Source organism: Lactuca saligna, chromosome 6 (assembly GCF_052625555.1).
Source record: "Lactuca saligna cultivar CGN05327 chromosome 6, ASM5262555v1, whole genome shotgun sequence".
NCBI classification, from domain to species: Eukaryota; Viridiplantae; Streptophyta; class Magnoliopsida; order Asterales; family Asteraceae; genus Lactuca; species Lactuca saligna.
Window position 1 is genome coordinate 158,654,630 of NC_136422.1, and position 72,089 is coordinate 158,726,718.

Sequence of the window (72,089 nt, forward strand, 5' to 3'; positions counted from 1 at the left end):
TTTAATGTATTATATGTTCCAAAGTTTAGAAAGAACTGTGTGTCTAGTGGTTTGTTGAATTGTATGGGTTATAAACAAGTAATCGAGTCGAACAAGTATGTGTTGTCTAAATGTGGAATATTTGTGGGATTTGGTCATTATTGTGAACGTGTTTTTAAGTTAAATGTTATAAGTTGTTTTGCATCACATGTCACATCTACTTGTATGACTTCTACATCTAATCTTGATAATTCTATGTTATGGCATAATAGATTAGGACATGTTCATATTAAAAGAATGGTTGAAATGTCAAAATCCGGATTGATTCCAGCTTTGACATTAGTTCTGAAAAATGCAAAACATGTATGTTAACTAAAATCACGAAACAACCGTTTCCAAATGTTAATATAAAATCAGAAGTGTTGGAATTGATTCATAGTGATCTATGTGATTTCCATGTTATACCTTCGTTGGGAAATAAAGAGTAAATTGTTACTTTTATTGATGATTCAAGTCGGTTTTGTTATGTGTACTTGTTACATTCCAAAATTGAAGCTTTGGAAAAGTTTAAAGTATATAAAACCAAAGTCGAATTACAGTTGGGTACTTCGATAAAATGTCTTAGGACGGATAGGGGAGGAGAGTACATGGATTCTGAATACTTTCAATTGGTTGGAATCATTCACGAAATCACAGCTCCTTACAATCCACAACAAAATGGTGTTGCTAAACGGAAAAATCGAGTTTTATAAGAAATAGTAAATTCAATGCTTTCTTTTTCGGATTTAAGTGAAGGATTTTGGAGTGAAGCTATGCTCACAACCAATTATGTGCTAAACCGGGTTCCTAATAAACGAAACAAAGTTACTCCTTATGAACTTTGGCACAAGAAAGCAACAAATTTGAATTATTTTCGAATTTGGGGATGTCGAGCAGTTGTGAAATTACCCGAACCTAAAAAGAAAATTTTAGCTGAAAGAGGAATTGATTTCATATTTATAGGATATGCAGAACATTCCAAAGCTTATAGGTTTTCTGTTATAGAACCTAATGAGGCATATTCCATTCATACCATTATAGAGTCGCGAGATGCGATTTTTGATGAGCTACGGTATTCTTCAATTCAAAGACCAAAGGATCTGATTCCAAGCACAAGTGAGGTGCCAAAATCAGATGGTGTAACGCCCGTAGATCCGAGCTAGTCAATTAGAGACGTTAAGCATCAAAAATGACTTTTTGATGGAAGATTATTTTGAAGGAATAATCTTAATTAAGTTATAGTATATGTTACAAGGTTTCCGTGCATATAAAGAACGCCGAAATCCGAGTTATAACGAAGAAGTTGTGACCTGTCGAAGTTTCGCAATAGAACCGGTACGACACAGCACGACGTAAAAAGTGAATTTACTTTAGAGCGATATTTAGCCTTAGCAATCTAAATGAAAGTCGTAGAATACGTTAAACCATGAGCGTGCATAAAAAGAACGCCCAAATCTGACTTCGTAAGAGGAAGTTATGATTTTTCGAAGTTTTGACTTAGCGGTATGCAGCCCGAATGCTCGATTTGAGACCGAGCGGTTTTTAGCCAAAACAATCTAAATGAGAATCGAAGGTCTCGTTAATAGGAATAAAACGATAAAAAGATAGGCGAAAACGGACGTCGGATAAAGAAGTTATGATTTTATAACGGAGTTTTCCTGTCCCGGCCTACTAAAAAAAATAATGAAGTCAAAATTAGCCGATGGAGTCTAAATGAAAGTTGTAGATCGTACTCTCACCTACGCGGGGATATAAAGAACGTCGAAAACGGAGTGCGTATGAGGAAGATATGAATTTTTGAAGTTTATTAAATATTTTCGATATTTTATTTAAATATAAATTTTTTATATTATCCAAGGGGGGAGTCACCGGGCTTATCCAGGTTACGCCCCGCGTAACCTAAGATTACGCCCTGCGTAAATCGGCCTTCCAGCCCCTATAAAACGGTGCCGAGGGAAGCCGAGTAGTTTGCTCATTTCTTCCCGTTTTCTCGCGTTTCTGCATCGTTTTTCGTGCAAGAATCATCCCGAAGCCCGGTATCATTCCCGAGCCCCATAGCAAGTCCCGAGGCCCTGAATATCCCGAGAAGTGCGATTCCCGAGCCGAAGCTCTACCCGCGAGGAGTCCGGTTTTTGTAAAGATCTTCCAGATCTGCCAAAGAATACTACTTCTACAAGTCGTAGTGCTGTCCGGTCATCTTCTAATCAAGTGAGTGTGTGGTTACTTTCTTCTAACGCATAATTATTAAGTATTTAGTATAAAATACGTGTTATGTGTACATTTTGTTGTTATATGCGTGAATGTATATTCACTTTCTTCTGTCTCATAGATCTGATTTATTCTCTATGAAATACGTGTTATGTGAGTATGCCTTATTTGTTATGTGGAATAAGTATTGAATGAGAATGTTATACAGGTTTTAAACTATGTATAAAAATATATATTTTTATCTACTAATATGTTGGGTAGAACATGGGTAAATAGTTGATGTGTGATAAACAGATGAGAGGCCCCGATGTTGTTGTTGTTGATCTAGTTATTCAGCGAGTATGGATTAGACCAAGGGGTTAGTTTTAGATCCGAGAGTATGGATCAGGTAAAGAGATAAAACTTGTTATTAGTCTAGGAGTATGGATTAAGACTAAGTTAATTGTCCCTAGTCCGGGAGTATGGATTGGGTACAGTTATTGATCCGGGAGTATGGATCAGATCAGGATTAGGGTATAGTTAATTGTCCTTATTCCAGGAGTATGGATTGGGTACAATTATTGATCCGGGAGTATGGATCAGATCAGGAGGTTAGTTTTAGATCTGTGAGTATGGATCAGGTAGTTTTAGATGCGTGAGTATGGATCAGGTGAAAAAGGTTAGTTTTAGATCCGTGAGTAGGGATCAGGTAAAGAGGAAAATTTTAGATACGAGAGTTTAGATTGTGTCGTTGTGAGGATCGATGGGGTGGGATAAGAGTTGCCTTTATATGGTGAAATTGTACAAGTTTGAATGTTCTATATTTATAAATATATGATATAACATTTGTGGGATGAAAACCCTATATGCTCACCAGGCTCCCAAGCCTGACCCACTCAGTTTTCTTTGTATCACAGGTATTAATACGAAGACATATTTCACAGAGAGATTTAAAGGAGATATAAATGAATTGTGTAATTAAATGTAAGTTCTGTTTATGCTTATATGTTTGTATCGGAACATGACATCCCGAGGTTTTATTATTAAATGAAAATACATTCTCTTTGAGAAATGTTTTGATAAGTTATTATCTTATCTTGTTTTGGGAACAAATTCCGCAACCATTTTCTTTAAAAGATTACTCTGATTTTATAAAACAAAGCAATAACAAATCGGTCTTTTCTGGCCGTAAAAATGGGGATGTCACAGTTGGTATCAGATCATTAGTTTAAGCGAACTAGGAAATTGTAGGAAATTTCTAGACTTTAACTTAGAATGCTAAGTAATGATTGTGAGGAGTGTGTATAGAATATGTTAGGTAGTACACCTAAATTGACACAAGCACTAGTTTATTTTAGGAATGATGCCTAAAATGATTTTATGTGATAAATGTTTTGTGTGATAGCTATATTGATGCTATTATTTGTTCGGATCTATGGTCTGTTGCCGACCGGATTTGGAGACCTTACGTGTTTAGGATTCTAAGCGTACGGCTACGATATTAGAACTAGCATGTAAACGTTTCGGAGTAGTAAGGATGATTTAATTATCTATCGTGATTGATGATCTTAATTCACCTTATTTGGTGTGTAGATCAAAAATGGTAAGAACCAGAAGTGGAGTTGGAAATGTGAACGAAGATAGGAATCAACCACCTATGGTTGAGCAAGCACATGTTGTAGCAGCAGCACCAGAGCCAATGACGATGGTTGGGGTGCAAGCGATGATACAAATGATGTTGGATCGCCAAATGGAGGAGACAAGGCGATTACTCCAACAGAATCGTGAGGAAGTGTCACTTCAAGTGGAAGAGCCTGAAGTGAATGGAGGGCATTCGGAGGGAGGTAACTACAGTGGGACGGTTGGACGAGCAGAACCCCCAGTGGTAGAAAGGAATGACCCAAAAAGGGAAATAAACAGGGATGGGCGTATGTATAAGAATTTCTTGTGCGCCAAACCCCCAAGTCTTTCTGGGAGCCCAAAGCCTGTAGAGATTATGGATTGGATCTCCGAAATGGAGATAGTGTTTGAAAGTTGCGACTGTAGCAACAAACAGAAGACTGTCTTTGCAGTTAGACAACTGAAGACTGGAGTCTTGAGCTGGTGGAAGCTACTAGTAGATACGATGCCCCACGGGGAAGACCTAAGGATGTCTTGGGAATCATTCCTTGAGCAGTGAAAGATGCAGTACTGCTCAGAGATAGATCTGATTGATCTGAACAATGAATTCCAGAACCTGAAGAAAGGTAAACTGAGCAATGATGATTATGCTATGGCATTTACCGAGAAGATGAAGTTATTTCCATACTTAGTGCCAACTGAACTCTCAAAAATTGAGAGGTTCGCAAATGGACTGCCTGTCGACTTTGGCCCAACGGTCAAGATGGCAACTACTTTGAAGACAGCAGTCCGAGCAGCTAGAAATGTGGAGACCCAGTTAAAGGAAAGGGGTCTGGAGAGAATCGAGGTGGGCAAGAAAAGAAAGATAGAAGGATCTTCAAGGTCCGATGAGAAGAGAAAATTTTCGAAGTCTGATTCGAAGAAGCTCGAAGAAGGAGCACAATGGTGTGACAAGTGCAAAAGGAAGCACATTGGGGAATGCTCTAAAGAAATGACCTGCTTCAAATGCGGGAAGACTGGTCATTACGCCAGCAAATGCCCAAACAAAAGAGAAGCCTGCTTTAAGTGTGGTGAAGAAGGACACTTCAAGCAAAACTGCCCAAGAAGAGAAGAGGCTATAAAGCCAAATGCACCATCAAAACCAAGAGCATTCCACATGATCCTCGATGAAGCAGAAAACAATGCGAGGATTCAAGGATGAAGACTTCATGTCAATATATAAAGTTTGTATCAGGAAGTGTAGCCTACTAGAGGCGTAGTATAGGGTGAACTTGAACTTTTGTGTAATCGTTTCAAGGAATTAATATAAACCCTAGTTTTGCTAACTGATGTGTTGAATGATTGTCTGATTTTCTTGTATGGTGACTTGGTTGACTGTGGGACAATACTTGGGACGAGTATGAGTAGGTGTGAAAGGTCATAGATGCATATACTACCGGAATCACAAGACTCGCACTTGGATCAGGGAAAGTCACAAGGTTACCAAGAAGCTAGTAATTGATTCCACTTTATTCTGGTATGTCATTACCATTGTTTCGGTAATGACTAGTAATATGGTTCTTGTTCCAACCCTAGTGGTCATATTTAAATTTGAGTTCGACTACGAGGAGTATGTTACGTGGTCTAGAGGACCAAGTTAGATGTAACATCTGACTTAAGTTAGAAGGTTGAAGTTCATGCGATTGATAGTGTCGCGCTCGTTATTAAAAGAAGTTTGCAGGTAGAAATGTTACATGCTGAAATGTGATTATATCACATTAGAATATAAAGAAAGGTATATTCCATCCTGGAATTTAACTTCATTAAAGACCGAGTCTAAGCGTCGCATCGTGCGATGAGAGGTCAATAGAGCACGACCCATCGATTTGTTACAATAGATAAATGAAAGTAATTATCTTGAGAAGAAGAAGGAGTCCACAATAAGGACTTATCTGGTAACTTGAAGGTTACGATTGAAAGTACAACATAGTACGATAAGCAGATACAAGATTGGGCATCTTCTGCGATCAAGAAAGCCATAGAGTTAAATACTCTTTCGAGGAAACATAGAAGTTACAGCTATTACCTAGGATGAATAAATAACTTGTGGAATCATTATGCAAGTCCTATTTCATTGATGATTCCGGGACGTAATCATCTTAAGGGGGAGATAATTGTAACGCCCGTAGATCTAAGCTAGCCAATTAGAGACGTTAAGCGTCAAAAATGACTTTTTGATGGAAGATTATTTTGAAGGAATAATCTTAATTAAGTTATAGTATATGTTACAAGGTTCCCGTGCATATAAAGAACGCCGAAATCCGAGTTATAACGAAGAAGTTATGACCTGTCAAAGTTTCGCGATAGAACCGGCACGACACAACGCGACGTAAAAAGTGAATTTACGTTAGAGCGATATTTAGCCTTAGCAATCTAAATGAAAGTCGTAGAATACATTAAACCATGAGTGTGCATAAAAAGAACGCCCAAATCTGACTTCGTATGAGGAAGTTATGATTTTTCGAAGTTTCGACTTAGCGGTATGCAGCCCGAATGCTCGATATGAGACCGAGCGGTTTTTAGCCAAAACAATCCAAATGAGAATCGAAGGTCTCGTTAATAGGAGTAAAACGATAAAAAGATAGGCAAAAGCGGACGTCGGATAAAGAAGTTATGATTTTATAACGGAGTTTTCCTGTCCCGGCCTACTAAAAAAAATAATAAAGTCAAAATTAGCCGATGGAGTCTAAATGAAAGTTGTAGATCGTACTCTCACCTACGCGGGGATATAAAGAACGTCGAAAACGGAGTTCGTATGTGGAAGATATGAATTTTTGAAGTTTATTAAATATTTTCGATATTTTATTTAAATATAAATTTTCGATATTATCCAAGGGGGGAGTCACCGGGCTTATCCAGGTTACGCCCCGCGTAATCTAAGATTATGCCCTGCGTAAATCGGCCTTCCAGCCCCTATAAAAGGGTGTCGAGGGCAGCCGAGTAGTTTGCTCATTTCTTCCCGTTTTCTCGCGTTTTTGCATCGTTTTTCGTGCAAGAAACATCCCGAAGCCCCGGTATCATTCCCGAGCCCCGAAGCAAGTCCCGAGGCCCCGAATATCCTGAAAAGTGCGATTCCCGAGCCGAAGCTCTGCCCGCGAGGAGTCTGGTCTTTGTAAAGATCTTCCAGATCTGCCAAAGAATACTACTTCTACAAGTTGTAGTGCTGTCCGGTCATCTTCTAATCAAGTGAGTGTGTGGTTACTTTCTTCTAACGCATAATTATTAAGTATTTAGTATAAAATACGTGTTATGTGTACATTTTGTTGTTATATGCGTGAATGTATATTCACTTTCTTCTGTCTCATAGATCTGATTTATTCTCTATGAAATACGTGTTATGTGAGTATGCCTTATTTGTTATGTGGAATAAGTATTGAATGAGAATGTTATACAGGTTTTAAACTATGTATAAAAATATATATTTTTATCTACTAATATGTTGGGTAGAACATGGGTAAATAGTTGATGTGTGATAAACAGATGAGAGGCCCCGATGTTGTTGTTGTTGATCTAGTTATTCAGCGAGTATGGATTAGACCAAGAGGTTAGTTTTAGATCCGAGAGTATGGATCAGGTAAAGAGATAAAACTTGTTATTAGTCCAGGAGTATGGATTAAGACTAAGTTAATTGTCCCTAGTCCGGGAGTATGGATTGGGTACAGTTATTGATCCGGGAGTATGGATCAGATCAGGATTAGGGTATAGTTAATTGTCCTTATTCCAGGAGTATGGATTGGGTACAATTATTGATCCGGGATTATGGATCAGATCAGGAGGTTAGTTTTAGATCCGTGAGTATGGATCGGGTAGTTTTAGATCCGTGAGTATGGATCAGGTGAAAAAGGTTAGTTTTAGATCCGTGAGTAGGGATCAGGTAAAGAGGAAAATTTTAGATACGAGAGTTTAGATCGTGTCGTTGTGAGGATCGATGGGGTGGGATAAGAGTTGCCTTTATATGGTGAAATTGTACAAGTTTGAATGTTCTATATTTATAAATATATGATATAACATTGTGGGGGTGAAAACCCTATATGCTCACCAAGCTCCCAAGCCTAACCCACTCAGTTTTCTTTGTATCACAGGTATTAATACGAAGACATATTTCACAAAGAGATTTAAAGGAGATATAAATCAATTGTGTAATTAAATGTAAGTTCTGTTTATGCTTATATGTCTGTATCGGAACATGACATCCCAAGGTTTTATTATTAAATGAAAATACATTCTCTTTGAGAAATGTTTTGATAAGTTATTATCTTATCTTGTTTTGGGAACAAATTCCGCAACCATTTTCTTTAAAAGATTACTCTGAATTTATAAAACAAAGCATAAACAAATCGGTTTTTTCTGGCCGTAAAAATGGGGATGTCACAGATGGTAAGGAACTTGTTTCAATTCCAGAAACACACCAACTTTATAAAAGCAAACGAGGTCGAGTTACGAAAAATTTTGGCGATGACTTTCAACTATTTTTAGTTGAAGGTTCAAGGGATAAAGTGAAGAAACAATACTTATATTCCTCTCATCTTGAGACTGATCCAAAGAGTTTTAAGGAAGCTATGGAGTCTTGAGATGTTTTGTTTTGGAAAGAAGCGGTTGATGAAGAAATGTCATCCATTATGGAGAATAATGTTTGGGTTTTATCTGATTTACCTCCTAGTTCTAAGCATTTGGGATGTAAGTGGATTTTCAAGAAGAAAATGAAGGTAGATGGAACCATTGATAAATTCAAGGCTCGTCTGGTCATACAAGGTTTTAGACAAAAAGATAGTAGCGATTATTTTGATACGTATGCACCGGTAGCACGGATTTCTACCATTAGATTGTTGCTTGCTTTGGAAACTATTCACAATCTAGTGATTCATCAAATGGATGTAGAAACAGCTTTTTAGAATGGTGATCTTGACAAGTAAGTTTATATGAAACAAACATAAGGTTTTGTTCTGCCTGGAAATGAGAAAAAAAGTGTGTAGACTTGTAAAATCATTGTATGGACTTAAACAAGCTCTAAAACAATGGCATTTGAAGTTTGATGAAGTTATTTTGTCTAATGGTTTTTCTATAAACCAATCTGACAAATGTGTTTACAGCCGTTTTGATTCATCTAGATCTGGTGTGATCATTTGCTTGTATGTAGATGATATGTTGATTTTCAGCACTGATCAAAATCAAATTAATGCAACAAAGAATTTATTGTCTTCAAAGTTTTCCATGAAGGATATAGGGGAGGCGGATGTAATCCTTGGAATAAGGATTAAACGGGTGAACAAGGGACTTGCTATTACACAGTCACATTACATTGAGAAAATTCTCAAACGGTTCAATTACAGTGATTGTACACCCGTTAGCACCCCTATGGATTCAAGCATGAAGTTGATGCCTAATAGAGGCATATCAGTTTCTCAACTTGAGTACTCGCAAGCTATTGGTTCTTTGATGTATGCTATGACTAGCACTCATCCAGATATAGCTTTCATAGTGGGAAGATTGGGTAGATTTATTCATAAACCTAGTACTCAACATTGGCAAGCGGTTCATCGTGTTTTCAAGTGTGTGAAAGGAACCAAGGATTATTGTTTGTGTTGTTCAGGATTTCCTTCTGTTTTGGTAGGATATGGATATCCAATAGAGAAGATCATTCTTCTACAACTGCTTGGGTATTCTTACTTGGTGGAGGTGCTATTTCATGGGCATCTAAGAAGCAATCTTGTATAACAAGTTTAACAATGGAATCTGAGTTTATTGCATTGACTGCTGCAAGTAAGGAAGCAGAATGGTAAAGAATTTGATTTATGAGATTCCATTGTGGAGGAAACCAATTTCACCATTTTCTATCCGTTGTGATAGTGTTTTTACTTTGAGTAAAGCTTATAGTCAAGTTTATAATGGTAAATCGAGACACATTGATGTTAGACATGGGATGATTAGAAATGTAATCATGGATGGTGTGATTTTGATTGAGTTTGTAAAATCACAACAAAATCTAGCGAACCATCTCACTAAGAGTTTGGCGTCAGACTTAGTGCACAAGTTTTTTATAGGGATGGGCTTAAAGTCCTTGTAAATTCTTATGAATGAGAAACCCAATTCCACTCTAATACAATGTTAGAGGTTGAATTCAATGAGGAAAGCTTATTTATATGAATTGGAACACACATTATAACTATCCCAAGGTACGTGTGTTTGAACATGTAGAGACCAGGATGAATTTGATTTCTTAATGATTCTTTTGATAAAATGTATACATGTACATGAATAAAAGAATCACCTATATGATCGTGAAGTGTAGCCGCACTTCAAAGAGCTTGGGACTTGGCTTTTATATAATCAAGAATGGATTGGGACACACAGCTCTATAATTAGTGTCAAGTTATTTTGTTGAGATGATTGTAAAACTACTGCGTATATAATCTTCAGATATTCAAAAGAGTTGATGGGTTCAATTTTTAAGATACCTTGATTTCTCGAATGTTTGAAATGTGTTATATAGCAACATGAAAATTCAATTGTATCGATATTTTCATTTATGCATTAGTTTCGTTTCTTTTGTTTTTTAGTTTGTTAATTCAAGGTTACACTAAAATAGGGGAGGATTGTTGGTGATAAAATCACCAAATATATTTTAGTGTAACGGAATTAACAAGTGTTTCAAGAATAATGTTTTAGTTATAATACAAGTTAGGAGGTGCGGGAGTGCACACTTGTATTTACCAAATATTATTAGTACTGAACTCTAATCTACTGTGTTAGGACATTACAAGGTCTGATTTGTAATTCTTAAAAGATAAAAACTGTTGTGACTTATCCGTTGATTGGATAAACCTATGAAAACGGCAATTGAAACACATAAGAAAACACAGAACGGTCTTTCACTTCATCTTCTTCAATTGTTCTGATTTTGTTCCTTAAGTCGGAATTGTTTCATCAAGAATTATCCCAAGTTTGGATTTCATAATACCCAAGGCATATAGGGCCGAAATATCAAACAAGGAAAGTGTTAACACGATTCCTGTTTGTAATCCAGATTTCCAATAACCCTATTTCGTTTTTCCCCAACATGATATGTAGTTCTTAAAGAAAGTCGAATTCTTGAAGTATGCGGTTGAGAAGAAACATCAGAGGCTTAGTTAGTTTCAAACCATATAGCAATTATAAGGTAACATCCGTATGGCAAATGTGATCGAACCTAATTATGTGAATTGAACCTTCTTTTTTCATGTTAATTCCGATTGATGTGAATTCGTTTTTTTCTATGAATCACGATTTTATCAAATCGTTTTTTTCTATGAATTCTGATTTCTTTCAAATCATTTTTGGCGGCTCATAGTCATGTGATAAAACAGATGCTCATGGAAGTGGAAGCAGTCATAAATTAAGGAGGATAAGGAAATAATCACGTAGTTAATTGATTCCAAAGAACTTTTTGAAAGAAAATAAAACTCAGACACAATTTTTATTTTTTTGTATTTATGCTTATATATAATATAAGGTGTATTCATTATATTATGAGTTTATTGAACCTTCTTTTTTCATGTTAATTCCGATTTATGTGAATTCGTTTTTTTCTATGAATCACGATTTTATCAAATCGTTTTTTTCTTTGAATTCTGATTTCTTTCAAATCATTTTGGGCGGCTCATAGTCATGTGATAAAAAAGACGCTCATGGAAGTGGAAGCAGTCATAAATTAAGGAGGATAAGGAAATAATCACGTAGTTGATTGATTCCAAAGAACTTTTTGAAAGTAAATAAAACTCAGACACAATTTTTATTTTTGGGTATTTATGCTTATATATAATATAAGGTGTACATTATATTATGAGTTTGATTAATTATAGAATGGTAAGACACAAACATATGATATTTATATTTGAATTTGTAAGACGGAGTACCATTAAATAGGGGTAGGTTGGAGCCTAACTAGATTTGTCACTATTTACTATATCTTCATTAATGGTTATGCCTAATAACATGACATTGCCATCCATCTAAGTTGTGTATATTTCAACAATGGAACCCACTCCCACATTTTATTTAAAAACAAAACAGAACATTGGATTACTTTGTAGAAAAATTAAAATATTTTATAATTCAATTCGAAATAGTTTAGTAAATATAAAAGCGTAAATGTCACCCTTATACGTTCCTATTAACTTGTTGCTACCGTAAACTTGTAGGCAATGGAGGATTCAACAAGCAAAAATTGTGGAGACCCTAATTTAGATTTTATTTTTCAAAGATATAACCTTGTTTATATATATATATATATATATATATATATATATATATATATATATATATATATATATATATATATATATATATATATACACATACTAGCCGTTACCCGCGCACAGCGGCGGGGACAAATAGCTTCTTTCAACGATATTTTTTTAAAGAAAAATGTTATGTTCAAAAAGAAAGTTCATGTCGTGGGTGAGAGGAAGAGCGGTAGTCGTGATAGTGGTTGGTTGAAGGCGAAAGGAGGCAGAGAGGCTGTGGTGGTGGTGATTATACTGTCTTGGTTACTGGTTAGGGTTCTTCAAGAGAGTGTGCGTATATTTCTTACTTTGAAGGAATTGCGAAGATAGATATTATGAGATGGCTTGTTACCAATGTGAGACAAGATATTCTCTATAAATTGTTGACATTGACCACTTCAAATGGCTGAAGTGTTGAGATTGATGGATTCAATTGCAAATGAATTCTTCTATTAATTTGATACGAGATTTTTAGGGGATAAAGGATAGGGGTAAAGTTTTAATATTATTATATTATAAATGAGTTGTACTTCAAGCTTAATAGTTTGGACGTCTTAAAAAAATAATATTATTATATTCAATTTATTTATAAAAATAGTTAGATTTCTTTTATAAGTAGTAAAGATAAAGATATATATATATATATATATATATATATATATATATATATATATATATATATATATATATATATATATATATAGACACACACACACAAACACACACTAGCCGTTTGCCCGCGCAAAGCGGCGCCGGCGAATAGTTTCTTTCAAGCAATTAGTTCTATTCGGAGACATGTTATATTTCTAACAACACTTGCACCATTATCGATCGGTTTCAAAAAAATAAAAAGTACAATGTCGAAACCAAAAAATATTGTGGTGGAGGATTTCATGGAGGAAAAAGAGATAAATATTTGAATTAGTTTCCAGTCAACTATATTTTATGCAAAAAATTAGCGAACTCCAATTTGAATGAGCTTTTAAATTTCAAACGATTTGTCGAAAAGAAGTGTTTCAGATTTCGAATGCACAAAATACCAGAGAAGAGATATTTTAGGAGAACAAGTTGGGTCAAAACTGATGAAAATACTAATTCAATCCTTAAAAATAAGGAAATACTGATTTAAATGTGTTTTTAATACATGTATCCCTAGCATTATCATTTGTAAGATATATATTATAATACTATTATATTAATAGTTAGTTGTACTTTAAGCTTAAAGACTTGAACGTCTTAAAAAATATTATTATTATATTGATTCAATTTATAGAAATAATAAGATTTCTTTTATAAGGTAGTATATATATATATATATATATATATATATATATATATATATATATATATATATATATATATATATTCAATTTTTTATAGCAACTATTGTAAGCATATATGCATCAATGAGAATCAAGGTTCTAAAAAGCTCGTCATGGCTCCAAGGCTTGTATGTGCCGCCAAGTTTTTACAAAAACGCCGCCTTGACTCACATATGTGTACAAAAATAAATAATAGTTTAAAATACATATAAAAATATGAATTACATACAAAATTTCCGCCTTGAGTAACGCCTTACAAACGACATGACACGCTAAGGCTCGGAAAAGCTTGAGGCTTGACATTGCCGCCAAGTCACGTCTTCCGTTATTTACAACTTTGATGAGAATTGAGAAAATAATAAATCATTAAATAAATCATTTAAGAGTATTATAGCAATCTTTACATATTTAATTATGGTACATAATCAGTATGTTTATTATCCCGTTAAATATGGGATGTCGAAGTCAAAATCTCTAGAAAAAACCATACAATTATCGTCTTCAACTTACTTCCTCCATATCTCTGCTGTCTTGTTATCTCATTGATCCCTTGTGATTCTTCTTCTTACTCCACCACTAGCGCAAATCAGAGGATGCCACCGCCACTACCCTTATTCTTCCCAACGACTACCACACTACCTTCTTCTTTCCCAGAAAAATAAGCCCTCCAATTTCTTCTATTCCTTCATTCTGCAAACCATTTGTCTCAATCCCCCATACAAACCATCTTCCCCTGATTTGATTCTCCTTCATCACTAGGAACGAACATAAATAGAAACACAATCTCTTTTTATTTGTTTCATTCTCGATTAAAAAAAAGGCTTTTGTGTTTAACGATTATCACACCCTTCATCGTTCTTCATTTGGAACCTATAATTTCGTGAGTAATTGTTAATCTTTCTTCTACTTGATTTCTAACAGTAAACACGACTTTGGGGATGAAGGAAAAAAAAACTAGATTATGAGGATAATTTCTAACCCTATAATATGGTTGGAACTTTTTTTTAATCATTTTAGTTTTCTCTCTAGCAAGAAATTTAAAGGCTTTTGCTCCAACATGAAATTTGAAAAACTAAATGTATAATTTTTTTTGTACAGAGCAGTGGTCTTGATCCGATAATTACCACAAATTTGTTAATGTGGGTGTATCTGACAACAACTCTGTTGGAATGGAAGATCAAGTTCTAATTTTGTTAGAATGGAATCTCGATTTTATGGCATGGAATCTCAGATTACTCGTTAGTATTTGAAGGTATACACTCATTTATTGTAAAGTTAGTCATATTCATGTATTTATTAATTACATATGTTATATGTTTCATCAAATAGAATATAAAGACGTGAGCATCTGATTATGCCCTTCAATAGTTTGCGAAAATATTTGAATCAAATATTTCAGCCAAACACCCTTTCTGCTGAAACTTGATAAAAATAACCTACCCCTATATATATATATATATATATATATATATATATATATATATATATATATATATATATATATATATATATATATATATATATATATATATATATATATATATATATATATATATATATATCAATACAAAATGCATAAATCTAAAAAAACCTTACATACCCAAAAAAAAAAAAAAAAAACTAATAAAAATATATAAAATAATACTTTGAGATATCTTATTTTTTTACTTTATAAATAAATAAATCGTATACTTGACTATATTTTCGTCGAAAGAAATTATATATATATATATATATATATATATATATATATATATATATATATATATATATATATATATATATATATATATATATATATATATAAAAGGAGATCAATACAAAATGCATAAATCTAAAAAAACCTTAAATACCCAAAAAGAAACTAATAAAAATATATAAAATAATACTTTGAGATATATTTTTTTTTACTTTATAAATAAATAAATCGTATACTTGACTATATTTTCGCCGAAAGAAATTATATATATATATATATATATATATATATATATATATATATATATATATATATATATAATTTTTTTTGTTATTAAAAATATGAATGTCATTACTTAATAAATCTTGATATATTGAATTAATGTTAATTTAAAACATTCTCATCTTTAAGTATAAGATAAAAGAGTTGTATATTAAAAGCTGAAGTTTAAAAATTATAATATACATAATGCTTGAAGTCGATGATGTTTAAGAATATTTGAATTTTTTAAATTTATGACACATTATTATTTTGATATTGAAAATAAATAAGATAAAGTGTCTGTTGAGAAACTTTACTTTAAATTGTGAGTTAAAAAATAAAAACATTAAAATAAGTATAATAAAAAATAATTATTCATCATGTATCATATAAATAGTATCATATTAATAGAAACGTTTCTTAGAAATAATATATATTTAGCACTTACAAAATTAAAATACAATATTATAAATGATATTTATAGTGAGTCATTTCATATATTGATAAATATACAATAGTCATATATATATATATATATATATATATATATATATATATATATATATATATATATATATATATATATATATATATATATATATATATATATATATATATATATGGTTATGTTAAGCCGTAGACGGCTTAATTTTGTGATACCGTGAGACGCATTTTTTTATTTTATTTATTTATTTATTTATTTTTTTAGATAACTCAATTTCCGAAAATAATATTAAATTTTTTTTTGGATTTTTCCATTTATTTTGTATTTTAAAATTATTTTTAGAATATGTACAGTGTAATATTATATTATAATATTTCACGTATTAAAAAAAAACGCGATTTTTTTATTTTTTTATTTTTTTTATAATTTTAATTTTTTTTAGGTAATTCAAGTTCCGAAAATAATATTTAAAAAAAAAGATTTTTTAGATTTTTCTATTTATTTTGCATTTTAAAATTATTTTTTAGAATATGTACAGTGTAATATTTTATTAAAATATTTCACGTATTTTTCAAAATAACCGGATTTATTTATTTATCTTTTTATTTATTTTATTTTTTAGTTAATTCCAGTTTCGAAAATAATATTTAAAAAAAGAATTTTTGAATTTTCCATTTATTTTGCATTTTAAAATTATTTTTAGATTTGGTCTTACGATTTCACAAAATTATAATGGTATCAAATGAACCTGAACATATATATATATATATATATATATATATATATATATATATATATATATATATATATATATATATTAGTAAATGACTTGTGATATATATTTTTAAGACTAATTACTAATGAAGTTTTTTTAAACCAAGATATGTATTCGAAAAAAATTAAATATATAATGTAACACAAGTTCCCGATATATATTTCTTTTGTGTTTTTCGAAGACTTCAAAATGTGGATTTTGGGATGGGCACGGTGTGGTGTGGGGTAACATCACTACATGGCGTTGGTTGAGAAAGGTACGCACACTTTTGGATACCACGACATGGCAAGGTCCATACCACGACGTGGCGGCGACCATCATGCAAACCCTAATTTTTTGGAGTTGTAATCCCTATTTAATGTATGTGATGGCGAGGCTTTGCTCACCCTTAGCCTCCATTTTCACCCTTTCTACATAAAGCAACCTCAACCTCAACCTCCATTGTTGACATCTTGAAGCTTTTGGTGATTTTTGGTTGTACTTACGAAAAGAAAAAGGTGTCCTTGGTGCATAGATCCAACAATCTAATCTCCTCATCACCTTCTTGCATATATTATGGAATTTGTAAGTCCTCAAGTATTTACCTTTATGTACCATCCTTCTAGAAGTATGCTTTTATGCACTTTTCTTCATATTCAAGGTTGTTTGAGTGGCTAGATTCCATAAACTTAGCAACTTTTATGGATCTTTGAGGTCCCTTTGTGGTTGAAGTTATATAAAGTTTTGGTCCTGTGCATGATGTTTCGACCTCATTGTCTCCATCCTTGACCTAACTAGAGTTCAAGACATGGACATATATGTCCATAAAGCAAGGATATATACGAGATAAATGAGTGTAAGGAAGCCTTTGTAATACACAAGTGAGTGGCTTAATCGAGTAAGACATTAATCTATCTAGGAATAGCTCCCATGAAGTGGCGGAGAACAGTGAGATTCCGCTCTTAACCGGCACAATGTAAAACAGGAAGAAGTCCGACTAACGACTACATCAAAGGAAGCGCTTCTCGGGAGGCAATTTGCGTTTCCGGATTAGTCACTCATTCATTATCTGTTAAATCAAGTATGGGGTCATATGAGTGTTGTGATGAAAGTGTTTTTATTATCAAATTTCGAAGGAATTTTTTGGGCTTTTTTAAAAATAAAATTGTACCCACGATGTGAACATCATATGGTTACTACGTTGGCTTCAAAAATAATCCTGATATCCAACTTTCACTCTCAAGATGTGACACACACATGGTCATAATGTAAGGATTAAGGGAACAAGTTCATCTTTTATGCCCTAAAGAAACATAATCGTTGGGTACCACTTTCATACCTCTTCTTCACGACATGCGATCCACTCTTGATACTCTCTTCGATTTTCAGTTTTTTCCACTTGTTTTTTTTCCATATGGTACGTTTTTCAACTTGAAAGGTATGATACTTCTACTTATGCACTTAATTGTTTTGGATTTGTGTTTTGAAATTTAGGGTGTGATTTTAGAGTTCCTTTTATCAAAATTGTGAATTTTTATTAAGAAATTTGGGTCTCATAATTACTTAATAAGTGTAGATTTACATTATGATAAAACCATGTGAATGAAATTGGATTGATTTGGCCAGAACATGTCTTGATTTTGGAAAAGTGTTTTCCCTTTGCGGTCACGACATGAAGCCCCTAGTTTCACAACTTGAAAACTTGGTTCACAGATTAATAATTTTATGCTTTGCTTAATTTTTTTGTTTGTTTTTGGTTTATTTATGGGATGTTTTATAGAACAACGGGACCAAAAAGCGCTAATCGACAACCACAACAAGATGTCTCACACTTGCATCGTTTGTATCAATACCTATAAGATATACCAAGAGATATTTTGAGAAACTATGACAATTGCTTAGGATGGCCCCATAACCAAGACTTTGTTGTTGCCCTTATAATCTATTGGGCACGTTTATGAGGAGTTGGGATTATAGAGCAAGTGGAGCGCAATTAGACTAAGAGATATATTGGGAATAGGTTTTGTTTCAAGTTCAATGCATGGCATAACCTATTCACTATCCAAGAACGTATTTATCAAGAACTATTAGTAGAATTCTTTGAACCATCAATTTTGAGGAAAACACTGTGGACTTGACCTATTCAAAGATACTTACGTTTTGATTGGTGGTGAATATAGGGAGTGTAGCTTGGTAGAATTTTTTTGGAGGATGGGTTTACACCTTGAAAATTAAGCCATTTCTCCTCATTTTCCTATATATATATATATGCAGGACACTTGTTGGAATTTTAATGCAGGAACGCAATATCTTGATTTTTTGAGAACTATTGAAAGTTAGTTGTATGATTCAAAGGATGCTCAAGAATGTTACATTCGGTCTCCGATTCACTGGTACTTGCATTGCTTATTACAATTATGAGAAATCATATATAAAAGTCATCGTGATAAGGTTCCAACCAAAGAAATTGATTTTGATGGGATTTAGACATTACAAAATAGACTTAATACTCTTAAGTGTTCATGTAACCTAAAACAAGATCTATGTTTTCACTATTCAACCTGTAACTATGAACATCTAAATAAGAACCCTAGAAACCCTAGGCTATTTTCGAAAATCAAAAAAAGGGGTTAGGATTACATACCTTATTGTTATTATAAAAAATAACAATGATCCTTGTGTTGTTGAAGCTTTGGAAGCAAACACCACAAGCATCGTGCTTCTAATGTTTCACACCCAAGCTAGATAAAATATTGAGGCGAGAGGAGAGAGGATATAATAATTTCAGCTAACCCTTAGGGAAATCATGAGTACCAAAAATCAAAGGCCTAGGGGCCTTTATATAGTGCATCAAGGAAACCATGGAACTCTAATATGAATATAATAAAAATATTTTAAATTGGTATTTATCCAGCTTTATATTTATCCACATAGGATATTATAGAGACCCTAGAATATTCCTTAGAAACCGTCTATGACTTTATCAGGAACGTTTTGGAGCCTTTTGTTCAACTATTAAACAATTTCAATTTAAACCCTACACTTTTAATTAATTCTTTAAATACCAAAATTAATTTCAATTAATTTATGATTAAATATTAATCAAATATTACAATTTCTAATTAGTATATTATTCTCATAATATATTAATAAACTATTTATTTCAATTTATTAATCAAATAATAAATAAACTTCTCTCTCCAAAAATCATCTTGTCTAATTGCTAGGTCTGACGGCAACTCAAAAGGACTATGCTACTATCAATTCAAGTTTATACCAATTATAGTTATGGGTATAGACACTTAATCCAACAGTCTCCATCTTGGATAAGTTCGTAACCATAATTGCATGTATAACTTCTAAACTAATAAGCAAATTGTAGGTTCCAAAAGGCGTTGTCGAACTCTGACCCAGTCAGTTATTTATCCTAAGTTAAGTGTTCATATAATCCTCCATTTTCCAAGATATCATTTAGACATGAGACATGAAACATAATTAATATCATTTTCCAATACGTTTTCTGAATTTCAAATTTGTAATGACATAGAACTTCTAATCGAACACATCAATTTAGTCCTGGCTGGGCCCGACACTATAAGTGAATACCAAATCACCGAGGGGCCCGAAGATATCGCATTTTCCTATATGGGAAAAAGGAACAAATAAATTTTAACTTATATGCTTGCACCAAGTTACTGATATGTTTACGTATCATCAATGCATAACTGACTTGTAAACCACAACTCCTATATATATATATATATATATATATATATATATATATATATATATATATATATGTTTCAAGATTATAAGATGTTATCATCTCAAAATTACTTGTGATAAATTCCCTGAAGTAATTCTTTGAGCATAGGTTAATCTAATGCTTAAATCTCCATTTCATAGTACTCATGAACATTGTAGTAATACCATTGTTATGTATAAAACTCTTTAGACAATCTACAATCTAATTCATGATAGTCTTAATTCATTACTTACTTCCAAAAGTATGAACGATTGTGGATTTTCAATAAACAATTATTCGGGAAGTAAATAAACGATTGTGGATTTTCAAACCTTGTCCTTGCGTATTGATTATTAGCGTTCACAATTGGTATCAGTGCTTGAGTGGTTGTCTTTTGAATCCATAAGAGCAGATTATAGTTGATTCGAAATTAGTTTGGTATTTCGATCACTTATGTGTTCAGGATAAAATTTCTTCTATATACCACTTTTCTTTAATATCATAGATTCAATAGCTGCTCCTAATTCTCAACAAATGTATTCAATGCAAATAGCAAATAGGGTGGGTGTCCCTTGTCGTGCGCCATTGCTAGTAGTTAAAGGTTATGATCACTGGAAATTCAGAATTGAAAGGTTCTTACTTGGTAAAGAAAAAGGTGAAGCTATCTGGAGACCCGTTAAAGAAGGTCCACATGTTTCTGTTAAGAAAACTGTAAAGATGCCGATATAACTCTCACGGGACAGGATGAACAACGTCAAGCACCCCTTACTGTTGATGACATCAAAAACTTGGATGCAGATCAAGTTGCATTTTCGAAATGGTTTTTGGTGTTCCTGCTTCTTTCTTTGAGCATATTAAGTTATGAAAATCCGCTAAAGATATTTGGGACACACTTCAAGACATGTTCGAGGGATCAGAACATATGAAGGATAAGCATTTAACTTTGGTCGCTAACGAGTTCGATACTTTCACTACAACTCTTAGTCAATCGGTTGCCTCATCTTCCAACAGATACGAATCATCGTCAACGACATGACAACTCATGGGATTATTCAAACTCTTCTAGAGTACAATATCAAGTTCATCAACAATCTCGGAAATGGATGGGGAAATGTGAAATCTTGTCTTTAGAGTAACGGATCTATGAAGAAGTTGAAGGTCAATCAACTATTCTAGGGGCTCCAAGGTCATGAATCAAAAGTTGCACAAACCCTAAGAGAGCTCTCAGGAGGTCCTCTATCTCTTGTAATTTCGTATGATTGTCAAGTTCCGAACCTCCCTATCTTAGACTCTTTCAAAGCAACTATTCTATCTATTCTACCTCTTCAACCCTCTCCACCAACTTTACATGCTCTTACCAGTTCAAACTATCGGTTAGATGGAGATCTCTACCTTGAAGCAATGGAATTTGAACTACGTTTTCAACAAGAGTTTGCTTTACTCTCCATGGAATATATGTGTCCTTTCAATACCGCTAAGAAACCATACCACAACCGTTTCTAAGGTCATTATCAGAGTAAACCCCAACATTATCCTAAACCTTCAGAAAACCAACCAACATACAAGCTAAACATTCCAACTCAAAATCATTTCTCAGAGTCTCATGAGACTGCGAAGTCAGACAAACAAAAAATTGTTTTTCACAAGTGTGGTCATTAAAAACAATTTACCAACGACTGTGTCACACCCCGGCCGTCGGCAGAAACACCGGGTAGTGTAATGTCATTTTTCGTATGACAGATATATAACATACATTGAACAATACTTAAAGAAAGTACATACCTTTAATGATGTTTGAAAGTTACATTATTGGTTTCCTAGTATTTATTACACAATATCCGACTATGACATACTTAATGAACAGAAAGATAATAGTAAAACTTCTTCTGCTCGAATACATACCAGCTTTTCAAGTTCCTGAAAACACATGCATTTTAAAATACGTCAACATAAAGTTGGTGAGTTCACATGTTTTGACTCCATAAAATAACACATTTTAACACATTCAAAATTATAGTTTTGAAAGTATCATTTTGACTCTCCAACATTAGGTATAATAGTATACTTATCGATTAAGTGTTATACCTAAACAATTCTTAATCTTAAGGTATAAGTAGGGGAAAACTTATACTTAACATTAATACTTGTATATGACAAGGTATAATGTGTCTAACAATGTGCTACCATGAGCTTGTAACCGCTGTTATGACATAATACCTCTGATAGAACAATACACTCATGATTTACCATGAGAACAAATACACTCATCATTTAACATGAGAAACAACACCGTACACTTCATCGACGCCGGAATAATAACAAATAAAAGGATAGTTCATCACTTGCTTTTGGTTGACTATAGGTAACAGTCGCAAGTGGGGCGGTAAGCTCGTGTACTAATTATACACGACTTCCTCGCTCACACAGGATTAACGATTACAGTTCAGAGGATTTCCGCTAAGATTTCCAATCTTAGTTGATGAATACAATTACTCATGTAGACTTTGATGGCTTCCTATAGCTCTAACAAAAAAATCATCTTCATGTCTAAAACCTTAAGTTACTAGACTTTGCTTTTAAACATTACTCCTAACTTCATAATATTTTGGCAGTATAACAGCTATATCTTGAAGTAAAAAACAGGTTTTATCTTGACCAAAAACCAATAATAACAACATACAATGTTTCTAGTTTTATCTTGACATAAAACTATCAATAACAATACCAAGTTTTATCTTGACATAAAACTAAAAATAACAACATATAACATATCCAGTTTTATCTTGACATAAAACTATTAATAGCAACATACTATATAACTTAACATTTAGAACTTTCGAATATTACTTCGGTATTACATCGCACACAACATATATGTAGAATCCTAAGTATAACTCAAGATCTACATTAGTAAATTAACATACTATCACACCCCCGAACCAGACGGCGGAAACGTTTGAGGGCTGTTGTGACTCAATTGAATACCATCACAGTGAATATACATGAAACATAACATCATTCATCACCATGCATTGAAATAGTACAACTGGTAGTGTTTACATTTGGTACATTGTTTCAAAACATTACATTCCCAAAAAGTAGATTGTTTGATACTAGTTATTCAAACAACAAGACATCATTGAGTACATTTTTCCCTTCGATTTACCTGTTACCTGAGAATACAAATATTTTGAGAAACATCAACATATGAAATGTTGTTGAGTTCATAAGTAATGTTTGAAACATAATGTTTTGTATTATTTTGAAAAACCACCAGAAAATCCGATATTTTCCGAAAAGATTATTGTAAGTAAGAAAAAAGTGTGAAGATCCGTAAGTATGCTTGTTTGTTTCTATAAATGTGAAAAATTGTTAGACTTAGTATGCATCTCGTAGGTGTAAGTGTTGAAATCCCTAGGAAAACCCGATGTTTTCTTAATACTTTTAATTATGAGTTTTATATTTTGTTATACCGTTGCGACATGTGTATTCGATGATTCCAGGTGACATTGGATTAAGTATGGGTGGTGAGTTGTTATAATCATACATTAATGAAAATGACTAGCTTACAACTATACAAGCGAACCCTTAGGCGTTGTCTGTACTACTCACCTAATCCAACCACCCTGACTTCCCATAGCCCCACCACCTAGGAAGAAAAGAGGGTGCGAAGCCCCCGTTAATTCCATGTGTCGTTCAAGGATATCGTCAATGCGAAAGGCCCTTGCCTCGACTCGCATTTGACTTCTCAACTTTACTAGTACTGCCAAAGGACCCTTGGGGCCCAGGAGCACAAAAGCTATTGAAAGTCCTTTTACACGATATTAGGTCGTATAAGACGCAATAACATGTAAGCGCGTTTCCTTCAGGCCTAAAGATCATGTCATTGGGCTAGCTAGGCCCAACAAGCACGATTCGAAACTTTCGGGCCCAAAGATGGTGTATCGACGTCTGGTGAATTCCCACGTGTGTATTGACTTTGCGTAATTTCCGCGTGTGTATTGAAGGATCGTCGTGTATTGATTTTTGATTTGTTATTGATTCGAGACCAAATCAATTCGTTTGGTAATGATTTTGGTGTTGACGGTGTATTTATCATAAAAGATTTATTGTTTAAAACATTAGAATTTTTCTTTTTGCAGCCCCTTCTTGGATAAATTTACACTTTTAACCCTTTATATAAAAGAATTTCCATTTTAGTCCTTAAACTATTTTTTTGACACTTTAGTATCAAAACTTGTTGAAAAGGTATTTTTCAACTCAAATTTACTTGAAAAACAGTTTTAGTCCCTCAAAATGAAGTTTTCTCGGTTGAAACCTCTATTTTCGCAATTTTTACAATTTTGACCCAAAATGGAAATTTTTTGCATCTTTGGTCCCTTTTAAATTTGAAAAGTATTTTTAACCCTTGAAATGGAATTGGTACACTAGTAGTCCCCTATTTTATAGAAAAGTGCAATTTCAACCCCTCTAAATTCAAAATCTCGCAATTTGGGCTTTATTGGGTCGAAAAGTTCATTTTTGGCCCATTATGTTTAAAAATTCACATTTTAATCCTTCAAAAGAGTAAATTTTCAAAAAATACATTTTTGAAACTGTTTTGACTCATCTCAACCCTCAGAATTTGTATTTTGTCGTTTTGGGCCCTTTAGTTTTATATTTTTAGCATTTTGAGCCCAAAAATGGGTTTTAAGCCGAAAGATGTTCATATTAACCAACTTGGTTATTTTTATAGAATTGATTTGTGTGAAATAACATATGTTATACTTATTTCATTCAACACATTGTAGATCTCGGTTTTTAAGCTCTTTTTTGACTAGAACCAACACCACAATCACATAAGAACATATATATAAGCATAGAAATCACACAAAGCATACAAATACTCATAGATCTACACATTTGCTTGTATTCCCCCCCCCCCACAAAACTTATAAAAACCGAAAAATAGGGGGTATGAAGCTCACCTTGAGTTGTGGTTTTGATTTGAAGATGAAAAGGAAGAAAGTGAGGTGATTTTCGGCCCTAGCAACACCTTGATGAAGATCTCGAATTTGAGGTGATTCTAAGATGCAAGACCATGATTTCATATGAGATAAGAAGAGATTTTTGTATAAAACAAGGAGTCTAGAGTGTGGATTCAAGCATCAACTTACCTAGATGATGATTTTTGTGAAGAATCCTCCTTGAAAAGTACTTAAATCTCAAAAATATGGAGGAGGTATGGGAGAGTTTTCTTGAGAGAAAAGTGAGTGAAAGGGGTGTGTCTGTGTGCTTGAACTCAGCCAAGAGCAAGAGAGAGAGTGATAAAAGGAAGTTCTTGCATGGGGAGATGAGATTGCATGGATGTTTGAAGTGCAAAAGCTTAGATATCCTTCATACAATAATGAGGTGGCAAGCAAAGTCAACTCTCCCTTTTTACATGGGCTTGGGCCGAGAATTAGATAGGAAGAGGAAGGAATTTGGGCCTTGTATGCTTAAGCCTTTTTCATGGTTATGTTAAGTGATGTTTGGTCCAAATAACCATAAATATGATTCTTATGACCTGTTAGGGCTACATTAGGTTAAATGGGGCCCAAAATGATTCATATAACTAATTTATTTCATTCTAGGCCCAATATGGCCCAAAATGTTGAAATAAATGGAATTGGGTCCAATTAGAGCGCATTTAAGAGTTCTAAGCCCAAGATGGTCAAATTGGAAGCTTATTGGTCCATTGAGCCCAATAAGGAAGTCCTAGTCCAAAATGGACCTAAACAAGAACTTATAGGGTTTCCAATTGCTTATTGACTATTTGTAATGCTTGTATGGTGTATTTGATTGAAATTTTGTTGTCATAGAGTAAACATCATACATGCTCTTATGTTTTTGGATTCATAATTTGACTTAAGTATTGTAGTTACAAGGCACAAAAATTCCTGATTATGACATCATCCCCCCGTTAGAGGGAATTTCATCCCGGAATTCTTTTGAAAGCTAGATTTGAGAATGCTAGAATAGGTGAGGGTACTTTTGCTTCATTTGATCTTCGCGTTACCACGTGAATTCTGGCCCACGCTTCGCGTTCCACCGTACTTTCACGATCAGTATGCGACTTTGCTTAGTACGCTTCACCTCCCTATCCATAATTTCGACCGGTTCTTCAACGAATAGGAGATTCTCATTGATTTTAATCTCATCAAGGGGAATGACGAGTGTTTCATCCGACAGACACTTCTTTAGATTAGAGACATGGAACACGGGGTGTACACTGTTTAGCTCTGCGGGTAGTTGAAGTTTATACACCACTGGACCTATTCGGGCGACGATTTAGAAAGGTCCAATGTATCGTGGGTTCAGTTTTCCCCATTTCCCGAAACGAATGACTCCTTTCCAAGGTGAGACTTTTAACAGTACTCGATCCCCGACCTGAAATTCTAAGGGCTTTCGCCGTTTATCGGTGTAGCTCTATTGTCGGTCGCGCGATGCTTGTAATCAAGCTCTGATTTGAACGATCTTTTCCGTGGTTTCACGAATGATCTCCGGTCCCGTTAGCACCTTGTCCGATGTAAGTGCTTTTGCTAGCTGGGTGTTGCCCACCTCAGCCCAACATAACGGTGATCTACACTTACGCCCGTATAGTGCTTCGAAAGGAGCAACCTTGATGCTCGAATGGTAACTGTTGTTATACGAGAATTTGACTAAAAGTAAGTAGGTATCCCAAGACTTCCCAAAGTCTATCACACATGCACGAAGCATGTCTTTGAGCGTTTGGATGGTTTATTCACTTTGACCGTCTGTTTGTGGGTGGTAAGCGGTGCTCATGTCGAGATGGGTTCCGAGTGCTTTCTGAAGTGATTGCCAAAAACGTGAAGTGAATCTACTGTCTCTATCTGAGATAATAGACACTGGTATTCCATGAAGTCTCACGATTTCTTGAATGTGTAAACGTGTCAGTCTCTCCATCTTGTAGGATTCTTTTATTGGCAGGAAATGGGCAGATTTCGTCAGTCGGTCGACTATTACCCATATGGTCTCGAGTCCATCCGGTGTCTTGGGTAGATTGGTCACAAAATCCATAGAAATCCCTTCCCATTTCCACTCAGGGATCACCGGTTGCTGTAATAATCCTGAGGGCTTCTGGTACTCCACCTTTACCTTGGCATAAGTAAGGCACTTACCAACATAGGTTGCAATTTCTGCCTTCATGTTAGGCCACCAATAGTGTTGTTTAATATCCAAATATATCTTGTCTGAGCCGAGATGGATGGAGTATCGCGTCTTGTAGGCTTCCTTCATGACTATCTCCCTACATCCTCTGAGTTTAGGGTCCCAAATACGGTTCATGAAATAGTATACTCCGTCCTCTTTTACCTCTAGATTCTTCTCCATTCCGCATAATGCTTCACTTGCTCTATTTTCCGTCTTCATGGCCTCTGATTGGGCTACCCCAATCTGAGTGGTTAAGTGGGATTGGATGGTTATTAGAGTACTCCTTCCGGCTCAATGCGTCAGCTACCACGTTCGCCTTGCCCGGGTGGTACTTGATTTCACACTCGTAATCGTTTGGTAGTTCAACCCATCTTCGTTGCCTCATATTCAACTCTTTTTGATTCAAGATATGCTGGAGACTTTTGTGGTCCGTGAAGATGGTGCACTTAGTACCATAAAGGTAATGCCTCCATATCTTCAGAGCAAAGACCACGACTCCCAATTCCAGATCATGGGTTGTATAATTCACTTCGTGTGTCTTTAGTTTTCGGGATGCGTAACCTATCACTCTTCCACGCAGCATGAGAACGCAACCTAATCCCTGATTCGATGTGTCACAGTAGACCACGAAATCTTCCGTTCCCTCCAGTAGAGATAGTACCGGGGCACTACAGAGGGCTTGCTTCAGGGTTCGGAACGCAACCTTTTGTTTGTCTGTCCATTTGAATGGTATGCCCTTTTGTGTGAGTGAGGTAAGAGGCTTGGCGATCTTAGAGAAGTTTTGAATGAACCTCCTATAGTAGCCTGATAGACCTAAGAATTGACGAATTTCCGTGGGTGTTGTCGGGACTGCCCATCCTTCGACGGCTTTGACCTTGGAATGATCCACATGAATTCCTTCCTGACTAACAACATGCCCTAGGAAGTTCACGCTATGGAGCCATAACTCACACTTGGAGAGTTTTGCGTATAGCTTTTCTGATCGCAAAGTTTCTAGGATTTGTCGGAGATGTTGTCCATGCTCTTCTTTGCTTCGGGAATAGACTAGGATGTCAACAATGAATACGATAACAAATTTGTCGAGGAATGGTCGACAAATTCGGTTCATCAGATCCATAAATGCGGTAGGGGCATTTGTTAGACCGATGGGCATTACGACAAATTCATAATGTCCGTAATGAGTTTGGAAAGCGGTTTTAGGAATATCCTCTTCCCGGAACTGAGATGATGGTATCCGGATCGTAGATCTATCTTAGAAAAGTAACTAGCTCCTTGGAGTTGGTCAAATAGATCGTCGATTCGTGGGAGTGGATAGCGATTTTTGATAGTGAGTTTATTTAACTCTCTGTAATCGATGCACATCCTAAAAGATCCGTCCTTCTTTTTAACAAATAGGACCGGAGCTCCCCATGGCGTGTAACTAGGTCGGATGAATCCCTTGTGCAAGAGTTCACTGAGTTGACTGGACAATTCCTGCATTTCAGCAGGAACTAGCCGGTAAGGCGATTTGGCGAGAGGGGTTGCTCCTGGAACGAGGTCAATTCGGAACTCAACTTGTCTCTCTAGGGGTACTCCTGGAAGATCTTCAGGAAATACGTCTGGAAATTCACGTGCCACTAGAATATCTTGAATGTTAGTCTCTTCCTTGGTTTTATCCACTATGTGAGTCAGAAATGTCAAATCTTTCTTTCGTAGATGCTTTTGTGCCTGGATGCACTAGATGAGGTGAAGGTTTGTACTAGGTTTGTCTCCGTAAATAACTAGGGTTTCGTGATTGGGAAGGCGAAGGCGAACGGCCTTCTCGTGACACATAATTTCAGCATGGTAGAGGCTTAACCAGTCCATGCCAATAATCACATCGAAACTCCTAATGGACACTGGCATTAAGTCTATTCGAAAGACGTGTTGGTTCAGGGTTAGGGTACATCCGATGTAGATTTCCCCTGTGGATTCGGTTTTCCCATTGGCCGTTTCCACCGTAAAGGTTTCATTGAGCTTCCGGGGTCGTTGTTCTAGATAGTGTTTAAACTTATTGCTCACAAAGCTTCGCTCCGCTCCGGTATCAAATAGGATGCATGCATAAGTGTGGTTTAGGGGAAACATATCGGTAACAACTGTGGGATCCTGAATTGCCTCCCCCTGACCCATGGCCAACACCCTTCTCATTCCTTGATTTCCGGGATTGTTGTTGTTAGGCCAATCGCGACGAAAATGCCCAGTCCTTCCGCACCCATAGCAGGTGTGGCTAGGTCCGACGTTGTTGCCACCAGCATTGATGTTGTTGTTGTTGCGATTGTTGTTGTTGTTGCTTCCCTGTTGTTGATTCTGAGGAGGGTAAGTCCTACAGTACCTTGCCGTGTGCCCCTTCCGATTGCAACTGGTGCACTGCAACTCCTTGCATTCTCCATTATGATGGAAACCGCACTTGTTGCACTTGGGAAGATCACCGGAATACGGTCTAGGAGTATTTGGAGCAGCTGAGGCTGGAGCATGTGGTGTAGCTGGAACTTGCGCGGTGGCATCATTAACCGCCACTGTCTGCTGCTTCTTGGAAGTCTCGGAGCCTTGACGCCCCTTCCTTTATTTGTTCTTCCCTTTCTTTCCATCACTCTCCTTCTTGGCCTCAGTCTCCGCTGGCTTCTCACCCTTCTTGTTGTTGTGGTCATACAGCTTCTTTGCCAATCTTTTAGTACTGTCGAAAGTTTCGGGATTTGCATCTATCACGTTTCCTTAGATCGGAGAGGTTAGTCCCCAGATGAATCGCTCGATCTTCTTTCCTTCCGAGGTGATCATGCCCAGGCATAACAGAGATAGTTCACTAAATCTTGATATGTAGGAATCGATATCCGCGTTCCGCACAGTGAGGTTCCACAGCTCTTGCTCCATTTTCTGAATCTCACCTCGTGGGCAGTATTCAGCCATCCGCATTTCTTTCATTTCTGCCCACGGCATGGAGTTGGCTACAGGGAGTGTCATGGCTTCCACGTGTCTGTTCCACCAAGTGAGTGCTTGATCAACAAAAGTGCATGCTGCAAACTTCACCTTCATTTCCTCAGGACAGTCGCATACCTCGAATACTGATTCCACCTTCTCAATCCATCATTTTAGAGTGATCACCCCTCCAGTGCCGTTAAAGGTTCGTGGTTTGGCGTTTGTGAAGTCCTTGTAGGTACATGTTTTGGTGGGTCCTTGATTCATTCCGTTGTTTGAACTCCCGACCCCTTGCCCGTTGACTCCTCCATTGTTCCCTTGATGAATTTGTGCCATCGCTGCGGTGACCGCAGAAGATACCGCTGCCTGGAATGCGGCTGAGTCAAGTTCAAGTGGGGTTGGTCCAGGGTTTCCGCGATTAGGTCGGTGAGGCATCTTTCTGTCATGAAACGGAAAGATGTTGAGTGTACGTGGTTTCCGTGAGGTTGTGATCCTACTGACTAGGTGTATGTCACAGACTTAAGTACTTCTATCATTTAGCATATAGTCATAGATTGGCAACGCATAGAAATTTGTAATATCATAACAAAACACGTAAAAGTTTACTAATATTATCCGCATTTGATACATGAAAATTTTGCTCGGGAGAGCATACATGAGTGACACTAGTTCGACATCATAACGACTCTATGAGTAGTGTAGTCACTTAAACATAGAGTCAGGGTACATAGCATAGTTCCTAATGACCTAGTAAGATAAGTCTATCTCTAGTCGCGATGAGCCGTGTCTGGGGGTGGTGTCGAGGATGTGGATGCTCCATGAAGACGAGCCACCTGTCGTTCTGCGTCCTGGAGTCGAGACTCCCACCTCACCTGCCTCGTGTGGAACTCTCGAAGAACGTCACATGTCTCCTGTTCTACGCGCTCTTCCCTAGTCCACAACTGGTGTACCTGGTCGGTAGTGCTCTGAGCAAGGTCGCCAGTGTTCCGTAACCGTTTCACCATAATTGGAAGGGCTCGATCTGCCGGTCCTCCGTCCCACAGGTCAAAGAACTCGCGTGACATGCCGTACATGGGTCGCTGTCCCTGCTGTCTACTCCATCTCCAAAGATCAATACCCCAGGGAGGTGTAGGACCAGTGGGGCCCACCCGGTAAGCAGGCACCCTGATCGGGTAAGGGGGGTTGATGACTTCGGACTCTGCGTCCGAAGCACCCCCTTCACTGCCACCGGGCTCCTCCTCGAAGTTTACTTCATCTTCTTCCTCTTCCTGTTCCTCTTCTGGTTCGACAGGCTCGCCTTCGACTCCTGCCTCAGGTTCTCCATCGGATTCCTCTTCGGGGTCTTCCTCAGGCTCCTCGTCTAACCATCCGTTATTTCCCTGGTTAAGGAAGTAAGGATCTCTGGGGTGATGAAAACCAGCCATGCTGTCTGCGAGAGTGTGTGTAAATATGCTAACATTATTCCTAGGATGCTACAACTATTGTATAGACTATGCAGACATCATCCCTTTGGTGATAAAGGGGTTTGTTTTTAGGTTCTCTAGCTATCGCGATCTCATCAGAACATGTGTTAGTTATACCTTGGAGGAAATGTAGTTGATCAGGCTACATCCACTCCTTGATACCACTAGGAACAGTCCTGAATTAACCGGGATACTAGCATTATCCTGTTTGGTTCGGCGTTATGTTCTTATTCCTAATGCAAGCAAGGGTGTTTTATTGTTGTGTTTTACTTGTTTTGTTCAAATTTGTGTTAGTCCCTCTATTGGTTTATAGTTACATATCAATGTGTGGCTAGATATGCTAGCACACTATAAACAGAGCTCTGATACCAACTTGTCACATCCCCGAACCAGACGGCGGAAACATCCGAGGGCTGTTGTGACTCAATTGAATACCATCACAGTGAATATACATGAAACATAACATCATTCATCACCATGCATTGAAATAGTATAACTGGTAGTGTTTACATTTGGTACATTGTTTCAAAACATTACTTTCCCAAAAAGTAGATTGTTCGATACTAGTTATTCAAACAACAAGACATCACTGAGTACATTTTTCCCTCAGATTTACCTGTTACCTGAGAATACAAGTATTTTCAAAAACGTCAACATATGAAATGTTGGTGAGTTCATAAGTAATGTTTGAAACATAACGTTTTGTATTATTTTGAAAAACCACCAGAAAATCCGATATTTTCCGAAAAGATTATTGTAAGTAAGAAAAAAGTGTTAAGATCCATAAGTATGCTTGTTTGTTTCTATAAATGTGAAAAATTGTTAGACTTAGTATGCGTCTCGTAGGTGTAAGTGTTGAAATCCCTAGGAAAACCCGATGTTTTCCTAATACTTTTAATTACGAGTTTTATATTTTGTTATACCGTTGCGACGTGTGTATTCGATGATTCCAGGTGACATTGGATTAAGTATGGATGGTTAGTTGTTATAATCACACATTAATGAAAATGACTAGTTTACAACTCTACAAGCGAACCCTTAGGCGTCGTCTGTACTACTCACCTAATCCAACCACCCTGACTTCCCATAGCCCCACCACCTAGGAAGAAAAGAGGGTGCGAAGCCTCCGTTAATTCCATGAGTCGTTCAAGGCTATCGTGAATGCGAAAGGCCCTTGGCTCGACTCGCATTTGACTTCTCGACTTTACTATTAGTGCCAAAGGACCCTTGGGGCCCAACAGCGCAAAAGCTATTGAAAGTCCTTTTACACGGTATTAGGTCGTATAAGATGCAATAACATGTAAGCGCGTTTCCTTCGGGCCTAAAGGTCATGTCATTGTGCTAGCTAGGCCCAACAAGCACGATTTGAAACTTTCGGGCCCAAAGATGGTGTATCGACGTCTGGTGAATTCCCATGTGTGTATTGACTTCTCATAATTTCCGCATGTGTATTGAAGTATCGTCGTGTATTGATTTTTGATTCATTATTGATTCAAGACCGAATGAATTCGTTTGGTAACGATTTTGGTGTTGATGGTGTATTATATTTTGCCGGTAGTCATGATACTAGTATTTTATCATAAAGGATTGATTGTTTAAAACATTAGAAACTGTTTTGAGTCATCTCAACCCTCAGAGTTTGTATTTTGTCGTTTTGGGCCCTTTAGTTTTATATTTTTAGCATTTTGAGCCCAAAAATGGGTTTTAAGCCCAAAGATGTTCATATTAACCAACTTGGTTATTTTTATAGAATTGATTTGTGTGAAATAACATATGTTATACTTATTTCAATCAACACATTGTAGATCTCAGTTTTTAAGCTCTTTTTTTGACTAGAACCAACACCACAATCACATAAGAACATATATATATATATATATATATATATATATATATATATATATATATATATATATATATATATATATATATAAGCATAGAAATCTCACAAAGCATACATATACTCATAGATCTACACATTTGCTTCTATTCCCCCCCCCCCCCACAAAACTTATAAAAACCGAAAAATAGGGGGTATGAAGCTCACCTTGAGTTGTGGTTTTGATTTGAAGAAGAAAAGGAAGAAAGTGAGGTGATTTTCGGCCCTAGCAACACCTTGATGAAGATCTCGAATTTGAGGTGATTCTAAGATGCAAGATCATGATTTCATATGAGCTGAGAAGAGATTTTTGTATAAAACAAGGAGCCTAGAGTGTGGATTCAAGCATCAACTTACCTAGATGATGATTTTTGTGAAGAATCCTCCTTGAAAAGTCCTTGAATCTCGAAAATATGGAGGAGGTATGGGAGAGTTTTCTTGAGAGAAAAGTGAGTTAAAGGGGTGTGTGTGTGCTTGAACTCGGCCAAGAGCAAGAGAGAGAGGGAGAAAAGGAATTGCTTGCATGGGGAGATGCGATTGCATGGATGTTTGAAGTGAAAAAGTTTAGATATCCTTCATACAAGAATGAGGTGGCAGGCAAAGTCAACTCACCCTTTTTACATGGGCTTGGGCCGAGAATTAGAGAGGAAGAGGAAGGAATTTGGGCCTTGTATGCTTAAGCCTTTTTCATGGTTATGTTAAGTGATGTTTGGTCCAAATAACCATAAATATGATTCTTATGACCTATTAGGGCTACATTAGGTTAAATGTGGCCCAAAATGGTTCATATAATTAATTTATTTCATTCTAGGCCCAATATGGCCCAAAATGTTGAAATAAATGGAACTGGGTCCAATTAGAGCCCATTTAAGAGTTCTAAGCGCAAGATGGTCAAATTGGAAGCTTATTGGTCCATTAATGCCCAATAAGGAAGTCCTAGTCCAAAATGGACCTAAACAAGAACTTCTAGGGTTTCCAATTACTTATTGAGTATTTGTAATGCTTGTATGGTGGATTTGATTGAAATTTTGTTGTCATAGAGTAAACATCATACATGCTCTTATGTTTTTGGATTCATAATTTGACTTAAGTATTGTAGTTACAAGGCACAAAAATTCCTGATTGTGACACATACTGATAAATTAATAATAGTTGTATGTATTCAAAATGTTATATTTAGAACAATCATATTTCGATTATCATAACTATATACGAAATATATCATAACTATATACTATCATATAGACATAATAATAACATATATAAAATGTCTAGCATGCATTTTCCCCCGAAATATTAGAAAATGGGGTCGTGAAACTCACCCTAGTAGCGTGATTTTATGATATCTAAGCAAAACGGTCAGCGTGCGAGATCGTCGGGGCTTGGGATGCAAGATGGCCTCAACAAAGGAGAGAAAAGGAAGAAGTTTTGGTGTAAGAATGGTTGAAGTCGGACCTGCTCTTTATAGTAAGAATTTAATACACTCACGTCGTGAGTGTCATAAGGCTCACGTCGTGAGTATTGCATGATCACTCCGTAGACTTGCCATTTGCGTCCCTAGCTTCGGAAGGTGGCCATGTGACTCCTCACGTCGTGAAAAATACCTTGTTCACATCGTGAGTTTGGATCCTATCCTCTCGCAGCCTCGTCACACCTTCTAGATTCCGAAATGTGGCAAAATGACTCCTCACGTCGTGAGTGTCATAAAACTCGCGTCGTGGATTTAGTTAGCTTAGGGTTTCTGAAAGCTAAATCTTCGGAAGGCCATAACTTTTGCATACGAACTCCGTTTTTGACGTTCTTTATATGAACGCGTAGGTATTTACGAGTACTACAACTATCTTTTAGACTTAAATAGCTTATTCTAAGTCTATTTTAAATTTCTCTTATTATAGAGATTTATAGTGTGCGGTTACCATAACTTCTTCATGCGAAGTCAGATTTATATGTTCTCTATATTTTTGGAATCGTATGGACGTATACTTTGAGTTGTATGATAAAGAAAGTTCATATTTGTATTAGAACTTATCCTGAATTACATAACATTCTTACCACATTACTAGGTTAACATAATCACATTACATGATTGGCATAATCACATGTGATTGTCTATTGACGTATTTTGACTAGTGTTACATTCTCCCCTCGTTAGAAAAATTTCGTCTGGAAATTTATCTTGTGGATAGAGTTTTGTCAAACAGTTGGGGGTATTTTTCTTCCATCTGGTCTTCATGTTCCCAAGTAAATTCAGGTCCTTGCAAAGAGTTCCATCGAACATTCACTATAGGAATACGACTTTGCTTTAATCTTCTGACTTCTCGATCCATGATCTTGATAGGTTCTTCTACAAAGTTGAGTTTGGTATTGACTTGTATCTCGTCGAGAGGTACCACAAGAGTGTCATGGGATAGACATATTTTGATATTTGACACGTGAAAAACATCGTGTACATTACTTAGCTCTTGAGGCAACTTGAGTTGGTATGCGATAGACACAATTCTAGCTAGAATTTCAAAAGGTCCTATATACCGTGGGTTTAGTTTGCCTCGCTTACCGAATCGAATTATACCTTTCCAAGGAGAGACCTTCAACATTACTTTATCTCCAACTTGGAATTCTAAACGCTTACATCTTACGTCAGCATAACTCTTTTGACGATCATGTGTAGCCTTTAATCGATCCTTAATTTGCACGATCTTTTTAGTTGTCTCATGGATTATTTCTGGTCTAGTACGTAAGGTATCGCCTGTATGTTCTCTGGCCATCTGCATATCTCCAATTTCTTCCCAACATACTGGGGAACAACATTTTTGTCCATAAAGAGCCTCAAACGGTGTAGCCTTGATGCTAGTGTGATAACTATTGTTGTAGGAAAACTCAATTAACGGTAAATGAGTATCCCACGCATTTGCAAAGTCTATTACACAGGCTTGGGGCATATCTTCTAAAGTCTGAATAGTTCTCTCACTCTGAGCATTAGTCCGTGGATGGTAAGCTGTACTCATGTCTAGACGTGTTCCTAAGGATTTTTGTAGAGATTGCCAAAATCGTGAAGTGAATCTACTATCTTGGTCAGAAATAATAGAACTTGGAACTCCATGTAATCTAACAATTTCCTTAAGATAAACAATAGTCAGCTTCTCCATCTTTTCGTTCTCCTTAATTGGTAAGAAATGGGAGAACTTAGTCAATATATCGACTATTACCCAAATAGTGTCGAACCCACTAGGAGTTTTGGGTAACTTAGTGATGTAGTCGATTGAAATCTACTCCCATTTCTATTCCGATATTTATGGTTGTTGAAGTAAACCTAAAGGATTTTGATGTTCTACCTTCACTCTAAAACACGTCAAACATTTGCTCACATAAGTAGCAATTTCTGCCTTCATGTTTGGCCACCAATAATGTACTTTTAAATCCAAGTACATTTTTTCAGAGCCTGGATGCACGGAATATTTGGACTTGTGGGCTTCTTCTAAGACCAAGTCCCTGATTCCACCAAACTTAGGCATCCAAATTCGGTTCATAAAGTGTCGCGTTTCGTCATCTTTTTGTATAAGTTTCTTTTCCATTCCTCGCAAAGATTCGTTCTTGATGTTTTCTTCTTTTAGAGCCTCAAGTTGAGCTTCTCTAATTTGTGTGGTAAAGTTAGAATGGAGAGTTATAGTTAATGCTCGTACCTGTCGGGGTTTAATATATTCTTTCCGGCTCAAGGCATCTGCTACCACGTTTGCTTTTCTGGGATGATAACGAATCTCACATTCGTAATCATTCAATAATTCAATGCATCTTGTTTGTCTCATATTAAGATCTTTTTGGTCGAATATGTGTTGAAGACTCTTGTGGTTGGTAAAAATAGTACACTTAGTACCGTATAGGTAATGTCTCCAATTTTTAGTGCAAAAATTACAGCTCCCAATTCAAGATCATGGGTAGTGTAATTATTCTCAGGCACCTTAAGTTGTCATGATGCATAGGCGATAACTTTTCCTATTTGCATCAACACACATCCTAATCCTTGATTTGATGCGTCACAGTATACGACGAAATCTTCTGTCCCCTCTGGAAGGGATAAGATTAGTGCACTACACAACATTTGCTTCAGTTTCTGAAAAGCAGCTTCTTGTTTGTCTTCCCAGTTGAACTTCGTATCCTTCTGGGTTAGTGTTGTAAGCGGCTTGGCTAATTTGGAGAAATTCTCTATGAATCTGCGGTAATAGCCAGCAAGTCCTAGGAATTAACGCACCTCTGTTGGTGTCTTTGGTGTGTTCCAATTCCTAATTTCCTCGACTTTGGATGGGTCAACATGTTCTTCCTTGGTTCGTGAATATATCAATATATCATTGATAAATACAATCACGAATTTATCCAAGTATGGTTTTCAAACATAATTCATGAGATCCATAAACACTGTTGGGGCGTTGGTCAATCCAAAAGACATAACTAAGAACTCATAATGACCATAACGAGTTCTAAATGTTGTTTTTGGAATGTCGTCTTCTTATACTCTGAGTTGATGGTATCCTGATCTAAGATTTATCTTTGAGTAGTAGCTAGATCCTTGCAGTTGATCGAATAGATCATCAATTCTTGGAAGCGGATAACGATTCTTGATCGTTAGCTTGTTCAGCTCCCGATAATCAATACACATTCGAAAGGATCCATCCTTCTTCTTGACAAACAAGATTGGTTCTCCCCAAGGTGAAAAACTTGGTCTGATAAAGCCTTTGTCAAGTAGTTCTTGTAGTTGGCTAGATAATTCTTGCATTTTGGATGGAGCCAACCGATAAGCAGATTTCGCTACTAGTGTTGCTCCTGGAATTAAGTCTATTCAAAACTCGACTTGTCGGACGGGAGGTATTCCACATACATCTTTAGGAAATACGTCAGTGAAATCACATACTTGAGGTATGTCCTTGATTTCTTTTTTTCTCTTATCTACAATTTGGGCTAAGAATGCGCTACATTTCTTATGTAGATATTTATGGGTCTGTGTACAAGAGATGACTTTGAGGTTCTTCACAGATTTATCACCATAGATAATCAGGGCTTCGCCATTTGGTAAGGGTAGTCGCATGGCTTTCTCATGACATAAAATTTCAGCGCGGTGTCAAGACAACCAATCCATGCCAATTATGACATCAAAACTACCGATAGGCATTTGCATGAGGTTGACGTGAAAAATGTAGTTACTAAGAGTTAACAGACAATTTTCTAGGATTTCATCTGTTTTCTCAGTTTGACCGTTAGCGATTTCTACTTCATAGATTTCTTTTAATATACGAGACTTATGACTTAACAGTTTTCTAAATTTCGGCGTTATAAAACTTCGATCTGCTCCAGAGTCGAAGAGTACGCTAGCGTATAAATTATCTATGAGAAATGTACCAGATACAACTGAAGGGTCCTGGATAGCCTCTCTGCTTCCGATCACAAATGCCCTGCCACGCTCTATGCCTCCTTGATTCTTTAACTTTAGACATTCTTTCTTGATATGACCAACTTCCCCACACCCATATCATCTTCTTCCTTCACCACGGCCTGTCCCATTATTGGTTTGTTGATTGACTGTTGAAGGTGTTGTGATCCTGCAGTAACTAGTGGTATGCCCCTTCTTTTTGCATTTCGTGCAAACAAAACAATGACCTGGGTGATCACGGTTGCGGTGGTTGCACCATGCAGAATTTAGTTGAGTAGGTACTGTTGTTGTGGCTGTGTAGTTGGTTGCCACTTCTTGTCTTTTCTCAGATGATTGTTTGGGATTCTTCTTATTAAACTTGCGCTTGTTTGTTCTAGCTTTGGGAGACTCAGCCTTTGAGACCACTTTTGTTCCTTTGATCTCTGTGAGGGTTATCTGATGAGTTATCCTCTTGGTGCTGTTATAAGTCGTTGGCTTTGATGCGATCACCATGCCTTTGATTTTTGATGTTAAACCCTAGATATATCGCTCAACAAGATCATTAAATCTAGCAGTATAAGCTTTTATCTCTGAACCCTTCATGGTTAGGGTCCACAATTCTTGTTCCAGCTTATGTATTTCCTCCCTAGGGCAATACTCCTCTACTAGCATTATTTTTAGCTCTTCCCATTTCATGGAATTTGCAGTATCAATCCCCATTGTATTCACATGGCTATTCCACCATGTAAGTGTTGCATCTGCGAAAGTACATGCCGCAAATCGTACTTTACAATTGTCTGGACAAAATTTTATTTGAAAGACAGACTCTGTCTTTTCTATCCACCTCGTCAAATTAACTACCCCTTCATTTCCGTGAAAGATTTTTGGCCTACAATTCATAAAATCTTTAGGTACATGTTCTAGAGGTTCCTACATGGTCTTCATTTCTAACTCCATCTCTTGTGACATTAGATAGAGCCGCAAAAATTCTTTGAGCTATGATTTCTTCAAGTTGCACTGTACTTATTGAGGGGTTTATTTCTGGCGGTGGTTGTTGTGGTGCTGATGGTCGGTTAGGGGTTAGCCGATTACTCCTTCTAGGCATTTTGTTTTAGTTCCTATTATAATTAATAAGAATTTTTATGAGTTTTGTTGATCATTTAATACTCTAGTTATTATTCACAGCATAAAACATAATAGACAACATAATGATTACTATAACATATGCTTCATATTATTACCAGTGGTTACATCAGTTTATTTAGGTTTATAAGTGAAAAGTTTCTATAAACATTGCAAAAATTTGCAAGGTTTTCTATGTCCTTGCTATCAGATTTCCTCTTTTTGCTTTAAGTAGTCTGATTTTTCTATTTACGTAACCCTTAGTTGTAGCTTATCTACCAGAAACCTAAGTGATGACCTAGCACATCAGTAACATTAACCACTTGCTCTTCAAGTGCTTGAGTTCTCTGCTCAAGACCTCCGGTGCGCTCCTCGTTTCTCATGGTTTGATTGTATAGCTCTAACTCTGCAATCCTTGCATCGTGAGTAATCATATCGTTATAAGCGAAATTTATACGATGATGTACATCCATCACTGATTCCTGATCTCGTGTTCTTTGTCCTTCTAACCTTTGCACTCTTCCAGAGAGATGAATAGCCCTTCGTTCAACAATTTCCATCTTATCTTCAATTTTTGCACTTTTCTCAAACAATTGTGATAAGGCGTTCACATGTGGTTGGGATGATTGACCAGTCTCATACATCCTAGCATCTCTTTCTTCTGCCACCCACCTATCGACGGTTTTGGCTATCCGTGCAGGTTCATCTTCAACTCTATGACTTCCTGAAGATGTCGCCTTTTGATTCTTCTTAATCTTTTTCCATGTTGGTATGGATTTACGTGCCATGCGTTTCATCTTTGCTCCTCCTAGAACTTGAAGATAAAGAGAGTTCATTGGTGGTAAAGATGATGCTATTGATTCTATCTCCTCCATTGGTTCGCTCTCTTCCATTGGTTCACTCTCTTCCCATTCATTCGAAGGTAGAGGTGCTCCATCGTCAGAAGGTATTGGATGAAAGGTGGTTGGATTTATAGGGTAGTAAGGATCGCCTACCATCCTGGGAAATGAAACTTTCTCTTCTTCATCCGTATCCTCGATGATTATCCATTCTCGTGAATGTGCCAAGTCGAATTCCTATACATTTTGGATCATCAAGAGTTTAGTCTATCAAATATTTCTCCCAAATTAAATATTCCATATGATCTGATCATAACAAAATGTAGTTGCGCACCTACACCTCGTTGTGATAGGATCTATGCACATATAAACTTTAGTTGGAATATTTGATCTAAATCCTTGAGATCAAAAACATTCCGGGTATTAAGGTGTATTCTCATCGCAAGTCTGAGTCTTTACATATGACTCTATATCCTTATTTATTGTATTCACGCTTTTAGTATTGTTTGTTACCTCAGGTCTATCTAATAAGGCTCCGGATTGTCAAGACTGTCGAAAGGGCATGATCATTTTAGCATATAGCCATTCTGAAATCTAGCAACCCAAATCGACATGTCTATCCTTGTCACCGCTACCATAAGTAGTCCTTCAATAGAATAATTAATAATACTTTTTATTTATAGGCTAAGGGATATACCTAAACCTAATAGAGTAAGCCCTAAACTATAAACATGCTTTCCTAAGAAAGTAAAAGTTCACTATAGTTAATAGCTCTGATACCAGTCTGTCACACCCCGGCCGTCGGCGGAAACACCGGGCAGTGTAACGTCATTTTTTGTATCACAGTTATATAACATACATTGAACAATACTTAAAGAAAGTACATCGGGAAGTGTAGCTAACAATTGTAAGTGGGGTGGTCAGCCCGTACACTAATTATACACGACTTCCTCGCTCAGACGGGATTAACGGTTTCAGTTCAGAGGATTTCTGCCAAGATTTCAAATCTTAGTTGATGAGTACAATTACTCATGTACACTTCGACGGCTTCCTATAGCTCTAACAACAAAAGCATATTCATGTCTAAAACCTTAAGTTACTAGACTTTGCTTTTAAACATTACTCCTAACTTCATAATATTTAGGCAGTATAATTACTATATCTTGAAGTAAAAACCAGGTTTTATCTTGACATAAAACCAATAATAACAAAATTTAACGTTTCTAGTTTTATCTTGACATAAAACTATCAATAACAATACCAAGTTTTATCTTGACATAAAACTAACAATAACAACATATAACATATCCAGTTTTATCTTGACATAAAACTATTAATAGCAACATACTATATAACTTAACATTTAGAACCTTCGAATATTACTTCGGTATTATATCGCACACAACATATAAGTGTAATCCTAAGTATAACTGAAGATCTACATTAGTAAATTAACATACTGATAAATTAATAACAGTTGTATGTATTCAAAATGTTATATTTAGAACAATCATATTTCGATTATCATAACTATATACTATCATATAGACATAATAATAACATATATACAATGAATAGCATGCATTTTTCCCCGAAATATTAGAAAGTGGGGCCCTGAAACTCACCCTAGTAGCGTGATTTTATGATATCTAAGCAAAACGGTCAGCGTGCGAGATCGTCGGGGCTTGGGATGCAAGATGGCCTCAGCAAAGGAGAGAAAAGGAAGAAGTTTTGGTGTAAGAATGGTTGAAGTTGGACTTGCTATTTATAGTAAGAATTTAATACACTCACGTCGTGAGTGTCATAAGGCTTACGTCGTGAGTCTTGCATGATCACTCCGTAGACTTGCCATTTGCATCCCTAGCTTCGGAAGGTGGCCATGCGACTCCTCACGTCGTTAAAAACATCTTGTTCACATCGTGAGTTTGGATCCTATCCTCTCACAGCCTCGTCACACCTTCTAGATTCCGAAATGTGGCAAAATGACTCCTCACGTCGTGAGTGTCATAAAACTCACGTCGTGGATTTAGTTAGCTTAGGGTTTCTGAAAGCTAAATCTTCGGAAGGCCATAACTTTTGCATACGAACTCCGTTTTTGACGTTCTTTATATGAACGCGTAGGTATTTACGAGTACTACAACTCTCTTTTAGACTTAAATAGCTTATTCTAAGTCTATTTTAAATTTCTCTTATTATAGAGATTTATAGTGTTCGATTATCATAACTTCTTCATGCGAAGTCAGATTCAAACGTTCTCTATATTTTTGGAATCGTATGGACGTATACTTTGATTTGTATCATAAAGAAAGTTCATATTTATATTAGAATTTATCATGTACTACATAACATTCTTACCACATTACTAGGTTAACATAATCACATTACATGATTGGTGTAACCACATGTGATTGTCTATTGACCTATTTTGACTAGTGTTACAGACTGCTTGGATGAAGTGCCACAAAAACCAAGGATCAAGGACTTTGCATATTATAGATGTTGAGACCAAGAGATGGCTACTAGTGAGAAAGCTTTCGTCATCACTGTGTCGAGAGATGTAGAAGGATATTGGTCATCTGGAGATGATGATGATGATGTGAGCACGGGGAGAAACAAGTGTCTTATGGCTAGACAAACAATCAAATGTGATTAAGGGTATTAGTCTTGTACATTAGAAGGTGATGATGATAATGATGCGCCTAACTACTGCTACATGGTGAGCAACGACCCACCTGACAGAAAATTATTCAACAGGTAAAATATATGATTACCGACAATAATTTTGATTGATCTATTTGTGAACCATATCTAACCTATATCCAATCAGATATAAACATCATTTACAAAACCTATGAGTCTTCCATAGAAGCCAGTGAGAAGATTGAAAGTGAATTAAGACCTCTTAGATTACATTTTGACGATAAGAAGCTTAATATAAAATCTTTAGGGTGTGAACTTGTAAAGTCAAAAATGAATGTATCATTCTTAAAGAAAACTGTGAAATAACTTATTGTGAAAGAAATGTTTTGATTTATGGTAACAAACGTCTGAATGCTAAAATAGATGCTTTGCTCAGTTCTATAGAAATTCTTGAAGCAAATGAAAGGATGAATCACAATTTTCGTCATCCATGGTCCAAAGCACTTGGTCTCAGAAGCGAGTTTCCTAAACCAGTTGGTCATCCCTAGAAGTAGTTACAAAATCTAACTTTTATGGGAGACATTCCCATCCACAAACATTTGGATACTCTTGTCTCGCCATTCTCACAGCTTCCCGAGACATCAGACCGATTTACATCATTTATTCTTGAATTTTAACAAATAGTTTTCAAAGTCTTGATTACATGACTCTTCTGTCTATGACACCCTTGGACCTGAAACAAACCTTAAAATCTTCTCCCAACATTCCTAACATTGTAGTTCACATTCCAAACCACGGTCCTTCGAACAATTGTGTTGTTGAGGAAATCATTCTGAACACAACTGGACCAGACTTAGGGTCAACAGATTTCGTTTGGGCATATTTAGATGATGATGCTAATACATAACCAATAAGTGTTAGTTTATCTTATTTATATTTTTCAAACTTTCAAGTGATTTCCACAACATCTGACTCCAGGAAGAAACCTTCATTGAGTAGAAAAGATGTCATAGATCCTAAAGTAGAAGCCAAAAATGCACTCAAAAAAAATATTAGGTCAAGATATAATTCCAGGTTCATTGAGAATTCGAAAACGAAAGCATCTCTAACTGTAAGACCGACCATTAGGAACCATACTACCTTCGCGCATGTTAGGATGCTGAAAAGGCCATCCATCCTTCCTAGTCCTGTTATTCAAAACAATGTTGTCAGCCCCCTTTTGAGAAAGACTGTTGATACATGTCCAAAAAAAATAACCTTCCTCAATCTATTTCTTCAGTTTTCATTGCTAAATCTGATGGTATGATTATTAAACCTCAACAACATTCAAAACCAAGTGTAGCATAAAAAATATTAAACAAACAAGATATTGTAACTTTAAGTAACACTGAGATTCCAAAAACAGCTGGTCCGAGAAAAGTTGTTCCAAAACAAGCTATCGTTGAATATGATTTTTGGATCAATGAAAAGACCTTATCATATTGCTTCTTTCCCAATGGATCTCGGAAGAATCATTCCCAGACTTCTGTTGCTCAAAAGTCACTGCCAACGTCCAAAGCCCGTGCCCTAGTCCCAAAACCAAACTCAGAACCTAAAAACTCCAAACATCACTAATTTTGCAGGCACTCTTTGCTTCGGAACAAGATACAATATTGTAAACTGGTAGTGCTTGTTCCATGCACAAAACAGGGCAAAACGATTTTGTGTGTGATCTCAAACTTTGACCTAATGATGGCTATGTGTCGTATGGAAATGACTCCAACTATCAAATTTGTGTTTATGGCATCCTCACCATAGCAAACTTCTCTGTATCAAACGAGGCATATGTAGCTAACCAGAAGCAGAATCTAATAATTTCAACTCAACTTACTAAAGGAAATCAACGACTTGAATTCTACAATAAACACAACTATGTCATGTCCATAGATCAGAAAGAATGTGTAATCAAATCAAATCACAACATGTCACACCCCCAAACTGGAACGGCTGAAATATTCAGGGGCGGAGGACGTCATGTTCAGTATCATAACAACTAAACATGTAAAGGAAACATCCTTAGGGACTAGGAAACATTTGAAATGAAGTGTTACAATCACATGTGATTGTATGAATTGAGTTCACAGCCACACAAGGAAGTGTTCACGGCCACACATGAACTAAGAAAGGTTTACGGCGACAAGAAGTGTTTACGGCCGTAAACACTTGAAGATCTTTCATTTTGGTTCCTAATTCATGCTTAAAGGGTGCTTGTTTCATGAGGACTCAAAAGCTTCTAATGGATAACAACTATATGCAAAGGAGACTTACATTTTGGAAGCCCTTGTGGTGTTCAAGTCCACCAAGAACAAGTGTGTGTTCTTGGTGAAAATATGATGATCTTTAAGATCTAAACCAAAAGTGTGGAATTCATGGATGTGATTCAAAGGATTCATATGATTAAAAATATTAACTAGAAAAAGGGATGAATCCCTTATGTTTTTGAAGAGAAAGGATGATTTCCTTGATGATGCTTGAGTGTTCTTGACTTGAAGATGTGGGTAATGAAGATAAATGAAGAAAACCTATACTAGAAGAAAGAGGTTTACGGCCAAGCTTGGGTTTACAGCCATAAACCCACTATGGGCCGTAAAAATCCTAAGTGTACACGACTTAAAAACTCCTAAAATAACCCTTAGCAAGGCTAAAAGGTAACAAATACAATTCTGCCACGGGATTGCATTTAATTGACTTTATAAGATAGAAATTTCGGGTTGTCACATCATCCCCCCTGTTTAAAGGGAATTTCAGCTTGAAATTAGAGTTTAAGAAAATACAGATAAACTAAGGAAAAAAGATGAGGATATTTTAGTTTCATTTGATCCTCGTGCTCCCAAGTTAATTCAGGTCGTTGGTTGGAATTCCAGCAAACCTTCATGATCGGGATAAGGCTTTGCTTCGTTTGCTTGACCTCTCGGTCCATGATCTCTATCGGTTCTTCAATGAAGTTGAGGTTCTCATTGATTTTGATCTCACTGAATGGGATAACAAGAGTCTCATCAGATAGGCACTTTTTCATGTTCAACACGTGGAAGGTAAGGTGTACGTTAGTAAGTTCTTGAGGTAGCTTGAGTTTGTAAGCAACAGAGCCGATTCTAGAGAGAATCTCATAAGGCCCTATGTATCTTGGATTTAGCTTCCTACACTTTCCGAAGCATATTAAGCCTTTCTAGGGAGAGACGTTAAATAGAACACGATCACTAACCTGGAATTCCGAAAGTTTTCCTTCTCTTGTCTATGTAGCTTTTCTATCGGTCTCTAGAGGCTTTCAATCGTTCATGAATCTAAACGATATTCTCTATCTCTTCCCGAATAATTTTAGAACCTGTGAGAGTGCTGTTAAGAAGTCGTTCTTTAGCAAAATCTGTATCCCCCACTTCAGCCCAACATAGAGGGGATCTGCACTTTTGTCCATAGATGGCCTCAAATGGAGCCGCCTTTATGCTTGTGTGATAACAATTATTGTAGGAGAGCTTGACAATGGGTAAATGAGTATCCCATGTCTTCCCAATGTCTGTCACACAAGCTCACAACATATCTTCTGAAGTTTGAATAGTTCTCTCAATTTTTTCCAGTAGTTTGCGGATGATAGGTTGTGCTCATGTCTAGCCTAGTTCCTAGAGAAAATTTGTAGCGACTGCCCAAATCTTGAAGTGAATCTACTATCTCTATCAGAGATAATGGATATAGGAACACCACGCAGTCGTACAATTTCCTTAATGTAAGTCCTTGTTAGTTTCTCCATCTTGTTTGCCTCTTTGATTGGTAGGAAGTGCATGGACTTTGTTAACCTGTCTAGGATCACCCATATGGTATCGAAATCACTCGTTGTCTTGGGAAACTTGGTTATGAAGTCCATTGTGATCTTCTCCCACTTCCATTCATGTATCTCCGATTGTTGTAGTAAACCTGAGGGTTTTTGGTAGTTGATCTTAACATTGGCGCATGTAAGACACTTACTCACGAAGGTAGAAATCTCTGATTTCATGTTAGGCCTCTATTATAACTTTATGAAGTCGAGATACATCCTATATGAACCTTGGTGGACAGAATATCGAGTGTTGTGCACTTCAGTCCTGACTAAGTCTCTGAAACCACCATGCTTCATTGTCCAGGTCCGATCCATGAGATATAAGGATTGGCCACCCTTGACTTCCAAGTTTTTATCCATCCCTCTCAGGGATTCACCCGCCACATTTGCAGGTTTCAAGGCTTGTAGGTGAGCCTCCCTAATTTGTGTGGACTGATGTGAATGGATAGTCATAGTCAATGATTTGACTTGACGACCATAGTATTCTTTCCGACTTAAGGCATCAACTTCTACATTGTATTTACCGATATGATAATGAATTTCGTATTCGTAGTCATTGAGTAGCCCAGCACACTGTCGTTGTCTCATATTGAGCTCCTTCTGGGTGAATATATGTTGAAGGCTTTTTGTGGTTTGTAAATATAGTGCTCTTCGTACCATACATGTAGTGTCTCCAGGTCTTAAGAGCAAGTACCACTGGTCCTAACTCAAGATCATGTGTGGTGTAGTTGACTTCTTGTGTCTTTAGCTATCTTGAGAATAAACAACGAAGTCTTCTATCCCTTCTGGGTGGGATAGTATTGGTGTGCTGCATAAAGCTCGCTTCGGAGTTTGGAACGCCTTCTCTTGTTTCTCTTCCCAATCGAAGGTTACACCTTTCTGGGTCAATGAAGTAAGTGGTTTTGCGATCCTATAGAAGTTCTGAATAAAGCTGCGATAATAGCCAGCGAGACCTAGAAATTGATAAATTTTTGTAGGCATCTTTGGAGCTGACTAGTTCTCAATGGCCTTAATTTTGGAAGGGTCCACGTGAATTCCTTCTTCACTAACCACGTAACCCAAAAATTTGACTCTTCGAATCTAAAATTCGCACATATAGAACTTCACGTAGAGCTTCTCCAATCCTAGTATTTCAAAGACCTTACATAGGTGTTTACTATGATCCTATTTACTTCAAGAGTAGATAAGTATGTCATCGATGAATAAAATGATGAACTAATCGAAGTAATGACAGTACACCCTATTCATTAAGTCCATGAATACTGCGGGCGCATTAGTCAATCCGAATGACATCAATACAAACTTGTAGTGTCCATGATGAGTTCGGAAGGCTATCTTTGGAACATCTTTTTCTATCACTCGCAACTGGTGATAGTCTGATCTCAAATCAATCTTTGAAATGTAATACGCCCCTTGCAGTTGGTCGAACAAGTCGTCTATGCGAGGTAGAGGGTGTCAGTTCTTGACACTAAGCTTGTTTAGTTCTCTATAGTCGATGCAAATACAGAACGATCCGTCTTTATTCTTCACGAATAAGACCGGTGCTCCCCAATGTGAGATGCTTGGTCTAATAAAGCCCTTGTTGAGCAGTTTGTTCAGTTGAACGAATAGCTACTGCATCTCAGCTGGTGCTAGACGATAGAGCGATTTGGCTACTAGGGTAGCCCATGGAACTAATTCAATTTTGAACTCGACTTGAAGTTGTGGTGGTAATCATGGTAGTTCTTCTGAAAAGATGTCGGGAAAGTTGCGTACTTCTGGAGTGTTCTTTACGTCTTTCGTCTCTTGGCTCATATTGACTACATGAGCAAGGAATGCATGAAATTCCTTTTGTAAGTACTTCTGGGCTTGTATTATTGAGATGATACGAAGGCTCGTTCCTGGTTTGTCGCCATAGATAACTAGGGTTTCATTAGATGGTGGATTAAGATGAACAACCTTCGCATAACACGTGATGTCATCACGATGAAGACATAACGAGTCCATGTCGATAATGACGTCGAAAGTATTAATTGAGAAAGGCATGAGGTTGATTGGAAATGAATGACTATCTACAGATAGGGTACACCCTATTTATATACAGTTAGTGCTCTCAGTCTTTCCGTTAGCCATTTCTACAGCGAACGTCTCTTTCAGTGCACGTGATTTTTGTTTAAGTAAGTGTGAAAATTTCTGGTTCACGAAACTCCTCTCCGCTCCACTATCAAACAGTATGCATGCATAAGAGTTATCAAGGAGAAACGTACCAGTGACCACTGTAGGGTCTGCTACCGCTTCCTTGTGGCCTATTGCCAAAACCCTTCCTACTTCGCCAGTGTTCCCTACCTTCGGGCAGTTCCTCATGTAGTGACTCACCTCGCCACATCCGTGGCAAGCCTGGCCCACATCCGGGGACTTGGGCGATTGGCCTAGCCGGAGCTTTGTAGAAACGAGTAGCGTGCCCCTTCCTGTTGCAGTTAGCGCATTGCATTCCCTGACAAGGCCCATTGTGGTGGAAGCTACACTTGTTGTACTTTGGCAAGCTTCGTGCATACTGCTTCATCGCCATTGTGGCAGTAGGTGATATCACATCATGAACAAACAAGACCTGCTGCTTTTTGGAAGAGTTCTGTGATGTGTTTCCTTTCTTCTTGTCCTAAAACTTCCGCCTGTTGTCGGCATATTTGGATGGTTCTGGGATGGCAAGGGTCGTTGTCGGTGTCGGTGTGCGGACTCCGTGATCGATGAGCTATTGTGCCAATCGTTTGTCAATGTAGAAGGTAGTAGGATTTGAAGCTAAGACATTCCCTTAGAATAGAGGCACCAGACCCCAAATATATCTCTCGGCCTTCTTTCCCCTAGTAGGGACCATTCCTGTACATAAGGCCACCAAATCACTGAATCTGGCAGAGTAGGAAACTATGTCGGAGCCCTTCATGGTTAGGCTCCAAAGTTCCTATTCAAGCTTCTGAACATCGCCCCTTGGGCAGTACTCCTCAATCATCAGCTCCTTCGGAGCTTCCCATCCCATTGCATTAGCCACTACCAGAGTAAGTAACTTGACATGGCTACTCCACCATGTCAGGGCTCTCTCTGAGAAGGTGCAAGCATCAAATTTTACTTTGCTTCCTTCCGGGCAGGAGCAGATCTCAAAGATCGACTCAGTGTTTTTGAACCATTACAACAGAGCAATGATCTCACCGCTTCCATTGAAGGCTCTGGGTTTGCAGTTGGTGAAGTCCTTATACGATCACTCTCTAGAGCGCACGGAAGCATCACCTTGAGTAGAATGTTTAGTTGTTCCACTCCCGCTAGTACCGCTAGTGTTGAATTAAGCTAAGGCTACCGTAACAATCGTTGTTACCACAACTTGGAGAGTTGCAGGATCATATTATGGAGGAGGTGGTTGAGTTGAAGTTATCAGGGGATTGCATTTTGTCACTCTTCGTGGAGGCATTGATCAAGTAAAAGTTTACAAAGATGAAGACGATAGTAAGCATTCAATAGAGAGAATAATGAGAGTGGTCCATAGACTAAATCACCATAGCCCAAAGAAACAAATGAGAGTACGATTGAAATTCAGATCTAACAAATAGATGTTTGTCAATATCATTGGCGTTATAGATGCATAAGTTCAGTAAAAAATGACCTTGGAGTAGGTCTTACATCAAACCAAAAACGAGAAAACTGTGACAACATTAATGCCTAACAGACTGAAAGTTCAAGGTTTTTAGCATAAGTAGGAAGTTAGTACTAGATTCTATACATAGAACTAATATATATCGAAAAGACCGAGTAAAGTAGACTCTACTCATGAGGGGAGTTTTTCTGGTTGGTACTTGACTCATCCCTAGCTTCAGCTAGCTGATGTTCTGCTTCCCAAACATGTCTTTACATTGCCACTTGGTTTTGACGAATATCCCTAGCTTCAGAACGACAGGAATTCAGGTCCACCTGTAGGGCGTCATTGCGAGATCTTTCAAAGTTCTAGTCATCAGTCAGATGACGAAGACGAACTGTGTTGCCTCCGGAGTTAGCACGGATCTCCATGACTTGGTCAAAATTTTCTCTTTGTTGCTCCGCATTGTGAGCAACCCGATGAACCAAAATAGGAAGGACTTTGTCTGCTGAGCCTTACACATTTAGGTTGTAGAAGTTGCGGTCTCCGCTGTAAGGAGGTGGTTGTCCCTGTTCATGGCTCCACCTGCCCAAGTTCACCGGCCACAAAGGCGTTGGGCCTTGAAAATTCGGAGAATGGTTAGCATCTTCACTAACTTGGGGTGGATTGTAGACCTCCGGTTCTAATTCTGAGTCTTCTTGGACTTACTCCATGTTCCCTTCATCAGAACTCTCTTTGGGGTCTTCTTCTTTTTGGACCGCCATGTTCTCGTTCTCGGGTTCAACTTCGAGCCACCCTCCAACTCCTTGATCAAGAAAGTATGGATGTAAGAACATATAATAGACATACTACATAAGATAACTATAGGATAACTCTTACCATTTGTTTAAATACTTGCATAGTGCATACCAGTCATATGTAACCGAGATAGAATAGACCTTTGAATAAGTGACTTTAACTCGAAGTCCACAACCAAACAAGGAACATGAAGTAAAGCAAAGATTACAGATTCTAAGTCTATGACACCCTAGTCACATATACCTTAGCGTATCCACTCAGCAACTATTGAGCTACTAATAAAGACCTTTTAGTTCTCAAATAAGTGATTAAAGTATGTAAAAATACTCCTATAGTATTTTAAGTTTATGTTATGTTCTAAAGTTTACATTGTAGTAGTGTTGGTAAGTTTTTAGACTTACTGCAACACCACAACCATTCCTAGGCACATGATGATCACTTCTCTTAAAGATATAGTTTATCAGGCTATATAATTCCTAGATCTGATCATATGTCCCCAAGCCTACTTGTGTTGTTCAATAACCGCAATACTTTTGTTCTGTTCTAGTATGACACTGATCCTAGTATTAATGCATGTATGTATACTTTAGTTAAATATTTTGTTATTTAAGAAGTATAAAATCTTAATCAGAGAATTTTAATCCGAATGTGTTTATTGTTTTATATCTTTTATGGGTTGATATACTCAATTCCATAAAAACAAAGCTCTGATACCAATCTGTCACACCCCCAAACCAGAATGGTGGAAACGTTCGGGGGCGGAGGACGTCATGTTCAGTAACATTACAACTAAACATGTAGGGGAAACATCCATAGGGACTAGGAAACACTTGAAAAGAAGTGTTAAAATCACATTTGATTGTGTGAAAGGAGTTCACAGCCACATAAGGAAATGTTCACAGCCACACATGATCTAAGAAGGGTTTACGACCCCAAGAAGTGTTTACGGCCATCAACACTTGAAGATCTTGCATTTTGGTTCTTTATTCATGCTTAAAGGGTGTTTGTTTCATGAGGATTCAAGAGCTTCTAATGGATAACAAGTATATGGAAAGGAGACGTACATTTTGGAAGCCCATTAGGTGTTCACGGCCACCACGAAAAAGTGTGTGTTCTTGGTGTTCTTTGTGAAAAGATGATGATCTTTAAGATCTAAACCAAAAGTGTGAAATTCATGGATGTGATTCAAAGGATTTATATGATTAAGAAGAATAACTAGAAAAGGGATAAATCACCTACGTTTTTAAGAGAAAGGATGATTTCCTTGATGATACTTGAGAGAGTTTGAGTGTTCTTGACTTGAAGATGTGAATAATGAAGATAAATGAAGGAAACCTATACTAGAAGAAAGGGGTTTACGACCAAGCTTGGGTTTATGGCCGTAAACCCACTTCGGGCCATAAACATCCCTTGATGGATGATCTTGGCTTAATTTGAAAATCATAGATTCCTTACTCACACTTCATAACATTAATTCCTAAGTGTACAAGGCTTACAAACTCCTAGAATAACCGTTATCAAGGCTAAAAGGTAATAGATACCATTCTTCCATGGGATTGCATTTGATTGACTTTTACAAGATCAAAATTTCGGGTTGTCATACAACAAGAATATGTAACCTCTTGACATCAACATAATCGAGGGGAAGATATTGAAGAATGGTCATCTTGTCATCATCGAAAACGATCATCTATGTGCTGCCTGTAAGTGTGGAAAGCAATCAAAGAAAGGTCATCCTGTCATCATCGAAAAATCAATCTTGGAACCGCTGGAACTACTTCATATCGATCTATGTTGACCCTCCACTGTAGAAACTCTACATCATAAGAAATATATTCTTATTATAGTGGATGATTTCACAAGATTCAATTGGGTTTTCTTCCTCATGCTCAAGTTAGAAACCGCCTTAAAATTTATTACCTTCATTAAGGGTATTGAAGTTTTTGTGGAACTACCTGTTCATCGAATCAAAAGTGACAATGGATCGAAGTTTACCAATGCACCATTGAGAAATTCCTATCCGATAAAGTAGTCTTTATTCACCAAAAAAATTCATTTCCGAGCTACCTAAAAACATATTCGATGGACACTTTTGCCTCCACCATGGTTCCTATGGGTTTCGGGTACAAGATCTTCTCAAACCCATCATGTGTTGTTGTTGATGAAAAGAAGTATAGAGGAATGATTGGATCGCTACTCTACCTTACAGAAAGTCATCCGAACATCATGTTCTCCACAAGTTTGTGTGCTATATTTCAAGTCAATCCCAAGATGTCTCATCTTTTGGCAGTAAAGCAGATATTCTGATACCTTAAAGGTACAAAGAGTCTTAGAATCTAGTACCCAGAAAATGAAAGTTTCATCCTACAAGCGTATTCCTATTTGAACTATGGTGGTCTTCAATTAGACACAAAAAGCACCTCGAGTGGTTGTTAATTTTTGGGTGGAAGATTGGTTAGCTTGTCATCTAAGAAGCAGAACTACATTGCTCTATCAATTGCGGAAGTGAAATACATTGCTGCTACTAGTTGCACCTCTCATGTTCTTTGGATGATATCACATCTCATGGATTATGTTTACCGGTTCCAAAAAATTCCCATCTATTGTGATTCACAAAGTGTCATTGCGATTTCACACAATCCAATTCAGCACCTCATGACGAAGCACATCGACATACGATACCATTTCATTAAAGATCATGTTCTAAAAGGAAATATTGAGCTTTTTTTTGTTCCATCTAAAGATGAAATTGATGATGTATTTACTAAGGCATTAGACGAAATGAAGTTCATTTTATGCCCTAAAGAAAAATAATTGTCGGCTACCACTTTCATACCTCTTCTTTACAACATGCAACTCACTCTTGATACTCACTTCGATTTTTAGTTGTTTCCATTTGTTCCTTTCCATATTGTAAGTTATTCCACTTGAAAGGTATGATACTTCTAATCTACGGCCCTAATTGTTTTGGATTTGTGTTTTGAAACATAGGGTGTGATTTTAGTGTTTGTTTTGTGAAAATTGTGAATTTTTATTAAGAAATTCGGGTTGCATGTTTACTTAATAGGTGTAGATTTACATTATGATAAAACCATGTGAATGAAATTGGATTGATTTGGCCAGAAAATGTCTTGATTTTGGAAAAGTGTTTTCCCTCTGAGGTCACAATGTGAAGCCCCTAGTTTAACAACGTGAAAACTAGGTTCACAGATTAATACTTTTCTGTTTTTCTTTGTTTTTTGTATTTTTATGGTTTATTTATGTGATGTTTTATAGAACAATAGGACCAAGACGGGCTAATCAACAACCTCAAGAGGATGTCTCACACTTGCATCGTTTGTATCGATTCCCACAAGATATACAAAGATATATTTTGAGAAACTATGACAATTGCTTAGGATGGCTCCATAACCTATACTTTGTTAATGCTCCTATAATCTATTGGGCATGTTTATAGGGTGTTGGGATTATAGAGCAAGTGGAGTGCTTTTAGAAGAAGAGATATATTGGGAATAGGTTTTGTTTCACATTCAATGCATGGCATAACCTATTCACTATCCAAGAACATATTTATCAAGAACTATTAGTATAATTCTTTGAGCCATTAATTTTGAGGAAAACACAATGGACCTGACCTATTCAAAGATGCTTACGTTTTGATTGGTGGTGAATATAAGGAGTATAGCTTGGTAGAATTTTTTTCGAGGATGGTTTTATACCTAGAAAATTAAGCCATGTCTCCTCATTTTCCAATTCACTGGTTCTTGCACCACATTATTACAATTATTATAAATCATAAAGGGCATGGTGACAAGGTTCCAACCAAAGAAGTTGATTTTCATGGGCTTTAGACATTACAAACCAGACTTAGTAATCTTAAGTGTGCATACAACATAAAACAAGATATATGTTCTCACTATTGAACCTATAACTATGAACATAAAAATAAGAACCATAGAGACCCTATGTTATTTTCGAAAATCACACAAAATGGGTTAGGATTACATACCTTATTGTTATTATAACAAATAACAGTGATCCTTGTGTCGTTGAAGCTTTGGAAGGAAACACCACAAGCGTTGTGCCTCTAATGTTTGACATCCAAGCTAGCAAAAAGGATATTGAGGAGAGAGGAGGGAGGATGTAAGAATTTCGGCCAAACCTTATGGAAATCATCAGTACCAAAAATCAAAGGCCTAGGAGCCTTTATATAGTGCATCAAGGAAACCAGGGATACCTCTAATCTGAATATCATAAAAATATTTCAAATTGGTATTTATCCAGCACTATATTTATCCATATAGGATATTATAGAAACCCTAGAATATCCCTTAGAAACCGTCTATGACTTTATCATGAACGTTTTGGAGATTTTTGTTCAACTATTAAACAATTTCACTTTAGACACTACATTTTTATTTAATTCTTTAAACAAAATTAATTTTAATTAATTTATGATTAAATATTAATTAAATATTACTATTTCTAGTTAGTATTTTATTCTCATAATATATTAATAAGCTATTTATTTCAATTTATTAATCAAATAATAAATAAAACTCTCTACAAAAATCATCATGTCTAATTGCTAGGTCTGAGGACAGCTCAAAAGGACTGTGCTACTATCAATTCAAGTTTATACCAATTATAGTTATGCGCATAGACACCTAATACAACAGTATCCCTCTTTGATAAGTCTGTAACCATAATTACCAGTATAACTTCTAAACTAATAAGAAAATTGTAGGTTCTAAAAGCCGTTGTCGAACTCTGAACCAGTCGATTATGTATCCTAAGATAAGCAATCATATAATCCTCCATTCTTCAAGGTATCATTCAAACATAAGACATGGAACATAATTTATATCATTGTCCAATAATTTTTTCTTGTGTATTTCAAATTTGTAATGATATAGAACTTCTAATCGAAGACATGAATTTAGTCCTGGCCGGGCCCGACACGATAAGTCAACACCAAATCGCCGAGGGGCCCTAAGATATCGCTTTTTCCGTTAGGGAAAAAGGAAAAAATAAAATTTGACTTATATGTTTGCACCAAGTTACTGATACATTTACGTATCATCAATGCATAACTGACACGCAAACCACAACTCATATATATATATATATATATATATATATATATATATATATATATATATGTGTGTGTGTGTGTGTGTGTGTGTGTATGTGTGTGTGTGTGTGTTTCAAGATTATAAGATGTTTTCATCTCAAAATTACTCGTGATAAATTCCATGAAGTAATTCCGTGAGCATGTGTTAATCTACTACTTCAATCTCCATTTCAAAGTACTTATGAAAATTGTAGTAATACCATTGTTATGTATAAAACTCTTTAGACAATCTACAATCTAATTCTTGACAGTCTTAATTCATTACTTACTTCGAAAAGTATGAATGACTATGGATTTTAAATAAACGAATTATTCGGGAAGTAAAACATGCAAACTGAAACACAATAACAAACATTTGACAAATGGTAGTAAACGAAATAATAAATAATTCTTTATTATTTAATCAAAAAATTCAATTAAATTTACTTTGTTAAAAGTTTCAACTAACTATCTAACTACTAAAACTAATATCATCTTTCAGACTAATGCTCCTAACATGTTGAATGTCTTTGGCCCTACTCAGACCCTTTGTGAGTACATCCATAGGATTATATTCAGGTGATACTCTCTTTACTATGAGGTAAACTTCTTCTACCCTATGTCTAATGAAATGGTATTTTCTATTGATATATCTTGATCTACCATGATCACTTGGTTCCTTTGTCAAGTGAACCCCTTCTTCATTATCATAGAAAACTTCCATTAGCTCCTTGATGGATGGAACAACTCCAAGTTCTTTGTTAGAACCTGAAAGTGAACCTCTAGAAATTACAAGTTATGAAGGTCTGAGATCAGTGTATGTTCGAGGTGAAGATGATCTCCGAAGTGAAGATGAACCCGAGAGGCTATGATAATCCGAGATAAAGTGTCTGTTTTAGTATTTATTGTTACTTGTCTTTTTTTTTTTTTGATGTGGTATTTCATAAGAGTAAGCTTTTATTATATGTTGGATAATCATTTTTTCAGAAGCAGTTTATTATCCAGTCATTTAAAAGAATTATAGTTTGTACGATGTACCTCCTTTTGCTATATAAGGAGTGTTCTAAATGTAATTAAATATATAGTTTTTTCCTAAAAAAACAGCAGATATTCTCCTTAACTCTTTTTCACTTTTCTTTCAAGTCAAAACTCGTTACAACAATCATATTTTTCATTAATTGCTTTTACTTTGTTTATACTGATAAGTCTCTTCATATTATACTTGTGTACTTTGTTGAATCTCTACTTCAAGTCTCGATCGCTAATACCAGACTTAACTGGAACATCAATTAAGAGTAGATATCGATCTTTAAGATTAACTAATGGTTTGAGTTTTTAAACCTTGTCCTTGGGCATTGAGTATTATTGTTCACAATTGGTATCAGAGATTGAGTAGTTGTCGTTTGAATCCATAAGAGAAGATTATAGTTGATTCGAAATTAGCTTCGATCACTTATGTGTTTAGGATAAAAGTTCATCTATATACCACTTTTTCTTTAATATCTTAGATTCAATGGTGCTCCTACTTCTCAACAAATGTATTCAATTCAAATAACAAATAGCGTCGGTGGCCCTTGTCGTGCGCCATTGCTAGTTGTTAAAGATTATGATCACTGGAAAGTCAGAATTGAAAGGTCCACATGTTTCTGTTAAGCAAACGGTGAGAAATCTTGCAGAAACTCTCAAGAGATAGGATAAATAGTGTCAAGCACCCCTTACTATAGATGACATAAAAAACTTGCATGCATATCAAGATGGATTTTTGAGATGGTTTTTGGTGCTCCTTCTTCTCTCTTTGAGCATATAAGTTATGCAAATCTGCTAAAGCGATTTGGGACACATTTCAAGACTAGTTCTAGGGATAAGAAAATATGAAGTATAAGCGTTTGACTTTGGTCGTTAACAAGTTCGATACTTTCACTGCAACTCATGTTCAATTGGTTGCCTCAGCTTCCAATAGATATGAATCTTCGTCAACAACATGACAGCTCATGGGATTATTCAAACTCTTCTAGAGTATAATCTGAAGTTCATCAACATTCTCGAAAATGGATGGGGAAATGTGAAATCTTGTCTTTAGAGTAACAAATCTCTGAAGAAGTTGGACCTCTATCAAATGTTCTAGGGGCTTGAAGGTCATGAATCAAATGTTGCACAAACCCTAAGAGAGCTCTCAGAAGGTCCTCTAGCTCTAGTCATTTCCTATGATTATCAAGTTCCAAACCTCTATATCCCAGGCCCTTTCAAAGCAGCTATGCCATATATTCTACCTTCTCAACCCTCTCCACCAACTTTATCTGCTCTTACCAGTTCAAACTATCAGTTAGATGAATATCTCGACCTTGAAGCAATGGAATCTGAACTACATTTTTAACAAGAGTTTTCTTTACTCTCCGTGAAATATAAATGTCCTTTCAATCCCACTCACAAACCATACCACAACTTTTTCTAAGCTCATCATCAGAGTAAACCCCAACCTTATCCTAAACCTTCAGAAAACCTACCCACATACAAGCCGAACATTACTACTCAAAATCATTCCTCAGAGTCTCATGAGACTGCGAAGTCAAAAAAATCAAAAATTGTTTGTCACAAGTGTGGTCATGAAAACCACTTTGCTAAAGACTACTTGGCTGAAGTGCCACAAAAACCAAAGATCAAGGAATCTGCATACTATACACGGTGAGCCCAAGAGATGGCTGCTAGTGAGAAAGCTTTCCTCATCACTGTGTCGAGAGATATGGAATGATATTGGTCATCTAGAGATGATGATGATGTTGTGAGAACTGGGAGAAACAAGTACCTTATGGTTAAACAAACAATCGGATGTGATTAAGGCTACTGGTCTTCTAGATCAAAGGTGATGATGATGATGTTGCAACAAACTACTGCTACATGGCGACCAACGACCCACCTAGCAGAAGCTTCATTCAATAGGTAAAATCTATGATTACAAAGTATAATTTTTTTTAATCTATTTGTGAACCATATCTAACCCAGATCCAATCATATATAAACATCATTTACAAAACCTATGAGTTTGCCATAGAAGCCACTGAGAAGATGGAAAGTGAATTAAGCCCTCTTAGATTACGTTTTGAGGATGAGAAGCTTAATATAGAATCTATAGAGTGTGAACTTGTAATGTCAAAAGATGAATGTGTCATTCTTAAAGACAAATGTGAAATAACTTATTGTGAAAGAAATGTTTTGATTTATGGTAACAAATGTATGAATGCTAAAATAGATGATTTGCATTGTTCCATAGAAATTCTGGAAGAAAATGAAAGGATGACTCACAATTTTCGTCATCCTTAGTCCAAAGCACCTGGTCTCAAAAGCGAGTTTCCTAAACCAATTGGTCATCCCTTGAAGTAGTTATGAAATCTAACTTTTATGGGAGACATTCCGAAACACAAACATTCAGAAACTCCTGTCTTGCCGTTGTCACAGCTTCCCGAGACTTCAGACCGATTCACATCGTTGATTCTTGAGTTTTAACCAACAGTCTTCAAATGTCTTGATTCCATGCCTATTCCGTCTCTAACACCCTTGGACCTGAAACAGACCTCGGAAAATTCTCCCAACATTCCAAACACTGTAGTTCACAATCCGAACCACGATCCTCTCAATGATTGTGTTGTTAGGAAATCATTCTCGACACTACTGGACTAGACATAGGGTCAGCAGATTTCGTTTAGGCATATTTAGATGATGATGGTAATACATAACCAATAAGTGTTAATTTATCTGATTCATGTGTTTAAGACTCTCAAGTGTTTAACAAAACTACCTTAATGCCAATCAAACCCAAGTTCAACAATCCATCTATTAGCCAAACTAACAAGTCAACATCTAACTCTAGGAAGAAACCTTCACTGAATAAAAAAGATGTCATAGATCGTAAAGTAGAAGCCAAAACTACACTCAAAAAGGAAATTACGTCAAGACAGAATTCTAGGTTCACTAAGAATTCGAAAACGAAAGCATCTCTGACTGTAGGACGGACCACTAGGAACCATAAATCCTTTGCACATGTTAAGATACTGAAAGGCCATCCATCCTTCCTAGTCCTGTTGTTCAAGACAATGCTGTCAGCCCCCCTTTGAAAAAGATTGTTGATACATTTCCAACAAAAAATAACCTTCCTCAGACTCTTTCTTCAGTTTTCATTGCTAAATTTGATGGTATGATTATTAAACCTCAACAATTTTCAAAACCAAGTGTACCATAAAAAACATTAAACAAATAATACATGGTCAAAATATTGTTACTCAAAAATTTTCAAAGAATTTAAAACCAAATTTTGAGTGGAAAGCTAAGAGTGTTGAAAAAGATATTGCAACTTCAAGTAAAAAACAGCTGATCCGAGAAAAGTTGTTCCAAAACAAGCTATTGTTGAATATGATTTCTGGATCAATGAAAAGACCTTAGTATTTTGCTTCTTTCCCAAAGAATATCGGAACAAGCATTCCAAGACTTCTATTGCTCAAAACTCACTGTTTAAGTCCATAGCTCGTGCCCTAGTCCTAAAACCAAACTCGGAGCCTAAAAACTCCAAACATCAATAATTTTGTAGTTACTCTATGCTTTGGAACATGATATAATATGGTATATTGATAGTGCTTGTTCCATGCATGTAACAAAGAAAAAAGATTTTATACGTGATCTCAAACTTTGACCTAATGCTGGCTATGTAACGTATGGCAACAACTCCAACTCTCAAATCCGAGGTAATGGCATCCTCACCAATGGAAACTTCTATGTATCGAACAAGGCATATGTAGCTGAACTGAAGCAAAATCTAATCAGTGTAGCTCAACTTACAGATGGAAATGGATGAGTCGAATTCTACAAGAAACACAACTATGTAATTTCCAATGACCAAAAAGAATGTCTAATCAAGTCAAATCGAAACATGTCTTACCCGTAAATCGGAATGGTAGAAACGTTCCGCGGTGGAGGACATCATGTTCAGTATCATAACTGTTGGATTAATGTCTAAGTCCCTAACTATAATTGGTAAGACTTGACCCGGCATGGCATGGTCTATTTGGGTTGCATGGCATCATGCATTTAGATAGACTAAAATGAGCGAAATAACACTTAAGGTTTATTAATATATTATAAGTTCTAATATATTAATAAGATTATTTAATTATTATTGATCAAGAATTAATCTAGAATTAATTAAGTGATCAAAAGAATACTAACAAAATATATGGGTTGATTGTGTAAATCATCCATACTTATATAGTGGGATAATGCTCCATGGATTATCAAGTTGGGCTAACACACAAAGGATGCTCCATGGTGAATTTGAACCCATGGATCTAAGCAAATGGAAAGGCATGACAATTAGGGTTTAAACAAGTTGTGACTAACTATATAATGATCTTATTATTGAAGAAATCAGCCATTATATGTGTATGTAAAGGGCAAGCTAATTTCATGAAGTGTGCATTTTCTCTCTAAGTTATTCCAAGTGCATTTAATGTTGTGTGAACCATTTGAGGTGTCACACTTAGGGCACTAGGCTCTCAAGCTACATGGAATCAAGCACCAATAAAGAGGTATGTCATTCTACTAGATTTTATATTATTTGTACTTTAAATTATGCTAGTTAGAGCAATACATTGGAAAATTGATATTTGCATGTATAATAGAGAAAACATAGATTCAAGGTATTTAGAGTTTCATGTACACCATAGGAGTGTTAGAATGCTCAAAACCCAATAATAACAACTAAACATGTAAGGGAAACATCCTTAGGGACTAGGAAACACTTGAAATGAAGTACTTCAGTCAGATGTGATTGTGTGAAAGGAGTTCACGACCACACAAGGAAGTGTTCACGGTTAAGGAGTGTTCACAACCACACATGAATTAACAAGGATTTACGACCACAAGATGTGTTTACGATCGTAAACACTTTAAGATCTTGCATTTTGGTTCTTGATTCATGGTCAAAGGGTGTTTGTTTCATGACAATTCACGAGCTTTTAATTGATAACAAGTATATGGAATGTATACTTATGTTTTGGAAGCCCTTGGGGTGTTCACGGCCACCAAGAACAAGTGTGTGTTCTTGGTGTTCTTGGCGAAAAGATGATGATCTTTAAGATCTAAAGTAAAAGTGTGGAATTCGTGGATGTGATTCAAAGGATTCATATGATTAAGAAGATTAACTAGAAAAAGAGATGAAGCACTTACATTTTTGAAGAGAAAGGATGATTTCCATGATGATACTTGAGAGATTTTGAGTGTTCTTGGTTTAAATATGTAAGTAATGAAGATAAATGAAGCAAACCTATACTAGAAGAAAGGGGTTTATGACCAAGCTTGGGTTTACCGTCGTAAACCCACTTTGGGCCGTAAACATCCCTTGATGGATGATCTTGGCTCAATTTCAAAAGCATAGATTCCTTACTCACACTTCATAGAATTAAGTCATGAGTAAGGCTCAAAAACTCCTAGAATAACCCTTAGCAAGGCAAAAAGGTAACAGATTCAATTCTGCCATGGGATTGCATTTGACTGACTTTACAAGATAGAAATTTTGGGTTTCTCACACAACAAGAATATGTAACCTCTTGACATCAACATGATCGTTGGGAAGCAATTGAAGAAAGTGTTGGAATAGTGTCTAAGGCTGCAACTATATTAGGCAAGTATTTGATCCGGTTGTACATGGTCCTTTTGGGTTGCCTTCACCATAGCAACTTGATGGATGATTTGTTAAAAGAGAGTAAATATTATAAGGAATAATATATGGTTATTTGATTAATATAAGTCATAGATTAATTGGAATTGATTTGGTGACTTAAAGAGATTAATTAAATAAAGGGGTATAAACTGTCAATTGTTTGATAGTTAAACTTTAGACTATAAATCCATTGGGATATGCTTTGGACGAATTCTATGAGATATAGGATAGCTAAAATCGTCCAAAGGCTTATCTATGGAATGGATTTGGATAGCCTTAAGAGAAGATTATCCAATTAGGGTTTAGGTTGTAACCCTTAAGGAGTCTACAAGTATAAATAGACCCTAGGGGTGAGGGAATTCGACACACCATCAAAAGTAGAGATACTCTGGCCGAATTCCTCCCCTCTCCTCTCTCCTAAATCATCTTGCTTGCTATTGGTGTTTGTAAGCCATTAGAGGAGTGACATTTGTGACTCTAGAAGCTCCAAGATAACAAGATCAACAAGGAACTCAAAGGTATGATTCTAGATCTGTTTCAATGTTGTTATTTAACCTAATTAGCCATTAGAAGTCTTGGATTCAAAGCATGTTTAACTAGAAAGCCTAGATCCAAGCATTAGGGTTTTGCATGCGCACATAGGAAAGTTCTTATGGCTAAAACCCATCAGTGGTATCAGAGCCTAGCTTGGTTTTCTTTAAATTGTTGCTTGATTAACTGAAACAAACCTGCAAAATTCGATTTTTGGGTTTATGAGTCATGGACTCGGCAAGTTCCAAAGTGGACTCGGCGAGTAGGCCTGTACTCGGTGAGTCCGGGCGTCTGGAATAGGCAAAACCGGGATTTTTTCATGTTTATCTTATGGAAACTTACCTTAATCATATTAGATCAACCCTAATCTGTTTTTTTTATATATATGACTATAATGTTGATCTAATTAAAGATATTTATCATCTAATAAAATATTTAATTTCCTTATGTGATAAATGATTAATTATTTTGATAATTATCTTAAAAGAAATCTTGGATAAATCAAATAAAGATAATTAGGATATTAATTGTTAATTGGAATTATTTGTTATTTGATCATTCATGTTTTAAATGTTTAAAACCTACCCTAAAGTTTTGAAATTTATATTTGTGATTAAAAGTTTTAATTTAGACAACTTAAATTTCAAACCCTAGATTTTAAAAGGTTTTAAAATACATCCCTATACTAATATGATATTACTAGAATAATATATATATGTATAACTAAATGCTAGTCTTACCGTTAGTAGGCCTCATTCACGAAGCCGATCTATAAGGTGGGTATAAGGTTGCGGCCTATAAAATGGCGCTTAATGGGTGTACACTCACACCCACCGCTTGCTTGATTGGTGGAGGGTCGTTAGCCGAACGGGTAGGATAGGGCAACCTCATCTTCTCATTAAAAGTATAGTAAGAAATACAAAGTAACTACACATTTTAAAAATTTCCCAATCTTAGTTACTTTAGGAAAAGTGAATTGATGCAATCCCATGAAATTACACTTTGCACCTTGCTAAGAAGTTAGTGGAGCGTGTGTGGTTTACCGGCACACAAATTGGTTCTAAGCGAAGGTGGCAAAGGGTGATTCATTGTTTATCATAGTTCGATGGAGATTGTGTGGTTTACCGGCACATCGAATAGGTGATCGTTACAATGAAGGCACCATGTGAATTTGCATGGTAATTCACACCCGCTTTGTGATCCTCGGCATCCCAGTCACAAACGAGAGGGGCATATCGAGATTTAAACATGCCATTGAATAGTTTCAATGAATCTCATCCGAACCTAGGAATTCTCAAAAAACACTTAGGACTAATAGTTTAAGTTTTGTAATGGAGAATTAGTGAATCGTCATTCACTTACCTTCAATTTATTTGCATGTTAGATTACGGCATCCCTTCTCTAGTATGTAAATGTTATTGTTAGATCCTAGCCCTAATTTTCTTATTGGGTGATAATTAGGGATTATTATTCTAATCTATCTTTGTCCTTTTTCTAATTGAAGATGTCGAACGCAAACAACGCTGCTGCTAGTTGTTTCACGTTGATGAGCCTTTGCCAAAAGGTCACCTTCGATGGAACGAACTTTAGCGAATGGATAAGATACATTCGCACCATTGCTCGCTATGAGGATAAAGAGTATGTCCATGATGAGAAGCTCGAGAAAATCAACCCCAAAGTTGCTACTCCCGAAGAAATCACAGCCTTTGAAACTCATGAGCGAGATGCAACGAAGGTACATTGCATCATGATCGCCACCATGAACTCCGAATTCCAAAAGGCCTACGAGGACATGTATCCATACGAGATGCATCAAGACTTGTTGGAGAGATACCACCAAAACGCGAGACAAGAGCGTTATGAGATTTTCACTAACATGATCTCCGCTAAGATGGGTCATGGAGAATCTATTACCGTGCACCTGCAAAAGATGCAAAGGTATGTCGACCGCCTTCGCAAGTTAAATGTTGACTTCGGTGAAGACTTGGCGATCGATATGGTGCTTCACTCTTTGCCTCCGATGTACAACCAATTTAGGATGACCTACCACATGAACAAAGAAGAGGTCACCCTAAGCAAACTCCAAGGTCTCTTGAGGGTCGCTGAGAGCAACTTCAAGGACAAGTCTGTTGCACCTACTCCCAATCCGTCCGCTGCTCCTGTCTTGGCTATTGGTCAAGGGAAGGGAAAGAAGAGGAAAGCTTCATCGAATAACTATCGCAAGGTGAAAGCCCGAGATGGTGCCTCTTCTAGTGGGACCAAAGTTGATCCCGCTAAGCCCTGCTCCAACCCAAAGGAGGCAGTGCCACCACTGCCACAAGATAGGACATTGGAAGAGAAGCTGCCCGGATTACCTGCAAGCGATCAAAGAAGGAAAGATCAAGCCATCTTTCGCAGGTATATACACAATCAAATCTAACGATTCTAATCATGCTATTTCTTGGGTTCTTGATACCGGTTGTGGTTATCACATTTGTTCTAATGTGCAGGGACTAAGAAGAAGTAGGGATGTAGAGCAAGGAAGGATCAATCTAATCATGGGGAACAGAAGATCGTCGCCTGTGACCAAGATTGGAGTGTATTCTTTAGTGCTTAGGAATAGTTTGGTTTTAGATTTGAACAATTGTTGCTATTCGCCAGAAATGGCTAGAAACATCATTTCATTTCATGGTTTATATAGACAAGGATTTAGATTTTCTTTTAATAATGAGAATGGTTCGATTTTGGCTTATCTAAATGGTGTCTTTTACTTTGAAGCTATACCATGTAATGGAATATATGAAACTGTTATGATTGTTGATAACTTAGGAAATGATGTTTTGAATATTGATTCTTCCACTAGTATGGATAAAGCATCCTTGTGGCATTGTCGTCTTGGACATGTCAACAAGAAACGCATAGCACAACTCCAAAAGGATGGAGTGATGGAGTCATTCGACCTTAGGGAAGATGACACATGCGAGTCTTGTTTACTTGGAAAGATGACTAAGTCACCCTTCACGAGTACTTGTGAAAGGGGTGAGGGGCTATTGGACCTAATACATACCGATGTATGTGGACCCTTTAGATCAACCACGAAGGATGGGAACCGCTTCTATGTGACTTTTACTGATGACTATAGTAGATATGGGTATATCTACTTAATCAAGCAAAAGTCAGACACCTTTGAAAAGTTCAAAGAGTTCAAGAATGAAGTGGAGAATCAATTGGGCAGGAAAATCAAGATGCTTCGATCCGATCGAGGAGGAGAGTACCTAAGTCTTGAATTCCACGATTATCTCAAGGAGTGTGGAATAGTTTCGCAATTGACGCCTCCTAGGACACCACAGTTGAATGGTGTGGCAGAAAGGCGTAATCGAACCTTATTGGATATGGTACGCTTTAGGATGAGTCGTGCTTCACTACCTATCTTCTTTTGGGGGTATGCCTTAGAGACTGCCGCCCATATCCTTAACCGAGTCCCTACTAAGAAGGTTGCCAAAACACCTCACGAGATGTGGACAGGGAAAGCTCCCTCGTTGGCACATATCAAGGTTTGGGGTTGCGAGGTTTTCGTAAGACGAGATACTCACGACAAGCTTGAACCTCGAAGTGAGCGATGTATTTTCATCGGCTACCCGCAAACATCCTTTGGATATCTCTTCTATAGACCGAAAGACAATGTTGTCTTTGTTGCGAGGAGAGGAGTTTTCCGAGAGCGAGAACTCATAAGCCAAGGAGACAGTGGGAGGCAAATCCAACTTGAAGAGATTCAAGAATCGATAGATGAAGGAACCTCTACCGCTGGCATTCAACGCGAGGAGGAAACTCCGGTTGAACCGATTGACGAATCCTTACCTCTTAGACGTTCCGATAGAGTTAGAGTTCATGCCCAGTTTTATGGTTTTCATATTACTACCGAAGGGGACACGTATATTAGTGATGGTACACTAGTAAATCTTGATGAACCTAATAGCTATAAGGAAGCCATGGCAGGCCCAGAGTCTGCGAAATGGAAAGAGGCAATGGATAGCGAGATCCAATCCATGTACGATAACCAAGTTTGGAATTTGGTTGATTATGTGCCCGAACGTAAGACCGTTGGGTGCAAATGGATCTTTAAAAAGAAGACCGACGTGGATGGGAACGTACACACATATAAGGCGCGATTGGTCGCGAAGGGCTTTACTCAAACTCCCAGAGTTGACTATGATGAGACCTTCTCACCAGTTGCGAAGATTAAATCTATTAGAGTGATGCTAGCAATTGCCGCATTTCATGATTATGAGATTTGGCAAATGGATGTCAAGACTGCTTTCCTTAACGGAAAGTTGGCTGAGGATGTTTACATGGTTCAGCCAGAGGGGTTTGTGGATCTGAAGCATCCAAAGAGAGTGTGTAAGCTTGAGAAGTCCATTTATGGACTTAAGCAAGCGTCTCGCAGATTGAATCTTTGCTTCGATGAGAAAGTCAAAGAGTTTGGATTTGTACGAAGCGAAGACGAATCTTGTGTATATGTCAAAGCCAGTGGGAGTATAGTAAGCTTTCTCGTTCTATATGTCGATGACATATTACTCATAGGAAACAACATCCCGACTTTGCAGGAAGTCAAGTCCTGGCTCGGGAAGTGTTTCGCTATGAAGGACCTCGGAGAGGCTTCTTACATTTTGGGAATAAGGATAGTAAGAGAAAGAAGTAAGAGACTAATTGGACTTAGTTAGAATACTTACTTAGAAAAGGTACTAAAACGTTTTAGTATGGAAAACTCAAAGAAGGGAGAATTACCGATACAAGGAAATGCCAAGTTGAGTAAGACTCAAAGTCCGAGTACCGAAGCTGAGATAGCAGAAATGAGCTGAGTACCATACGCTTCCGTAGTTGGCTCAATCATGTACGCTATGACTTGTACTCGCCCTGATGTAGCCTTCGCTTTGAGCATGGTTAGCAGATACCAAGGGAACCCTGGCAAAGCACATTGGATTGCGGTGAAGAACATCCTTAAGTACCTTCGGAGGACGAAAGAATGGTTCTTAGTCCTTGGAGGGAGTGATGACTTGAAGGTGCGAGGGTATAGTGACGCCAGCTTTCAGACCGACAGGGACAACTACCGTTCGCAGTCGGGCTGGGTCTTTACCCTAAATGGAGGAGCAGTGACATGGAAAAGTTCCAAGCAGGAAACCGTAGCTGATTCAACGTGCGAATCAGAGTACATTGCAGCAAGCAAAGCGTCGAAGGAGGCAATATGGCTAAAGAACTTCATTGGTGATCTTGGAGTTGTGTCGGCCATAAAGGAGCCCATGGAGATTTTCTGTGATAACGAAGGTGCGGTTGCCTTGACCAAGGAACCGAGGGATCATGGTAGATCTCGACATATCGACAGAAAATATCACTTCATTAGACATCGTGTAGAAGAAGGACAACTTGTAGTGAAGAGGATATCATCAGAAGATAACCCAGTAGATCCGCTTACGAAGGGACTGAGTAGGGTTAAGCACTTGCAGCATGCTAGGAGTATTGGGCTGAAGGATGATATTAGTATAGATTAGATAGTGTTAGAAACGTATAATAGATAAATGTAATTAACATTTGATGATTAAAAAAAGGAGTTTTATTTATGAGTAAAGTTACTGTCACATGTCAATTGTTTAACTATTGTTTCACTTTGCATGTTTTGACTTCCAGAATAATTGAGTTTATTAGGAATAATCGAATTATTCAAATGGTCCACAATCGTTCATATGTTGGGAGTAGATATGAATGACGATTGTCATGAATTGGTGTGTAGAATGTCTAAATGGTGTTAGACATAGCAAGGGTTGCTGCAACGATCATGAGTGCTTATGAACTGGTTTTGAGCATTGGAATAAACTCGCGCTTGCTGGAATCACCTTATGGAATACGATATAAAAGGTGATCGCAAGAAGATAATATCATATAGTCTTAAAACCTAGATATATGGTTTATTATTTGTTAATTGATTGTACATTGATAATGCAAAAACGCATCAGTAACTCGTTATTATAAAACGCATTGTTGTGTATAGTTGGTTAATGAATAAGTAAATGCATATAAGTCGAAGTTTATCTGTAACTTTTATCTAAGAAGGTAAAAGCGATATCTCGGCCGCTCGATGATTTGATTTGACTTATGTGCCGGGCCCGGTCAGAACTGAATTGATGTGTTTGATTAAGATCTATGTCAAATAAATCAGAGATCGAGAAACCTAAATGCTTGACTAACCATTCCATAGGATTGTCGGCATGATATCTACCAGAGGACTGTACGATCCCTTATCTAAAAAACAAGATTGATTAGATCAGAGTTGACAGCGTCTTTGAGAGCTACGATTGCAAACCGAATTGTACTTGTATAGTTACTAGACTTATCCAAGTGGGAGACTATTGGAATAGTGTCTAAGGCTGCAACTATATTAGGCAAGTATTTGATCTGGTTGTGCATGGTCCTTTTGGGTTGCCTTCACCATAGCAACTTGATGGATGATTTGTTAAAAGAGAGTAAATATTATATGGAATAATATATGGTTATTTGATTAATATAAGTCATAGATTAATTGGAATTAATTTGGTGGCTTAAAGAGATTAATTAAATAAAGGGGTATAAACTGTCAATTGTTTGATAGTTAAACTTTAGACTATAAATCCATTGGGATATGCTTTAGACGAATTCTATAAGATATAGGATAGCTAAAATCGTCCAAAGGCTTATCTATGGAATGGATTTGGATAGCCTTAAGAGAAGATTATCCAATTAGGGTTTAGGTTGTAACCCTTAAGGAGTCTACAAGTATAAATAGACCCTAGGGGTGAGGGAATTCGACACACCATCAAAAGTAGAGATACTCTGGCCGAATTCCTCCCCTCTCCTCTCTCCTAAATCATCTTGCTTGCTATTGGTGTTTGTAAGCCATTAGAGGAGTGACATTTGTGACTCTAGAAGCTCCAAGATAACAAGATCAACAAGGAACTCAAAGGTATGATTCTAGATCTGTTTCAATGTTGTTCTTTAACCTAATTAGCCATTAGAAGTCTTGGATTCAAAGCATGTTTAATTAGAAAGCCTAGATCCAAGCATTAGGGTTTTGCATGCGCACATAGGAAAGTTCTTATGGCTAAAACCCATTAGAAAGGTCATCATGTTATCATAAAAAATGATCATCTATATGCTGCATGTGAGTTTGGGAAGCAATGAAAGAAAGCTCATCTTGTCATCATCGAAAAATCAATCTCGGAACTGCTGGAACTACTTCATATCGATCTATGTAGACTCTTCACTGAAAAGTATACATCATAAGAAATACATTCTTATGATTGTGGATGCTTTTACAAGGTTCACGTGGGTTTTCTTCCTCAGGTTCAGGTTATAAACCACCTCGGAACGTATTTCCTTCATTAAGGGTATTGATGTTTTTGTGAGACTACCTTTTCTTCGAATCCGAAGTGACAATGGATCGGAGTTTACCAATGCTACCTTTGAGAAATTCCTATTTGAGAAAGGAATAGACCACAACTTCTCAGCTCCTTATACACCTCAAAAAAATGGTGTAGTCTAAAGATGCAACAAAACTTTAGTTGAAGCTGCTCGATCGGTGCTTAATGTTTCAAATCTTACATTGTATCTCTGGAATGAAGCCGTATCAAATGCCTTCTTTACTCAAAATCATTAAATAATAAATTGACGCCTCA